Below are 72089 nucleotides of genomic sequence, written 5' to 3'. Positions count from 1 at the left end.
AAGGTCGGAGGAACTTCCGGTATCTATGAGGATTCGTCCAACTCTTTGGTTGGCCACTTTGCATTCAATAACAATGGGGTCATCATGCGGCTTCTTAACCCCTCCTAAGTCTTCTTCTGTGATGACAATTTCTGGGAATGAATTCTTGGAGGGCCATTCTTGGTGAACGGAATCGACATCTAGTCGCCTGATATTGTCTTTATTGCCCTTGATAGTGGGGCCGCCTCCTGAGAAACCGCCTGAAATTGTGTAGACGACTGCATCATTTGTATCAGAGCTATCAGCCTGTTGATTATTTTTGGTCGACTGCTTATTTTTTGAGGTAGTATTCCCCTTAGACTTCTTGACATAAGAGTCAAGGTCGCCTTGTTCAGCCAGGCGGTCTAGTTATCGCATGAGACTTATGCATTCGTTGGTTTCATGACCAACGTCTTCATGATAATGGCAGAATTTATCTTGGTTCCGATTGCTCGCAGAACCCTTCATGGGGGTCGGCTTCTCGATTGAGATCCGACTCTTGATTTCTTTGAGGATAGCTTGACTATCCTTGCTGAACACATACTTTGGAGAACATGGTTTGAACTCTTTCTTCTTCTTCTGGGCCGGTTGTTTAGAGGAATCGGCCGCCCAGACCTCTTTTCTCTTTTTATCATCTTTATTGGCCGACTGCTTTGGTCGGCCTTCTTTTTTGTCGGACCTCCTTCCGTCCGACTGCTTTCCAGTACTACAGAGATCAGTCGTCTGTACATAGGCGTCTGCTTCGATCAAGGCTTCTTGAAGAGTCGCAACCCTCTTTCGAACCAATTCAAACTTGAAGGTCGACCCGTCCTTGAGACCTCTGAAAAAGTTAGTATAGGCTACCTCATTCGGTAGCCCTTGAATATGTATCCTCATGAGGTTGAACCGCCTAATGTAAGAACGGAGCCCCTCCTTCTCGCCCTGCTGAATCGTCCCTAAATCAAGAGTCGTCTTCTTTGCAGGAATGTTCATGGAGAAGTTGGAGGTGAATAAGTAAGCAAGCGTCCTGAAGTTGTTCACACAACCAGTCGGCAGGTTGCCGAACCATTGTTGTGCAATTCCTTTGAGAGTCGCTGGGAAACACTTGCACCAAGTGGGATCATCCAAGGAGGTACATTAGGTTGGTGAACGCCATCAGATGGTCTTCAGGGTTAGTGGTGCCTTCATAGGCACCTACTAACACATTTTTAACTTTGGCCGGCTGAGCAGCTTCAGTAATTTCCTTGGAGAAAGCCGACGGCTATTCTACAAGTCTTAGCAACCGTAGTTTCCAGTCCAAAGGCTGGACATTTTTTTTTCGCCTGTCCTCCAAACAGAGGTGGCTGCAGAAAATATAGTTGTTGCGGTACAAATGGTAAGTTTGGTACCGCTTGGTCGTTATGAAATCCAGAACGACGGGACGTGCCGTCTGTCTGACTCTCATGATTTAACTGAGTATACCTCATAGAGGTATTGTGCTAACTATCTTGAAAATCTGAAGTAGAGGCCGACTCTGACAGTCGATCGTTCTTCTTCTGCTCTAGCAGTAGCCGAGCGTCTGAGTATGTTTTCTTTGACCAATCCGCCTGTATATGACGAACGGGCTTCCTCTTCCCTGGTGTGGGAAAACGGTACTTCGTGATGTCAAGCACAGGCGGCTCCCACTTCCTAGAGTTAGGATGCGGGGTCGCCTCTCGTCCTTGAACAGGTTTCCTTCTTCCTGAATAGGAAGGTTTCTTAGCCGACTGCTCCCTAACCAGAGCAGGCGTCTTCTTGTTGATCAGTTCCTAGATCTCCCCCTTGAAGCCCCTCATGAAGGTCATGAGTTCGTTTCTTGTAATAGGAACAGATCCTTCAGCCGCCTGTTGCTGATCAGGCGGTGTGCCGACTGGATCACTGAGTCCAGTTTGATGATCTACCTGTTCTCTCCGTTCGGTGTAACGGGTACGTCGGGCCCTTAGGGTCCTGTCTGAGGCTGTGCGTGCTTCAACTTAAACCTCATTTTCGGTATCATGATCTGAATGAACTTGAGGGTCGTCCAGGGGACGCCTCTTTTCTGGATTCGGTACAGACGTAGATGCCATCTCAAAAGTACTCTCCCCACAGACGGCGTCCAAATGTTTCGGGGTTTTCTGATGTCCTGCGGGAGAGTTACAATTCTGAGACTGGAACCGGACGCCTGCACCTGCGAAACAAACGAAGACTCCGAGTGATTGGAGTTCCGCCTCCAACGGTCAAGTTAGTACTTGTTTAAGGAGTAAGTAATGCGGAAAAGTGTATAATGAGTCCTTCTAGGTGAGAGTCTTTAATGTGCGTAATCCCCTTTAATGAGGATTAATGAAGATATTTATAACCTTGGGATGTGTGCTAATTCCTAGGTTTAGGTTAAACCTAAGGCTGACTGGGCTTTCCCCATCGATTGGGCCTTGTTGGCCGGTTATCCCATGTGTCATGGGGTGGACACGTGTCGTGTCGCAATTGGTCCATGGTGGACGGATCAATGACTGACACGTGGCAGGCTCCTATTGGCCATGTGAAGGACACATGGCGGAACCTGATTGGACCACTTGTCAAATAGTGATTGGTGGGAAAAATCCCCTAATCGATTATGATCAACTCCTAGACAAGATGTGTGCCAAGATTAAAATTTGGAGCTCAAGAAATTTGTCTTTTGCTGCTAGATTAACTCTGGTAAACTCTGTCTTAATGAGCTTTTAGGTATATTGGGCACAAATAATGATTTTGCCTAAGGGCTTGCTTGAGAGGATAAATGCATTATGCAAGAGCTTTCTATGCCATGGTGATCTCAGGATCAAACAAGGAAGTATAACCTTGGAGAATCTCTGTTGCAGGAAAAAAGAAGGTGGCCTAGGAATCATTAATGCAGTAAATTGGAACATGGAAGCCATGGGAAAGCATGTTTGGGCTATTGCCCAAAAACAGGAAAACTTATGGGTAAAATGGGTCAATGCTTTGTATATTAAAGGCGAGAATTGGTGGGAGTATACACCCAATGGCAATTGTAGCTGGTACTAGCAGCAAATTTGTGGGGTAAAAGATAAAATGAAGAGTGTGATTTCTCCTGCCTCCTTTGGGCAGGGTCAGTACAAGATTAAGAAAGCTTATGAAGCATTTCAGGGTGATAAGCAGCATTGCAGATGGGACAAGATACTTTGGGAAATATTAGCTCTGCCAAAACATCAATTCATTGCTTGGCTTGCTATTCAGCATAGGTTGAAGACGAGATATAAACTTCACATAAAGCTGCAACAAACTAAGAAAGAATGTCTGCTTTGTGGAAACTTTGAAGAGTCACATAGCCACCTTTTCTTTGTTTGTGCATATATCAAAAGGGTGTGGCAGGATGTTAGGAATTGGATTGGAATGGGGCCTAAGCACATACAGTTGACTCTATGGTCAGAACCTGCAACAGTCTAAAATCCAAGTTTCAGAAGTCTCTTGTTACAGCTTGTATTCTGGCAGTCATGTATCAGATTTGGAAAGTTAGAAACACTTCTTTCTGGGAGAAGAAGATTTTAAATGTTCCTATTGTTTTAAAGTTCATTAAATATAGTGTAAGACATAGGTTCATAACTATAGGAGGAAAGAAAGTAAATGTAATGAATGAGGAGTGGCTTGAAAGCCTTGCTGTGTAGAAGTATAGGTTGTATAGCTGTTTGGGCTAATTAGCTTGCATAGTTTGCCTTCAGGGTTATGTGTATTTTCGATTTTGGAAAGTAATAAAATCTGCATACTTACCAAAAAAAAAAAAGACTTAGTATGCTCTAGTCTAATGGCATTAAAACCGAGTAGCTAGCTAACTCATGTTTGACCAAGAGGAATCACGGCCAAGCAAGCTCAAGCATAGCAATGTGATGATAAAACTACTATGAGTATCTAGAAACATCAATGGCAAGGCTTTAAGGTCCTAGCCAAATCATGCAATCAGCCGTATACCGGCATGCAATATCTGAAGTTGGGCCTCTTGAAAGTCTTCCAACAACAAATTGACACTGAGCACCAAGATCAGGCCTTTCCGAAAACAATCAAATGACCATGAGGCCAACCAAGCAAAAAGTCCTAATGAATAGGGGCTAGTACTCATAAGATAGCAAATCTTAGTGCATAACAAAGCAACTGATCGAGCTGGCCGACGCATGAGCCAAAAGGCCTAGCTTGAGCAAACAATCTTCCTTTGGGAAGATAAGTTGGAAGAGTCAAAGTGCCAACCAGCTAATAAACAAACAACCTTCCTTTAGGAAGATAAGCGACACTTGTGAGAAGCCAAGTGGACGAGGACCATTAGGCCTCGACTTATTACTAAACACCGCAAGCGACAACAAATTTTGAAAGCTTAATGCAAGTATTAGTAGGCCGGGTAGGCCCTCCATGAATTCAAGATGCCTACTAAATGTCTGAGCATCTACGCAAGCATTCATTGCTCGCAAGATAGCTTCAAGGTCTGGTATCGTTGTAATATAATCAAGTTGATAATCGAAGGTAGAAGAAAGTCTATCAAAGATAAGATAGGGCAGTTTCTTCTAGTTTTTGAACGACCAGATTACTAAACCAAATGCTATCTGTCAAATTTTATTCGAGTCTTTGAAACACAAGCCACCCCATTGGGGAAATAAGGAAAGACTAAGGTCCATACGTTCCTTATTGAGTAGTGATGGCCGGATAATAGGTCGTGGTCTACTATCCTGGATCAAACCAACAATCTATATTCCTAATCTTACTCTACCAAGTTTACACAAGATAGTGGCAAGCTAGGGTTGAACCACAAGGAAATGAGGAAATGCATAATGAAACTGAAATTAAGAATCTATTGTAAGATAACAAGGGGTATTTTGATTTTTTTTGGTTGTTTTCAATGATCAAATAAAACTACCACAATTGAGTAAAGTAAGTAAATGAAATGAAATCAAACCAAAAGAACTAGAATGAAGATGAAATACTAGATTTGGGAAACAAGATCAAAACACTAGGGAGAGGAAGATCCAACCATGATCAACTAAGGCAACAATGAAGATTAACATAGATACATGTCAAGGAATATAAATTCTACCCAAATAATTCATTCCCATGTAATTATTTAAGCAAATTGATGAAATAGATTAACACTAAACTAGAACATTCCCATGCATCTAATTTAGAACTCAAGAATTGGAATTAAAGGTGCACATCAATAATCACTAGGCGAAAAAACGAATTCCCCACCGGTTCAAACCCCCCCCCCTTTCCCACCGGTTTTGAACCGCGTTGTATTTGGGGGGTGCTAAAACCCCATAGATTTTGCACCGGTTCAAAACCGGTGGGAAAAAGGACTTTTCGCACCGGTTTTTACTTAGAACCGGTGCCAAAAGTCTTGCGCGCCTTGAATATTAAATACTTTTAGCACCGGTTCTAAGCAAAAACCGGTGCGAAAACCCCTTTTTTTTAAATAAAACATTTTTGGCTATAAATAATTATATTAATAATAATAAAAACCTGCACATCCTGCATTAATTCTACCATCAATATATATTATAATAACAATAATAATAATAATAATAATAATAATTATTATTATTATTATTATTATTATAATATTATTAATAGTACTAAAAAAATAATAATATAATAATTTCTAAATTGAAATAATAACAACAATACATAGATAGTAATTAATACAATGAAGTTTCATATTTACAAACAATACTAATTATTAAAAAAAAAAACATACAACTCCTTGTAAAAAAAAAGTGCCTACTAATTATTAATGTAGTTAACAAGTTCAAATTAAATTATATGTGATGAAAGATGCCAACATGTCTCGAACATCATTCAGTTCCTTAATCGTCAATGGACCTCTATTCTGTACCTTGCAAAACTTGGATAAACAAAAATTATGTTGGAATTAATTACTTAGGTTATGTATGTAAAAATACCTTTACAATTTAAGTTAGGCAAAAATTTAATACATAGGCCTATATGACTACTACTTCACCTATTTTCTACATTTCTTGTCAAATCAACTCATTCTTTGTCTAACATGTCAATATTACTTAGTTATAGGCGGCTAAGGCTTGAAATCACATTAGAAGAGCAATTCAAGTGTTTTAGGACGCAATTTCATCCAAAATGGTCAAAATAAGGCCTATATGGATACTAGGTTGCCTATTTTCTACATTTCATATCAAATCAACTCATTCTTACTCTTAACATGTCATTATTACCTACTTATAGGCGCCTAAGGCTTGAAATCACATTAGAAGAGCAATTCAAGTGTTTTAGGACGCAATTTCATCCAAAATGGCCAAAATAAGGCCTATATGGATACTAGGTTGCCTATTTTCTACATTTTATCAAATCAACTCATTCTTGCTCTTAACATGTCATTATTACCTACTTATAGGCGGCTAAGGCTTGAAATCACATTAGAATAGCAATTCAAGTGTTTTAGGACGCAATTTCATCCAAAATGGCCAAAATAAGGCATATATGGATACTAGGTTGCCTATTTTCTACATTTCTTATCAAATCAACTCATTCTTGCTCTTATCATTGCTTCTATCATGCACATCATTCCCATCAACATTCCCACTGTACTCTCCTTCTTCACCGTGCCAAATCCACACATGGTATTTAAGCCCAAACCCACGACAAACTACATGATCTCTAATGATATCAACACTATTGACCACCTTCACATTATTACAATCAACACAAGGACAATAGAGGCAATCGACACCCATTTTGTGCTGATAAAATAAAGCCCTCTTGCAAAACTCTTGAACCCCATTAAAGAATTCCAATGTATCACGTCTACCATACATCCAACCACGATCCTTCTCCATTGAGTTAACTGTCTCTAAACATAGCCACATATTACGAATAATGTATAATTGCTACATATATTATATATGTATATAAAATTCAAACACACACCATGCATATAATATTCTTATAGTAAGAAAAATGCATATATGCTTCCAAAGGGTCCTTATCACTCCAACCTAACCCATCTTTTGAACGTCTAATCTCACTAGTGAATATATGTCGACTTTCCAATTTAAAGAAAAATCCGGCAGCATTTCCCCCCAGTTCTCCAAGCACATGATGTAGATAATTACTTACCCACATATGTACCCAAGAGAACAGTGTAAGGAAATTCTAAGCCAAGATATTCCTTAAAATCGAAAAAAGAAGACATACATTCACCACCTAAGTGAGAGTAAACGTTCAAGAACAGTCCCAACCGGGGACTATTCAAGACTTTCTCCTAATGAGAAATCCTTGAACGGGAATCTAGGCATATGATGATGCAAGAAAATATATATTGTTGTATTTATTTGTCATTAAACAATACACAAGTTGTATTAGCATGAAAAAACTATCATTAAACGAATCAAGAAAAAGAAATATAGACTTAGTTTATAATTCATACCACTATAGCAAGTACAATGGATGTATTCCTTCTAACTTCCCACTTGAGCTAAATATGTAGTATTCAAGCTAAACTTGTGCTTCAATTCACATATGAATCTATAAAAAAATTAAAAAGAAAAAACAAAAGTTAGTAAGTAATTAATACCTACATACATTGCTAAAGAATAACGCATCATTAATCAACCTAACAATTGCTAATCACTATTTTTAAAAAAAATTTAGAGTAAATAATGTAATTCCACTAATTTATTCACTAATTTATAACACAATTGCTAATCACTAATTCAACCACATAATATTTTCTTAAGATATAATAGACAGTACTTGTATTAATTTTTTTTAAAATTTAGAGTAAATAATGTAATTCCACACTTCACTCATTTTCTTATTTATTTTAGTTTAACATTTTTTTAACTTTTTTTTATTATTTTATTATATTTCCCGATAACCCCCTTGTGTTAATTTGGTTGTTTAGGTGGTCGGTCAAGGTTCGAGGCTCGAAATTGAGCACGAGCAACAAAAGACTACTAACCTATTCTGCTCCCCTGCCTCCCCCTTAATGCTATGTCACCTTCAAACCAACACAACTCCTCCAATTCGCACAAACAACTACACCTCACCTCACAAACCCCACTATCTCCTGTTCTTCCAACACACAGCAACACCAAGTATCAACCACCACTGTCACCTCTCATCCCCAACAAAAGCTCAAATCCAGGTACGAGAATGAAACACTCTATATACATTAGCTTAACCAAACCTAATAGTTAATGAATTTTATAAATCTATGGATTTATCCTAATATTCAACTTAGGTATCCAAATCAAGACCAAATATCAATATGCATATGCATTATCGGGTTATCAGTCTATCGATTTCTCTGAATTCTCTACAAAACAAGCTAAACTAAATGAAATTTACTATTATATCAGATATTCTTTATTCAGTATTTGTTATAAATCTGATGTCTCTTCACACTAACAAATACTCCAAAAGAATCAAGGCCAAACTTCTCTAACTGGGATTCACAAGGAAAGGGCAAAAGACAGTGTTTTATCTATAGATGAATGTACAACAAACTGCTCAGAGGCACAAATCTTACAAGTGTTAGAGGAAAACAACAAATTGTTGAATGCACAACTCAAAAGTCACAACAGCAGGCGAGCAGACAAACCCTATAATTATGAAATTGAAAAGCAAATCAACGACTAACCCTAGATTGCGAAGGAATTCAATAGATTAAGAAGACCACAAAATAAATCTTACCTCGAAGCTGCTTCAATGGAGGTGAGAAAGCTCAGAATGCGCTTCAATGGAGGTGAGAAAGCTCATAATGCACTTCAATGGAGGAGAGCTATGGAGAGAAAAGGAGGTGCAGCTGCGCGACAATGGAGGTGAGAAAGCTCATAATACGCTTTAATGGAGGAGAGCTATGGTGAAGCTAGGCGAGAACGAGAGAAGAGAGAAGGTGGAAAAGCAGGGGGAAAAATTTGAAGGAAGAAGAAGATTTTCACGAATTAAGGCAGGTTTTTGGTTAAATTTGCGCACCGGTTCGAACCGGTTCTAAATAACTTTTTCTCACCGGTTTAGTCAGAACCGGTGCGAAATCCCTTTCTCCCTCTTTTTTTTATTTATTTATTTAAAAACATTTCCCATCGGTTCAAACCGGTGCGAAAAACAAGATTTGCCACCGGTTTATAAGGAACCGATGCGAAAAGTAAGAATCCAAATCCCGCCCATATCTTTTCCCACCGGTTTTCAAGAACCGGTGCGGAAAGGGGGGTTCGTATTTCATTTTTTCTACTAGTGAATTCCAAGCAACTTAAGTACAAAATCATCAACTCAAAGCAATGTCGAATCAATTATCACTATATTCCAAGCTAATCATGATCTTCACCCCTTTCCCTAGTTAGAAATCTAAGCTAGAGAAGAGAAAATAGCCATCACAACTATACTAAGCATGAATTCAATCTTAACCAAACAAAACATGATTCAAAATCAAAGTAAAACAATCAACCAAGTAATATCAAGGAAATAGATGAAGATCAACACAATCAAAAGCAATTAAACAAAACAAAAAGGAAAGAGTTAAGAGATTACTACTATGAAGCTTGATTGATGAAGAAAACATGAAATAACTTGCATTAGTTTGAAGAAAACTTGAAAAAATCTTGATTACAATGATGAAACTTGAAGATTAAGCAACTTTGTCTCTCTAAAATCCAATAGTTTCTTTCACTATAAAGCTATAATAATATTTGGAAAATTAGATCCTTCATAAATTCAAGAAAAGTCTATTTATAGTGCTTAACAAATCCGGAAATAACGAACTAGACCGCGCCTTCTCTAGCTACACCACGCCCTCTCTCTGCAGGGTACGGACATGCAGACCTCAAGGATCGTGCCCGCAAAGGCTAAAGGAGAGGCCTCTCTCGATTGAGGAGTGGTCGTGGCGCAGGAACAGGGGACAATTGGATGGCAAAGGATCGCGCCCGCGGTAGGCTTGGGAGAGCACTCTCCTGGGGCGCGGGCAGCCATCTACAGGTTCTTATGAGAGCCTCCAAAATTAACACTTCACGTCCGCGGTCTTTTAGGTGGAAGCGCGTCCTCTCCAACTAGCATCTCTCCACTCCTTGACCAAGCATAGCTCGTCTTCCTTCATCCAAAAGCACCCAAATAACTACAAAACAAGGATAAAAAGATAGAAAACACAAGAAAAGCTAAAAGAAGAAGAAAGTCACAAGAGAAAGAAAATATAACCAAAATAAGGGTAAAACGACTAGAGAAGGCACAAACAAGTGACAAATGAGGGTAAATCCTCCCTAAAGAGGGCTGAAATAGTGGCATAAATGCCACTCATCAAAATCCCTCACACTTGCCTCTTGCATGTCCTCAAGCAAGACTAAAGAGAAAAGAGATAAAGCAGACACTACAATGAATAACACAACATGTCAAGGCTTAGGAAAACCAATCAAGTTTTAGGGTAGAAAATGCTCCATTCGGACTAAAAAGGGAAAAGACAAGCACCAAAGAATACTCACCTTTCTCAATTAGACAATGGAAAACACGTTCTAAGATTCTTATGGTTGAGAAGGACAAACCTAAGCTAAGCATAGAGAGCTAGTGATTTCAATCTATGCCCTATTCCCAACCAAAACGGTCCGCGTTTCCCCACTAGCTTCAAATCACCCTTAGTTAGCTCCTCATTATTTCGCGAAGGAACAGGAAAAAGATATATTTATGTGGAACCATAAGGTCATCCCGACATCTCAATCATGCATAATCTCTCCATAGGGTTGAGGTCCATCTCCCTCGATCGGTCTTTGACCTCATCCCTCTAAAGTCTAAGGGTCTTTACAAGGGTTGTAATGTCATGGATAAAGGTATATGTAGGGAAATAATTTGAAAAATTGGTGGCAATTCCTAAGTAAAGCAAAAGAGGGGCCCTCTCTAAAAAACAAGCTTAATGAGATCACCAAATTTCAAACGAACAACCATCAAATTCAGTTCTTATAACATTACCACATTTTATTCAAGGAAAAAGGATTTCAAAGTGTTATATATATATATATATATATATATATATATATATATATATATATATATATATATATATATATATATATATATATATATATATATTACTCTGTACATCATTTGATTTTCTTGAATTGCACTTTTCTTCTCAAACTCTTCATCCATATTCATTTCATGCACAACTTCCAATTTCTCACTTAAACCAATTTCAAAATGCTTTTTTTCTCATAATCAAACAACTCAAAACACAAACCTTACATGCCAAATGCTTCACTAAACTAAGAGGGTAGGAAAACATAGGTCATTAGGTTTGTAATGTGGTTGGAACAAGAAAGGGAAAGTTAGGCTCAAATTGGTTAGCAAGAAGTTTGATGCAAAATAGAAAATCAAATTTGTGACTAAACAAAAAGAAAGATAAAGCAACCTTACAATTTCTCCATTGATCCTTATGTTTCTTCCAAAGCTCTTCAAAGCTACAAGTGAGAGAGATAAAACCAAAAACAAAAACTATACAAAGAAAAAGGTTAGAAAAAAAGAGAAAGAAAACCTACAAAATAAAACTTTGGGAAAAATCAACTACCCAAACTCAACTCATTATCAAACCATCATCATCAAAGACATCATCGACTAGAAATAACCAACAAGCTACCAAATTGTTTCAACAATACCAAAAAAAACAAGAACAACAATGTAAATCCCTTTTATTTTCCCATGAATCCTTAGTGCTTTCCCCCACACTTACTCAAAAACACTCCTTTTTGACTCGAACACCCCCCCACACTAAAGATGAGCATTTCCCTCGATGCTCCACATGCAAATAAAAGGAAAGGGAAGGACCAAAAAGGTGAGGGGAAAACAAATACACCAAGTGTGGAACTATTGCCCACTAGGCCCGACACCACCATCATCACCACTCCAATTATCATAAGGAAAGCCCGAAGGGGGACATAGGGATCCCAACCTCCGGTGTAACCAGGAGGCCACCCATAATGACCTTTAAAGAGGTCTTGTTCGGATTGAGTCAATTAGGCATAGGGATCAGGTTGGACAAGGGGTCTAGGGTGAGTGTGATCGATGTAGGTATAATTAGGGTCACCCTTATAATCACTCCCACCCGAGACCCGGTAGTCATAATGGCCGAACTCATCGGGAAACTCTTTCCTAGGTACATTAGGGTCCGTAGGACCCGACCAATAAGGGTACGTAGGTTTGTTGTCACCACTCTAAGATGGCACGGGCCCTTGTTGGGCCGACACATAAGGATAGTTGACCGGGGGTGTGACATTTCCCCTACGTACTCTAGCATCATAAAGAGATTGCCTCCTCCTCTTCATCTTCATCCTCATTATCATCCTCCGCATCTTCATCCTCCCCCATTCTTGCACCTGGGAGGACACTGTACCGTTGTCCTTTCACACCCACCATAGGTTAGTAGCTTCATCCCTAGTCGAAGAAGTGAATGCGGGCTTTGGGAGAAGAAAATGATGCTTAAGATAAACAAGCAAGGTAAACACCTTACCTTTTTTCTCGGTGTCGTCAATGAACTTCATGGTCTTTAGCTGCAAGATGTTAAACCAAATATCATCATCATCAATATTCCCAACGGGAGTGCAAGAACGAAGCTTATCCTTATGACCCATCTTCTCCGCCAATCCAGTAACCATGGCACCACAATGGATCTTACTCGTCTTCTTTCCCAAAAGAATAGACTTGATACACTTGGTAAATAGGTGACTAAGATTCACCCTATGACCCAAATCCGACTGTGTAGCAAGCCATAATAGTCGGATTTCCTTAGCGGTAATCTTTCCTAAATCTTGTTGGTTGAATACCATATACCTTAGAAATCAATGCAAAAGGCGAAGGGCGGGGTGCATGATCTCATTAGCCAAAGAATATTTTGCATTGAAGTTATCTTTTCTCGAGATACTCCTCAACCAAGCAAGAGGGTTGTAATCATGGAAGGTTTCATGCTCGGGAAAGAGAAAATCGGCGTCGGGGTTAAGGTCAAGGAATTGGTTGAATTGACGGAGGTTCATTGTTTCTTTTTTATCGAAGTGTTGAAAGGAGATGGCGAAGTCTTTGTCTCCTATGGCTCGACATTCAAAAGAGGCAAAGAACTTGAGGGTAATCTCACGGTAGGTTCGGAAAGCGCCGGTTACAAATGAGCCAATCCTAAAGTTATTGAATAAAAACCAACAATCCTCATCAATGCTGAGTTTTGTGGTGGTTTCTTGGTGATAATGTTTGGTGGGGCGAAGACAACGAGATTGCAAGTTCTCAAAATGGGCTTATGATTTTTGTTGTGGAATTTTAGTGGTGGCAATTGACAAGGGTTAAATCGGTCGCTACAATCTAACTCTCAATCAAACAATACTTATACGAACACCCTATAACAAAGTACAATGGCAAATAAAGGTTTAGTCCACGAGGAACGAGAGTAATTGCAAATCAATCTTAAACCTAAGCTAGTTCGAAATCAATGGAAAATGGTGTTCTAAAATACTACTAATAAGATGGAATAAATCAATAAAATAAGACACTAGGGAGAACGGGAATTCACCAAACCATCGGTAACTACGCAACAAAAAATTATAGAGACAAATGGGATATGCAAAGACTATATGTCTGATCAATATCATGCGATAGGAAGACAACGGGCAATACTAAGCTTGGATTTCTCATGCACTTAACATTACTCGATACATAATCAAACCACATTCAACAATGAAATACTCAATTCACAATCTCTTGTTCAAATCAAGAATATCATGCAATCAAATTCAAGATTCTAGGTTAGCTACTCCTATTATAATGAATTAACATGCAATCGCATATAATAATCAATTTAATCACAATCCGTTTATCAAAATCAACCCTCAATTACATAGATTACCTAGGCCGGGTTTCATCCCGAAACCCTAGCTAGGAGACTACTCACACATATTCATAATCAAAGCAATAATGAATTCCAAAAGCATAATCGATATAAACATGAATTCTGATTAAGGAATAATAAAGCTTGATTAATAAACAAGAATGAATAATACCAATTGTATTGATGCGAATCAATGACAAAGTTTGGAACTTTGATATCCGATGTCAATGAATATTACAAAGAATCCCAACGAATCTTGCTTCGAATCAATCCGGAAAACTACGATTAACTAGATCAAATCTATGGAATCTCAACTACGGAAGTGCTCTCTACCTCTATACAAAAGCTCTCAAAAACTATCTCTAAAACTGTCTAAAAACGCCCCTTAAAGTCGGGCCTTATATACGTCTTCTAATTCAGAGAAGTCAAGCGCGCAGTCAACCCTGGATCAGCACGGCCGTGCTATATTTGGCACGGCCGTGCTAGCTTGTCAGTAGCTAAACCATATTTCTTCTTCAATTTGGCACGGTCGTGCTATAATTTGGCACGGCCGTGCAGCTGCCTGGCACGGCCGTGCTAAAAATGACACGGCCGTGCTGAATATGCTCTAGCACGGGGCTCATACTGAAGCTGACACGGGCACGGGCAACATCTGGCACGACCGTGCTAATGGGCTGCACGGCCGTGCTGGTGCGTGGATACTGACACGACCGTGCTATTGGCTTGCACGGCCGTGCTGCCTTGCCTGGGGCTGCTTGTTCATAGGCCAGCACGGGTGTGCCTATGGCAACACAGCCGTGCTGCCTATGCTATGCAATCAATGAACGACACTTGAACTTCCTTAACTCCTCGGACTTCGGTCAAGGCTAGCTCGGTTACGCATCAAGGGCTCGGGATCCGACTAAACTCGGTTGATATTACCTGAAAACACATCAAAAACACACCGAAAACCCGTGAAGCACGTAATATAGGGGACATAAGTATAAAAAGGTAATAATCGACCAAAACGGCCCCAAATACATCCAAAATCATCCTAATATTATGCTCTAAAGCGCGCCCTAAAGTGTGCTTGTCAGCAATGGAGGTGGTGGTTGTTCATCATTTTGAGGGGAGGAGCTTTGTGGAGTAGGATTTTTTGTATCCTTTCCACTCTTTTTTTCTTGGAACCAAACACCACTGTCAAAGCACCAACAAACTCAATCAAAAAAATTCCAAATCAAGCAAAACTCCCACTTACTTCACAATACTTCACAAAATACACACTTCTTCACAATCCACCAAGTTACCAATCAACACAAATCAACCAAGAGTAATCACCAACAACCACAAATATCCACAAAAATCAACCAACAATCAACAATCAACCACGAATTATCAACTTATTCCAACACAAACATCCATTCAAGAATTCAAAATCACCAAATAGTACTACAAGAATATGATGTTCAATCACCAAAAAACAATGCTAAAAAATCAAATAAAACTAGAGAAGTAGTGATTATACCAAGAAACTGTGACCAAGAGCAACTCCAATCTAGCTTCAAGAACAAATACCACAAGTGAGCTCCAAGAATCGTCAATGGTTAACCGCAAGAATTTTCGGACCAATCTCAAAGTAAAAATGGTGAAAGTGATGATTTTTATGGAGCTTGATGGAATTTTATAGAAGTTTGAGTGAGAATTGGTAGGATTTTGTGAGTTTTTGTAGTGTTAGGGTTTGAGGAATTAGGGTTTTTTTAAAGAGAGAAGGGGGTAAAAGTCGAAAAGGAGGAGAGTGAAAATAGAAATGCAAAAAGCTCGACCTTTTCAGGGGCTAAGTAACCCAGCGCACCGCGTCCGTGGTCTTTAGGGCCGCGCTCTCCCTATGCCTGCAGTGCGGCATCTACAGGAAGTTTGAAGAATTTTTAGAAGCAGGGTACCGCGCCCTCTCCTCTCTTTGTCACGCTCGCGGTGTCCTAGAGAGGGCTCTCCAAAGGCACGACCTCGATTTTAGCTTCAATGATCACTTTTCACTCCTTCCTTATCGAAACCAATAATAGCTTCCAACTTCACTCTTATCGAGATTAGAACTCCTTCAAATCTTCATTCCACAAACTCAACAATCAAATTTCAAATTCCTACGAAAAACACACAAGACAAACAAAAGAAAATAAGAAAAGAACCATGGGAAAAATCAACTAGAAATGACCAAATAAAGAAGAAATAAAAGAAAGAAAGGGGTTGAGATCTAGGTTACCTCCCTAAAGCACTTCTTTATGAGTTCACTAACTTGACCATGAGATATTGTCATCAAGGGGGTGGCTTAGGATCCATAGGATAAAGTCGAATGCATCCAATCAACCCAACTTCATCTTTGCAAAGGTAATACTTCAAACGGCCATTCACCATGAACTTATGATCTCCCGCCTCTAACTCAAAAGAACCATAAGGAGTAGTCTTTGAGATCACAAAAGGCCCCAAACATTTGGATTTAAGCTTTCCGGGAAACAAACAAAGCCTAGAATTGAATAACAAAACCTTGTCTCCAACCATGAAGCTCTTGTTCCTTATTTGTTGGTCATTCCACTTCTTAGTCTTCTCCTTATATAGCTTTGAGTTCTCATAGGCATCATATCTAAGCTCTTCTAGTTCATTGAGCTTAAGAAATCTCTTCTCACCGGCCAATGACAAATCCATTTTAAGCTCCTTGATAGCCTAGCAAGCCTTGTGCTTCAATTCACCCAGCAAATGACAAGCCTTACCATAAACCAATTGGTAAGGAGTTGTACCAATAGTAGTTTTGTATGTCGTCCTTAAGGCCCATAGTGTGTCATCAAGCTTAAGGGACCAGTCTTTCCTTGATTTGTTCACCATTTTCTCAAGAAGATTCTTAATCTTTCTATTTGACACTTCCACTTGCCCTTGAGTTTGAGGATGGTAAGGTAGACCAACCTTGTGACGGACTCCATACTTCTTTAGAAGAGCTTCAAGTTGCTTCTTAGCAAATGGAGAAATACCATCACTAATTAGCACCCTTGGAACCCAAAACCTTGGAAAAATGATCTTCTTGAGAAGGTTAAGCACAACCTTATGATCATTGGTAGGGGAAGGAATAGCTTCAATTTATTTAATGACATATATAGTCCACCGTCACCAAGATGTACAAATTCCCACATGAGGATACGAAAGGCCCCATGATGAGTGGCATTTATGCCACCGTTTCACCCTTTTTCATTAGAGAATTCCCCCGATTTGCCACTTGTTTATGCCTCTTCTTAGCACTTTTTATTCTATTTTAGTTACTTTAGCTCCTTCTCGTGTTTTTCCCTTCACTTTTATCTTTTCTTCCACTTTTTACCTTTTATTTGTGTGTTTTGATAGCTCCTAGCACTCGTGGGCGAATTATGGATTGCTAGATGTAGTGAAGATGCTAAGGAAGCTTGCCAAGGAAGTGGAGATGCCAAACGGGAGAGGGCGCGCTAATATGCAAGGTCGCGGGCGCGGACAGGGATGTCCTGAGTAAACGCAAGTTTCTGGGGATAGTGAGCTGCGGGCGCGGCGCAGAGTCCTGCGAGCGCGGAGTTAATGGCCGTGGGCGCGACATTCACCCCTGCGGGGGCGGCTATATGGGTCGGGCAAACTTATTACCCAGCTAGGAGAGAGCGCGGCAGCCTGTTCGGAGAGCCCTCTCCCTTGCCCTTTTTCCTCATTATAGTAGAAGACTATAAATAGTCTTTAGCTTGAGTTTTTCATTCATTCACTATTCCATTGGCATCAAAAACATTTGTAGAGAGAGAAAATCCATGTCTTTTAGAGAGAGAAAACATTAGTCTTCAAGATTCAATCTTGTAATCAAACATTCAAGCTTTCCTCTAGATTGTTGAAACAACTTTGATGATTAGGTAATCCTTCAACTTTTATAATAGTAATCTTTTCTCTTATTTCCCTAATACTTAGTTTTATTGTTTTTACTCATGCTTTCCTCATAAATATCCATTTTGTATTAGTTTCTTTGATTTCTCTTTGGCTTATAATCATGCTAGGTTGCATTCGGATTGAATACTTGTTTAGCTTGGTTGTCATGGCTATTTTCCTTTCTCTAGCTCAGATTTTTAGCTAGGGAAGGGGGTGAAAATCATGTTTATTTGAGTTCCTATTGATTATTCATTGGATTCCACCTTGAGTGGATGATTTGTGCTTAAATATGCTTGGGGTTATTGTGTGCACCTATAACCCCAATGTTTTAATCCTAGATTAGATGCATGAGAATGATCTAGTTAAGGGTTGATTGATGTCATCTACTTGCTTTGAGTAGTTGCATGAGAATGAATTGCTTTGAGTAGAGTTTGAACTCCTTGGTGTATTTCCTTAGTTTCAGTATTTTCACTAGTGTCTTGTTGGTCATGATTGGAACCCCTTCTCCCTAGTGCTTTTTGCCATGATATCTCTATAATCTTGTCCTTTGTTTTCATTTGGAGTGCCTAGTTCAATCCCTTCTTCTTTAGTTTAACTTGGTCTCGTTTTTGGTAATTAGATTGATCATAGAAATCTTCAACATCAACCCATAATACCCCTTTTTCTCGTCACTAGCAACTTATCCTAGATATCGTATTGATTGTGCTCAACCCCCGTTTCCTTCGGAATCGACCCTAGCTTGCCACTATCTTAAGTAAAATTGATAGAGTTGAGTTAGGAGATAAAAATTGTAAATTTGATCTAGGATAGTAGACCAACGACTGATCGGCCCCCTAGGTGTCGTTAGTTCCTAAAGGTCGAGTCAAGAATAAAAAGAAAACCCACGTCCTAAACTAACCAAAGGTAGCATAGTGGAAGAGGGGTCGAATCCTCAGGGAAGGTCAAACGTCTCTTGCTTAGATCACTTATAAGTCAATTGAAAAGGGAGGAATACATTTTTGATGGATTTATCTATAGCTACTAGGGAAACAAATAAACTAAGAACTAAATTAACAAGCAACAAGCAGAGGTATAAAACTTCGAAAATCAAGGAATAGCAAACACTAGGGGATAGGGGAGAATTCCTAACTAACAATGATTTCAACAATTAGAGGCAACAGGAATGGTTCAATCGGTCAACCAAACAATTGGGGCCTATGGTCCAACATCTAGGATTCCCTCTCGGGCTCACCTAAACACCGCCTACCCAACCCCGCCTCGGTGGTCGAGGTCATCCCTAACCTAGTCATCATCACATACAAGCTCACTCTCGCGCAACTAGCATGCAACACAAAATAGGGTCTTAGAGGTGATCAATCTCTAATTCCTAACAACTAAAACCTAGGTTGGAATCAATTGCAAAACTTCTCAATCTACCCAATCTTGCACCACATATCATTCATTTCATCATTAGTTCACCATTTCCCCCTCCCCTAGCTAGAAACCTAGCCTAGAGAAGGAAGGATCATACCAAAGCACACAAGAACATTAACAAAAGCAAAAACTAAGTTTAATGAGAGAAACATGGCTAAAACCAGAAAATAGGATGATTAAACTTTACTAAAGAAGTTAACTTTGAAGAGAATATGTTAAGTCTACTTGTAATCTATTCTAAATAGCATGAAATCTAAGCAAATAAGGATAATATTATACTAATAGCAAGAAAATAAAGGATCAAAACCAGAAATTGCAAGTTTAAACAAGGAGGCAACTAAGATATTAAACTATTCTATTGACTTGAAATAACAACTACAGATAAGCTAAAACTAATTAAAATAGATAAATAAAGCAATAAATAAAGAGTAGGGATAGAAATAATACCAAAAGATTTAATCTTGGATTGAAAATGAAAGAGAGTAACAAAGAGTAGTGTTTTAGATCTAATGAGGAACTAAACCCTAACTAATCTAAAGTGCAAAAGAAAGAAAAAAAACAATAAGCTGAAATCTGATTTTCTAATATTTCTCTCTCTACATACCTCTCTCCTCCCAATTACAAGGAAGAGAGGTATTTATACCCTCCTCTAAAACCTAACCCAAATCAAGGCCCAAAATTTTAGGCATCACGTGCAGAGTAAAATAATTAGAGCCGTCGGCCTACGCGTGTAGCAGAGTTCAAATCGGTCAGGGGAACACGAAGCGCCCGCTCTAAGGCCAGAGCGCCCGCTCTGAAGTCTCGCAGAAAATGCTCTGATTATTCTGGGAGCTAGAGCGCCCGCTTCAACATTAGAGCGCCCGCTCTGAGGGTTGGGTACTTGGTTTTTCTGCAGCAAGGAATACAGAGCGCCCGCTCCATATCTAGAGCGCCCGCTCTGAACTCTTCTTTCCTTCATATTTTGGGCTCTAATGCTCCAATCCCTTTGACTCCAAAGCATGTCTAATCCTTGCATCCAATCCTTGCTTTCTTAGCCACGGGAGGACCTGTAAGATGGAAAACACAAATCATAGGAAAGGTTCTAATAGGAGCAAATTGAAATGGGTTAAAGGAGAGGGAATAAAACCTTAGGAAATGAGCCAAAAATGACTCAAAACCACTCCAAGTAACAAATATGCTCAATAATAACAAAACTAAGCTAAAATAGAGGAAAAAGGGCAAACAAAGGGCTCAATCGGGGAAGAAACGAAGTAGAAAAGTGGGCCAAATGGCCACTGATCAAATTCCCCCCAACTAAGTCCTTTGCTCGTCCTCGAGCGAAGTAAAATAAGCAAACAAAAATAACCAAAAGCATAAGTCTATACACTAACTCACTTTCGTAGGAATCACGGTCGTTTTTAGCGTAAACGACAAGCCATTTAAACCCCCAAGTCACTTAGGAGGACGAGTATGCTCTCGTGAGGGTTTTCGAGAGAGATTAACCCACAACTTCGCACTAAATCAAGGCAAGGTTTTTAGAGACAAATAGAAAAATAGAAAAATAGAAAAATAAAAAGGGAAAGAAACACAAACATGAATGGTTGAACTTTCACTACAATGCAATCACAAGGATGCGCAAGCTTCTTGACAAGATAGGTGGACAAGCTAGCTAATGCTCCTGGTTGAAGGCCACATAGCTCATGCTCAAAAGCTTGGACTATAAAGATCCTATCCTCCAATTGTCCCTCACCAAGGCAACCTTCCTCGTCTCGATCATGTACACTAGGCGGCTAGTCGTCTCGAATTCCACAAGAGAATTAGGAGAACAACAAGGAGGTGGGCAAGGTAGGATTGCCCTAACTTGGTAAATGCAAATCCAATCTAAAAGCTCGACCCATGACTCTCTCCACCGACATTGACTCAATCACTCAAGGTCAAAAGGGCTTTTAAGGTGCAATGAAATGGCTTGGGGTAAGGGTTAAAAAAAAAAAAAAATAAAAAATTCTGGCTGGTGGTGTAAGCTCCTAAGAGTGAAACATTAATGAATCGAGCAAAACCAAGGCCAACTAACCTTAGTTGGTGGGTATTATACCCCCCAACTAACTCTAAACTATATACAAGATCGATGCCTTACTTATGCATTCTTATTCCAACTTTTTTTTTATTTTTTTTTTTTTATACCAAAAGATTTAATTGGGGAAACAAACACGTCCCTTGCAATTTACATTATAGACATCCACTATGCCAAACTTTTAACTTAGATACAAAGCCAAGCTCGAGTTTCACTCATTTCTATAAAGGTGAAAATAAAATTAGGTTCATAAGGCTTGTAATGCGGGTAGACAAAAAGTGGAAGGCTCAAGGGGGTACGCAAAAGGTGAATGTAAACCCAAAAACCTGAAATTTGAAAGTAAAGGTGTCCTAGGAAATAAAAAAAAGATCTAAAAAGAACGAAAAATTATGCCCTTATCCCGAAATGAATGCCTTTATCATCCTATGAGTCGATTCGGTCGCGGTCTCAAGAGTCAAATGGAGCGAGTTTTAGATCAAGTAGCAAAACACTAAGTCTCCAAATTTCTAGCCACCTAGCTTTCATTCACAAGATGAGCTACGCCCAACAACCACAAACCGAGGACAAAAGGGATCAAGGCCTAAATAGCCCAAGATATGTCCAATAGGAGTCATTTGAGCAATGAAGCTATGTGATTTTCAACCAAAACATTAAAGACCTTGTAAACCTATCAAACCAAGGAAGAAACTCATATATGTTCATACATTGTAGCTACTAATTCATCCAAACACAAAACAAAGTTTTAACACTTGCCTTGGATAACACTAAGAGAAAGAAAAAGAAAAAGAAAACATTGAAGAGCAACAAGAGAAGTAGGACTTCGTTTGGAATAAATTCCATAAGTGGGGGCGGTAGAAGGTACGTGAATTGAATGCACGTCCTCCTAGGCATAAAGCCGGGCGCCTCTCACGAGGTGTGAACCTCGCCCCGTTGCTACTCTTCAACAAAAATAGAAAGGAAGGGATAGAAGGATAGAAGAGGAACTCAAGAATGAAAGCATCAATTCACACAATTCTCAGTACACAATTCCAAGTATGCAAACATCCATGAATCAATCAACTTAATCCTAACTCCGCTCCTAGGAACTAAGCAAGATAAAATAAATAGAAGAGAGTTTGGAAAGATCTCACCGGAGCCATGCCAATCCAAAACATAAAAAGAATGATGGGTTCCAAGTCAACCAACCTTGGCTCCTTCCAAAAGTAGTATACAACCTGCCAAAAAGTGAGAAATACCAGAACTCCAAAGCAAAAAGATTAGAAAACAAAATAAAGAAGAAAAAGGAAAAGTGATCATGTATAATACAAACCAACAGATACAAGCCAACAGATTATTAAGCACAAGCAAGCATAGGAAAGGCTGCTCATCCCCAAAATGATCTTTTCATTTGCCCCTAGATATGAAAATGCTAAGGCACCCCCCCAACTAAAACCAGGCACCGTCTCGGTGCGATAAAACATGTAATAGTCAAGGGTGGGGGGGGGTCAAAAGAAATGATCATCTATTCCTCAGAGTCTTCCTCTTCCTCTCCCTCTACAACTACAGGGGGCGCCCAATCATAATCAACATCGCATGGCGGCCCATATGGCTCCCACCCACCGTAATAACCGGGGGGAAAGCCGTCGCCCTGATAAGGATAGGCGGGATAACCGAGGTAATCACACCCACCTGGGCGCTGGTAGTTGTAGGGGGGGAAGGAGTGGGGAGGGTCATGCAGGGTACCGGGGCCTTGCCAATAGGGGTATTGGCCGCCGGTACGAGGAAGGGGGCTCCCAATTCGGGACAGGCCCGTGCTGCGGAGGGTAGTAGGGGTAGTTGACACATGGGCTAAAATGTCCCTGGTCCACATGGTAATCATAAATATGGTTTTGATAAATATCAAAAGTGGGACCAGGAGACTGAGCAGGGGCCTCCTCTCTTTCCCTAGGCCGGGCTTGAGCAAGGTTCCTAACCTCCAGAGTGAGGCTAGCGAAAGCTTGCTCAATATTAAATGCAGAAGAGGAAGAGGGCTCACCTCCCTCCGAGAACTGGGGGGGCTGCTGAAGATGCTGCTGTGCCTGAGAAATAAATTGTTGAAATTGCTCTTGTTGCTGCTGCTGAAACTGTTGCTGCTGTTGCTCTTGATGTTGCTGGAATTGTTGTTGTTGCCGCCTCGCTTGCCTGATTTCATTTCTATGATCAATCTCGGGCTGGGAGAGGTCATTCTCGTGAATTTGCTCCATAGGGACTTGCCATGGTAACTCAGTTCCCGGGGGCGGATTCATCATGAACGGACATGGCATGTAGCACCAAGGGACGTCTCGGATCCGCCAAATGAAGGCCTTACCCGTGACTCCCGTGGAATCCGAAATGAATTGCATTCTTTTCATCTTCTCTATGTTCAATTCGGCTGCCATGTTCAAGCTCTCCATCTGCTGCAGCTGGGTCTTGTATCTGTACTTGAAGGCCATATACGTGACCATCCCTCCCATAAAGATAGGACCAGTCAAGAGGGGGGAGTCCCTTATTGCCTTACATCTCTTGGCAAACAGATACCCTAGATTGATCTTGTGCTCCGGGGTGGCAGGTGGGTAAAGAAGCGCACCCTCGGTAGCTCTCCAAAGAAGATATAACTCTTGATCGCTCATTTTACCTAGATCTTTTCTGGAGAAGAAAATATATGCAAGCATCCGGTGAAAGTACCGTAAGGCGGCATGGTGGATCTCTGAGGCCTTGGAGGAGTTTGATTGGAATTCTCTAGCCCCACTCGTGATTCGGGCCCAAAATTCTTGCGGACTGTACCCCTCTATATAACCTTGACCGTCAAGTCCGGAGGTATCCAAGATTCGAGCATTTGGGTCCCAACCAAATAGTTCATTAAAAGCACGGAGGGTAATGTGGCGGCCTTTGTTGAACAACCGGAATTTTACTTTGAATGCATCAATGCCTTCCATACCCTCTTCTTGATTTAACTCGAAGCTAGCAAGTAACTCCAATGTTAGGGGGCGGTAAGTTAGAGGCGGTTGGGTGGGGTAGTAGTAGGAAGTATCTGCGGTGATGTAATCATTTGGCAATCTACAATCCAAGAACGCATCAAACCCCAGATTCACTGCAAGCTCCCTAACCTTCTCGTCTATTCCAATCATATAACAGTCGTGTTGGGAATAGAAGAGAGTTGGATTAATTGCCCTCCTATCCAATGCGGCCAATTTGGTCCTTTGGGCCGCATGTGGCAGGGTAATGTTGAATTGAGTGGGTTGAGCATGCCCACCACTACTACCGGCACCACTACTTTCTCCTACATTACCACTCCTTGGTTCGGCTCTTTGCCTCTTTGAACCACCAGCCATTTCTTACAACAACAATATAGAAATTTTCCAAAGCAACACACCACAACAACCCAACAATTTCCAACAATTCTACACAATGACCACAAAAACAAAACTCTCCAAAACTTTGCACAACCACCAATTCTAAAACCAAAACTTTCTACAAACCAAAACCTAGCAAAAATCCACAATAATTTTCCCTTGCCAAAGCACCACAACAAACAACACACTACAATTCACAACAAATTTTCACCACATAAAACACAAAACCCATTCATTCACCATCAATTCTCCAATTAAGCCAACCTTAATAAGCAAATATCCAAAGAAATAGGGAAAATTAACTTAGTAAGAGTAGGATTATACCAACAATTGGAGACAAATTAGCCTAGAGTTGAAATTGAAGAAGAACCCGACTTGGCCCGACGCGAACCCGGTAGAACCCGCTTCAATTCTTGATGAAATCCGGACTAGGTGCTGAATTCTTGATGGAGATGTATGATTTTTGGAGATAGGGGATGAATAATTTGTGAATTTTAGAGGAATTCGTAGTTGGAAGGTGGAGATTTGGAGGAGATGAAGGTTTGGTTATGGAGGAAGAAGTTGAGGGAGTTTGAGGTGAGAGAAGGGATAGGGATAGGGAGTTTGAGGTGAGAATTTGGGTGCTCAAAATTAAAAGGGGATAAAACGCAAAGTCTGAAATGAGGGTCGGAGCGGGCGCTCTAAGGGTAGAGCGGCCGCTCTAACATTTCGCTGAAAAATCAGGTTTCTGGGTTGAAAATCAAAGCGCCCGCTCTAAGACCAGGGCGCCCGCTCTAAAGCTGCGCAATTTTCCCACACTTAGTCAATTTTTCACCCAAAACTCAGAGCTCCCGCTCTCTGACCAGAGCGCCCGCTCTAGCTTCTCGGATTTTAGCACCAAAAATGTAGAATTTCTGAGGGACCTTCAAAGCGCCCGCTCTACACCCAGAGCGCCCGCTCTAAATTCTCGAAATTTTCCTTCCTTAGCCCCCTTAAAATCAGAGCGCCCGCTCTACACCCAGAGCGCCCGCTCTACACCCAGAGCGCCCGCTCTAAATTCTCGGATTTTGGCCTCAAGTATTCTGAATAATTCCCAATGATGCAGAGCGCCCGCTCTAGACTGTCGGATTTTTGGCTTTAAAAGCATTATTTCCCAAACCTGCAAACACTCAAATATCACTCAAACCAAAATCGTTAGTACTTCTATAGGATGCGACCTAAGTACCCGACTCAACCATTGATTGGTTGAGCCAAGAGGTCGTGCCCTTCGGTTTATAGCATTTTGGCTAACGATAACCAACATAAACCATCCCCTCTTTGGGGAAAAATCCTCCGGATTTTTGCAAAGTACTTAAAACAAAAAGTAACTAAAGAGATAGTTCAAAGACAAATATTCACAATATACTACAAAGCATGCTAGTTTAACGTCCCTAGCTTGACGTTACGTCACGAGCAATAAAGCTAAGGGGGAGGAACGGTGTGGACCGTCCCAAGCATTAGGCAACCGATCTTTCCAATATCTCCTTCATCATAGTATCTTTTGATCCGTTGCCCATTCACCATGAACCGGCTCCCATCTTCATGATTTTCCAATTCGAACGAGCCATAGGGGGTTACTTTGGTGATTGTAAACGGCCCCACCCATTTGGACTTGAGCTTCCCGGGAAAGAGTCGGAGACGTGAGTTGAAGAGAAGAACCTTGTTACCCACCTCGAAGTCACGATCTCGAATCCTTTTGTCGTGCCACCTCTTGGTTTGTTCTTTGTAGAGTCTAGAGCTCTCATAAGCATCATACCTCAACTCTTCCAACTCGTTGAGCTTGAGTAACCTCTTTTCTCCGGCCAAGTGAAGGTCCATGTTGAGTTCCTTTACAGCCCACCATGCCTTGTACTCCAATTCCACCGGAAGGTGGCATCCCTTACCATAGACAAGTCGATATGGCGTGGTGCCAATCGTGTCTTGTAAGCGGTCCGTAAGGCCCATAGTACATCATCCAGTCTTAGGGACCAATCTTTTCTAGACTTGTTGACCATCCTCTCGAGCAAACTCTTAATTTCTCTGTTGGACACCTCCACTTGCCCTTGGGTTTGTGGATGATAAGGGAGTCCAACCTTATGATGTACCCCATATTTCTTCAAAAGTGCTTCGAGTTGTTTCTTGGCGAAATGAGATCCGCCATCACTAATTAGGCACCGTGGCACCCCAAATCTAGGAAAGATGATCTTCTTGAGCAACTTCAACACTACCTTGTGGTTGTGGTCATTTGTGGGTGATGGTATCGCTTCCACCCATTTAGTCACATAATCCACAGCCACAAGGATATACAAATTCCCACATGAGGAGACAAACGGACCCATGAAGTCCACTCCCCATACATCAAATGGCTCAACTTCTAAGATTGATTGTTGCGGCATTTCATTTCTCTTTGTGATTCCTCCCATCCTTTGGCATCGGTCACATCGAAGGATGAACTTGTGAACATCTTTGCGCATAGTTGGCCACCAAAGCTTGCAACCTAGGATCCTTGCCACGGTCTTGTTGACACCTCCATGACCTCCACAAGGTAGTGAATGACAATGTTCCATAATACCTTCCATCTCATGATTTGCTACACATTTCCGGAACAAACCGTCACTACACTTCTTGTACAAGCTTGGATCATCCCAAAAATACCTCTTAACTTCCTTGAAGAACCTCTTCCTTTGTCGAGCATCATAGTCATGAGGTACCACCCCGCTTGCTAAATAATTTGCAATATCAGCGAACCAAGGGATGGTGTTGGTAACGATCGCCATAAGAGAGTCATCTCGAAGCTCATCATCGATGGGATCCTCTTTGTCAAGGTAAGAAGGGTGGTCTAACGGCAACCTTGAGAGGTGGTCAGCCACTAGGTTCTCACTTCCTTTCTTATCCCGTATTTCAATGTCAAATTCTTGTAAGAGAAGGACCCATCGGATTAGACGCGGCTTAGCATCCTTTTTGCTCATTAAATACTTCACCGCGGAGTGATCGGTGTAGACAATGGCCTTGTTGCACACCAAATAGGGTCTAAACTTGTCAAAAGCGAAGACCACCGCCAACATTTCCTTCTCCGTGGTGGTGTAATTCTTTTGTGCCGTATCTAAAGTCCGGCTTGCATAAGAGATCACATTCAATTTCTTTTCTTTCCTTTGCCCAAGGACTGCTCCAACTGCATTATCACTCGCGTCACACATTAGTTCAAACGGGAGTTCCCAATTCGGTGCTTGCACTATAAGCGCATTCACTAAAGCATTTTTCAAGGTTTCAAATGCCTTAGTGCAAGCATCATCGAATTTGAACTCCACCTCTTTTTGAAGTAAACTCGTCAAAGGTCTCGCTATTTGTGCAAAATCTTTGATAAATCGGCGATAGAAGCCGGCGTGCCCCAAGAAGGCACGTACCCCGGTCACCGATGATGGTGGGGGTAGCTTTTCTATCGCCGAGACCTTTGCCGGGTCTACCTCAATACCATTAATGGACACTTTATGCCCGAGGACAATGCCCTCCTCGACCATAAAATGGCACTTTTCCCAATTCAACACAAGGTTCGTCTCTTGACACCTCTTTAAAACCTTTTCGAGATTGTGCAAGCATAGGTCAAAAGACGAACCACAAACACTAAAATCATCCATGAAAACTTCTATTGCATTTTCGATCATATCAGAAAAGATTGCTGTCATACATCGTTGGAAAGTCGATGGGGCATTGCACAATCCGAAGGGCATCCTTCGGTAGGCAAATGTCCCAAATGGACAAGTGAAGGTTGTTTTATGTTGGTCATCCGGGTGAATTGGGATTTGAAAGAAACCCGAATAACCATCAAGAAAACAATAGTGTGAATGCTTCACCAACCTTTCCAACATTTGATCGATAAATGGCAAGGGGAAATGATCTTTTCTAGTGGCTTTATTAAGCCTCCTATAGTCAATGCACATTCTCCACCCCGTGACAGTGCGGGTGGAGATATCATTCCCCTTGTCATCTTGTATGATGGTCATGCCTCCCTTTTTGGGAACCACATGAACCGGGCTCACCCATTTGCTATCGGAGATAGCATAAATGATCCCCGCTTCACGTAGTTTGAGGATTTCCTTCTTAACCACTTCCTTCAAAGTCGGATTCAACCGCCTTTGAGGTTCAATGGAAGAGGCATGATCATCCTCAAGATGAATGCGATGCATACACAAGCTAGGGCTAATCCCCTTAATATCATCAATGCTATACCCGATAACACTCCTATATTTTTTTAAAATCTCAATTAATTTTTGCAATGAGGTGTCATCGAGGTTAGCATTGACAATAATAGGATGTAAGCAATCATCATCCAAATAAGCATATTTGAGAGAAGGAGGGAGGGGTTTTAGTTCTACCTTGGGAGGAGGCGTGGAACTCTCCTCCTTAGACTCACTTTGGATCGATGGGAGCTCATCCACGGCTCCTTGAGTCTCGGGATGAGTTTCACCTTCAAGGCTTTCAACCTCCAAGGCACACAAAGATTCTCCTTCACCCACCTCCTCACATGGGAGGTCTTCATCACCCTTGTCTTTAATTACCTCATGAGACTTCACCAATTCATCAAGTTCGGAGTCCACCAAGTCCACCCGCCAAATCTTCTCTACCATAGGTTGCTTCAAAGTCTTTGAGAATTCAAACTTGTACTTCTCATTGGCCACCTCACATGTAATAGTATTATCTTTGCAATTGACGACCGCTCCCATGGTCTTGAGTGCCTCTCTTCCAAGGATAAGAGGAGTATGAGGGTCCTCCTCCATATCCATCACCACAAAATAGCAAGGCACAAACAAATTCCCAATCATGATAGGAACGTCTTCTAACTCACCGCATGGGAATTTTGTGGACCGGTCGGCTAATTGAATCACCTTTCTTGAAGGTATCATCTCGAACTTGAGCTTCTTTGCAATGGATAGTGGCATGAGGCTCACACTTGCCCCAAGATCGGCTAGTGCACCCGTGGTCTCCATATCACCAATCTTGACCGGAAGAGTGAAGCTTCCCGGATCACATTGCTTGGTAGGCAAGGTTCTTTGCACTAGGGCACTAACTTGATGAGGAAGAGTGATACACTCATCACTTAGCTTCTTTTTGTTGGAGAGGAGTTCCTTGAGGAATTTTGCATAGGGTGGCATTTGAGTCATGGCTTCAAGGAATGGAATGTTGATGTGAAGTGACTTGAGCATAGCCATAAACTTGTTGTACTTGTCATTCAATCTCCTCTCAACAATCCTCTCGGGATAAGGCGGTGGTGGTTCAAACCTTGATGGTTGATAAGATGTTGATGGTTGCTTGTCTTTCCCAACTTCCTTGCTCTTTTCACTACCTTCACCCTTCTTCTTCTCAATGCTTCCTTCAACACTATTGTCAATTATTTGACCTTGGCTATCTCCATTGACCTCTTCAACCACTTGCTCTTCACCCTCCTTGTTGTGCTCCGATTGATCACTCCTAGGCCCCTCATAAGACTTTCCGGACCTAAGAGAGATAGCTTTGATATGATGGGTGGTAGCCGGGTTGGTAGTAGGTTGGCCCGGGAGCTTCTCATTGGCTAGATTGGTCACCCTCTCGGCGAGTTGAGCCACTTGATTATCCATCATCTTTTGATGTGCGGTGACCTCTTGATGCCTTTGATCCGCTTTTCGCTCACTATTGGTTATTCTTTGATCCATGGCGGATAGGCTTGATTGGATTCTATTGAGAGTTTCCATGAGCATTTGTTGATTAGGATCATTTTGCATGGAAGGGTTGGGTTGGAAATTCTGAAATTGGTTGGGTGGTCCTTGCTTGAATGGTGCTCTAGGGTGATTACTAGCATTTGGATTTGGAAAGGGAGCCATTTGACCCGTGTTGTGGCTTGGGCCACTTGCATCTTGAAATCTATTACCATAATTGGCATTGGGGGCTCTCCAATTATCACGTTGATTGTTCATGTACCCCATTGCCGCTACATGTTCGGGGTCTCGACCACCACAATATGATATATCATGGTTGGTACCCCCACAATTCTCACAAGAGAAAGAGTGTACTTGATTGGTGGAGGAAGATGAAGACCCTTGGCTATTTCCCAGCTTCTTGTCAATGACTTGTTCCATAAGAGCCTTGAGTGAACCTTGATCAAGCTCGAATTTGCCCGAAGCTCTCTCTTCACCTCTTCTTCTTCCACCACTCGTAGAATAGTACCTCACAACTTCCTCTATGGTGTCCTCCAATTGAGCTTGAGGCACCTTGCTAATATGTCCACCACATCCGGAATTCAAATTTTGCTTGGGTATGTCGTCAAGACCATCATAGAAGAACTTGATGAGAAGTTGCTTGTCAAACTCATGGTGTGGGCAAGCTCTCACATACTCTTTAAACCGGTCCCAAGCTTCCCCCAAAGATTCATACCTTTCTTGCCTAAATGATGAAATTTTCTGCCTCAATTCGGTTGATTTGTCTTCGGGAATGAACTTGTTCAAGAAAGCTTTGGCCGTGTCTCTCCATGTGGCCAACGAGCCGGGCTTTAGGTTTTTGAGCCACCTATAAGCCTTGCCTGTGAGCGAATACCGAAAAAGGTGCATCCGGATGTATTCTTGAGTGACTTGGTTGGTTTGGATTAAAGCAGATGTCTCGAGAAATTTGTCCAAATGCTCTATCGGATCTTCATGAGCTGCTCCAGAAAATTGATCTCCACGCACCATTTGAGTGTAGTGCGGGTGGATAGTGAAATTTGTTTCCGTTGTAGGAAGTAGAATCCCACATTGCAATTCATGACTACCCGGATTACCAAAGTCACCAAAAAGAGCGCCATTGGCATCCCCCATGTCTGAAGAAATATCACTAGAAGAATCAAAGAACTCCTCCTCCTCACCCGTTTGTTCAACAAATAGTCTCCTCACTCGCCTTAGAGTGCGGTCAATGTCGAGATCGAGGTCGTGAGTAGGTGGTCCCTGTGATCTTCTAAGCATTCAACACAGCTAAGCAGACAATTAGCGAATGACAACAACGGAGAAATAAATGAAAAATAGAAGGATAGAAGTAGAAAACAATTGAAAAACAAGATAACTAAGCAATAAACAATGTTGCCATTCCCCGGCAACGGCGCCAAAACTTGATCGGCCCCCTAGGTGTCGTTAGTTCCTAAAGGTCGAGTCAAGAATAAAAAGAAAACCCACGTCCTAAACTAACCAAAGGTAGCATAGTGGAAGAGGGGTCGAATCCTCAGGGAAGGTCAAACGTCTCTTGCTTAGATCACTTATAAGTCAATTGAAAAGGGAGGAATAAATTTTTGATGGATTTATCTATAGCTACTAGGGAAACAAATAAACTAAGAACTAAATTAACAAGCAACAAGCAGAGGTATAAAACTTCGAAAATCAAGGAATAGCAAACACTAGGGGATAGGGGAGAATTCCTAACTAACAATGATTTCAACAATTAGAGGCAACAAGAATGGTTCAATCGGTCAACCAAACAATTGGGGCCTATGGTCCAACATCTAGGATTCCCTCTCGGGCTCACCTAAACACCGCCTACCCAACCCCGCCTCGGTGGTCGAGGTCATCCCTAACCTAGTCATCATCACATACAAGCTCACTCTCGCGCAACTAGCATGCAACACAAAATAGGGTCTTAGAGGTGATCAATCTCTAATTCCTAACAACTAAAACCTAGGTTGGAATCAATTGCAAAACTTCTCAATCTACCCAATCTTGCACCACATATCATTCATTTCATCATTAGTTCATCATTTCCCCCTCCCCTAGCTAGAAACCTAGCCTAGAGAAGGAAGGGTCATACCAAAGCACACAAGAACATTAACAAAAGCAAAAACTAAGTTTAATGAGAGAAACATGGCTAAAACCAGAAAATAGGATGATTAAACTTTACTAAAGAAGTTAACTTTGAAGAGAATATGTTAAGTCTACTTGTAATCTATTCTAAATAGCATGAAATCTAAGCAAATAAGGATAATATTATACTAATAGCAAGAAAATAAAGGATCAAAACCAGAAATTGCAAGTTTAAACAAGGAGGCAACTAAGATATTAAACTATTCTATTGACTTGAAATAACAACTACAGATAAGCTAAAACTAATTAAAATAGATAAATAAAGCAATAAATAAAGAGTAGGGATAGAAATAATACCAAAAGATTTAATCTTGGATTGAAAATGAAAGAGAGTAACAAAGAGTAGTGTTTTAGATCTAATGAGGAACTAAACCCTAACTAATCTAAAGTGCAAAAGAAAGAAAAAAAACAATAAGCTGAAATCTGATTTTCTAATATTTCTCTCTCTACATACCTCTCTCCTCCCAATTACAAGGAAGAGAGGTATTTATACCCTCCTCTAAAACCTAACCCAAATCAAGGCCCAAAATTTTAGGCATCACGTGCAGAGTAAAATAATTAGAGCCGTCGGCCTACGCGTGTAGCAGAGTTCAAATCGGTCATGGGAACACGAAGCGCCCGCTCTAAGGCCAGAGCGCCCGCTCTGAAGTCTCGCAGAAAATGCTCTGATTATTCTGGGAGCTAGAGCGCCCGCTTCAACATTAGAGCGCCCGCTCTGAGGGTTGGGTACTTGGTTTTTCTGCAGCAAGGAATACAGAGCGCCCGCTCCATATCTAGAGCGCCCGCTCTGAACTCTTCTTTCCTTCATATTTTGGGCTCTAATGCTCCAATCCCTTTGACTCCAAAGCATGTCTAATCCTTGCATCCAATCCTTGCTTTCTTAGCCACGGGAGGACCTGTAAGATGGAAAACACAAATCATAGGAAAGGTTCTAATAGGAGCAAATTGAAATGGGTTAAAGGAGAGGGAATAAAACCTTAGGAAATGAGCCAAAAATGACTCAAAACCACTCCAAGTAACAAATATGCTCAATAATAACAAAACTAAGCTAAAATAGAGGAAAAAGGGCAAACAAAGGGCTCAATCGGGGAAGAAACGAAGTAGAAAAGTGGGCCAAATGGCCACTGATCAACGACCTATTGTCAATTGATCACCCCATAAAGTCTACTCCCAAAACACCAAAAGGCTCAACCTCCAAGATGTTTTGTTGAGGCATTTCATCTCTTTTGGTGATGCCACCACTTTTTTGGCACCTATCACATCTAGAAACAAACTTGTGAGCATCCTTGTGCATTGTTGGCCACCATAAGTGAGATAGAGAGATTTTTTCCACCATCTTGTAAACTCAACCATGTCCACCACATGGTAACAAGTGGCAATGCTCAAGAACTCCTTCAATTTCATGATCCAGAACACATTTTCAGAAAAGGCCATCTCCACATTGTATGAATAAGTAGGGATCATTTTAAAAGTATATTCTCACTTCCTTGAAGAATCTTTTCTTTGGTTGAGAGGAGAACTCCGGGGAATAACTCCACAAGCAAGATAGTTGGCGATGTCCACATAACAAGGGCTAGATGTTAAAGCTATAACCATAAGAGTCTCAAATCCCATCTCCTCATTGATGAGTACATATCATCCTAGCTTTCAAAGGGGAGCCTAGACAAGTGATCCGCCACATAATTCTTCGCTCCTTTGTTATCTCTCATCTCTATGTCAAAATCTTGAAGCAAAGAACCCAACGGATGAGGCGTGGCTTTGCTTCCTTCTTGCTCATTAGATAACGAACCGCTATATGATCCGTGTATACAACGACTATGGAGCAAACATGATAGGACCTAAACTTGTCTATAGAAAAAACAACCGCAAGCATCTCCTGCTCCGTTGTTGTGTAATTCTTTTACTTGCATAGTAGATGACATAAGATTTTCCATCTTTCCTTTGACAAAGAACCACACCCACTTCAAAATCACTCGCATCGCACATTTGGTCAAATGGCAAGCTCCAATCCGGAGCTTGCACAATGGAGAGGAAATGAGAGCTTCCTTAAGCTTATGGAATGCCTCAAGGCAAGCCTCATTAAAGCTAAACTCAACATCTTTCTTAAGAAATTCGGTCAAAGGTTTGGGGATTATTGAAAAATCTTTGATAAACCTCTGGTAGAAACCAGCATGCCTATGAAAAAAGCTCTTACTCCCGTGATGGAAGAAGGAGGGGGCAACTAGGAAATCACCAAAACTTTAGCCGGATCAACTTCAATGCCCTTCTTGTACACTTTAGGGCCTAAGACAATGCCTTCCTCAACCATTAAGTGACACTTGTCACTAGTAGAAAAAACTAATTTAGAAGTGGTTCAAACCCCCTAATTGGAAGCGGTTTTGAACCGCTTTGGTTTGTGGGGCTTTCCATTGTCAGTTAGAACTAGAAGCGGTTCAAACCGCTTCCAATTATGGGAGAATTGGAAGCGGTTTGGCGCCAAACCGCTTCCAATACCCATTTTTAAAAAACAAAAAATTCTACGATTAGAAGCGATTTTGGCGCCAAACCACTTGCAATTGTAGAATTTTTTTTTATATAATTTATTACTAATAATATTAATATAATAATATTATAAGTGACCTTTCACAATAATTTCAGTATTATTAATTAATAATAAAATAATATTATTAATCAATATAAATTTATTATTATTAATTAATAATAAAGTTAATATTATTAATTAATAATAATATTAATATTAGTTACAAAATAATACAATAATATATATAACACGAAATAATTATATATATATAAAAAGTAACATCATTAATATATTTAATGAACAACAATATTTAATTACACAAAAATATATTAAGATTACAATTAGAAATCCTACGTTCATACTAATACGTACTTAATTAAAATAATGTTGACAATAATAAGTAATTAATAAAGCCAAGCTAACAACCCAATATAACCATTACGACAATTGTACATGCCATCAAATGTGTCGAAAAAAGCCCACATGTCGCGAACTTCATTGATTTCATTCCTTGTTAACGGGCCTTCCCTTTAAACCTTACAAAACATTAGAGAAAAAAAAACCAAACATTGTCATGAGTATCACAACCCCGAAATGCACCAATATCACATAAATTTACCGAAATTCACCGAAAATCACCAAAAATGGCCGAAATGCACAAAAATGACATACATCACGTGCATGTACAGGCTGCTGGGCAGCTGCCTGGCTAGGCTGCTGCCTAGCTGGGCTACTGGAGTGGCCTGGCCTGCCTGCCTTGGTTGCTGCAACTGCCTAGCCTGCCTACCTTGGCTGCTTTAGTGGCCTAGGCAGCCTGCCTTGGCTGCTGCACAGCGCGGGCAGCCTGCCTTTCCATATTGCGTGTGATGCTTGTGTTTTTTTTGGTGCAAGTTATGCTTGTGTTTTGTTCAGTGCAATAATGAAAACAATTAATAGGTTGAAGATAGTAAAAGCATACCTCATCTAGTTGTTGTGCGTCCTTGTAACTATTGTCTATGTTAAGCATAAACCTCATAACGTGTAGGGCACAATCAAGTCCGTTGTCTTGTTGCGCACACTGACATGCCACAAACAATATCAAATCATGCATAGCCATTAACCGAAGCCAAGTATATTAAGGAAATCACTAACTCAAGGCATTACCTTTCCATATTCCCACGTAGGACTCGCAGCAGAACGACAATGTAGCTTCTTCATTACACTTTAGGAAAGTAAGTTCAAAGTTAGAAACATAAATACTTAATGGTTTTAGTGAGGTCAATCAACAATAGGAAGCAATACGTACCTATTCAATATATTATTCACTAGCAACCTACATGGTGGATTCTGACGAAGTGAATCAAAGTGGTAGATTGTGTATTTGGAAACACAAATCACCAAAAGGGTCCAATGAGCACTGCATATATTGAAAAACGTCAACAAATATACGCCACAGTTAACTACATTTTCAAAAAAAATTTAAAAAATAACAACTGAATTTATGACATTTGTAGACGTACTCCTCAAAACATGGGGCTAATATGAACTTATCTCCCGCATGAGTTGATTCCTTGATACTCCATTCTAGGTAATCTTCCACATCACGAGGGTTGCACGAGCATCTGGTAAGCGAGGTCTGCTCGGGGCAAAACCACCCAACTGCAGCCTTGGAATCGCCTAAGTATCTAAGGTGCTCCTGTAGTGCCCTTCATGACAGTATTGTGGGGAATAATTATTAAAAGCATTGTTTACAGTCGAAAATGCAACAAAATGATTAGGAATAGTTACCTCATGAAAGCTTGAATGATGGAAATGTTAAGCATGGCACCAGATAGAAATTCCTTCACATCCTCTTTTGCAATTGGTGAGATCCCATCCTCATCATACTGGAACAATGCCTTAGGTAAAATCACTTCAATAGATCTACCCCTAGGCAACTCACTCACACGGTTATGAAGAAAAGTACAAGCTCTAGAGAGCGAATTCAGGATGCCGGCTTCTACTAGTGGAGTACAACTCGTGGCTGAACCGCTCGAACTCTTCTTCAACCCTTGTCCTTGTTCCATGTTCTTTGTAGGTTGGACATTCTTAGATTTTGGCTTCTCCACTTTCTTCCTTTTAGATGACTGATTTTCATTTGTAACATAAAAAGCACATGGTTATATTACAAGCTATTTGGGACATGTTTTAAAAACAAGGTAAGTAGCTTAGTGTACACTTACCCCTTCTATCAACCTCACCCGATCACGTGGCCATTGCACAAAGCTACCTTTCGCATCAAGCAGTGTGATGAAGTCATATCCCTCTCTAGGCACCGGTAGTGGCAAGTCCTTAAACCCTGGTACTATGGAATTGATCCCGACCGAGATATAGTGGGTACTAATATTAGACTTAAAATGGACCTTGTCAAACTGTTGTGCGCTACCATACCCCACCAACTCTCCATCCACGTTTTTGCCGAGGCGAAGAAGCTCACAAGGCGTCTCTTCCTACATAGTTGATTAGGACAAGTTATGAACTAATTAACCAGCGTAAGCCTAATACGTTTACATTTCATTAAGACTTGGAATTTACCTGAACATCTGGAAAAGGATCAGGTGTCTGGTTTGTAATCCCCCTTGAGTCTGCATGCGTAGGAGTAGGAATCTGCAATAGTAAAATAATTATGCTACATAAGGCCTCGTTTGATGATATGAAGTTCATGTTCTCAACTGTAATTCAATTACCTCGCTCTCAACAAGTGGATCGTCCCCGGCATCTTCTGGGTGACTACATGAGTCCACTAGGGTTATCGGGGGTAAAGACAAGGTTGGCAAGTTCATGTGCTTCAAAATTGCATTGAATTGACTTTGCAATTGTTCTTTCACCTCTTTCCGTATCTCCGCCTTAATTGAATCCTTTTCCTTGGCATTCATATGGTGGGGAAAATTAACACTTGATCTAGTTCTTCCTGATCTAGTGTATTCTGAATCCATAACCTTTTCCCACCCTAGTTGTTTCCCTCCCGCACCAATGACTCGCCCAGGGTGGTATGGTTTTCCCAAAGCCAAGGTAAAAGGATCGTTCTCTATCCTTGGAGTGAGCTTGCCTTCAACCACCTCCGACGTATTCTCGAGCTGCAACAACACAAAAAGTTTCCAGTTCTAAGTTAGATGTAGTTTCTATGGAAATACTAATAGAAACTATGGAATATTACCATAAATGTCAAAGGGTGCTTACAAGTGCATCTGCTACTAGCCTTTTATCCGGGTGCATGATGTACTTCCCGGTGTTCTTTTTGATCCCATGCATAGCACACCATCAATCATTTGCACGACTTACCAAACTTGTGACCGGGGATGGAAGCGGTTTATCAGATAATGGTATTTTGGATGCGGGGTATATACCCTCTTTGATCCACTTTGGTCTACTTTCCGCAAATGTCTTACAACGCATATGATGATTATACATTTTGTTCTCAGCATTACTTATAGCTTCTTGACTTTTTCCCTACACATTACCAAATGTTCACATCATAATATGTAGTGAGCAAAATTGAGGAAACAACTCTAATTTATATTAAAATACATACAAGTGCAGTAGTAGTAGTTGATTTCGCCACAAACTTCTCCAAGTCCTTCACCGTTATTTGTGGATATACATCCCACGGTTTCTTCTCAGGTTCCTCCTCTCCTGCATTACCCATCATAGTTTTCTGCAGTTTATGCCTTTGCTTCTTATGGATCCATCTTGTTCTCAACGAACTTTTGAAGTTTTTGAATCTCTCTTGTACAAAACCTTCAAACGATCTTCTCTTGTCTGGCTCATCTGGAATATTAAACACAATATGAAAGAATGGCAAATGTACATGTTAGTTTAGAGCAAAATAAAGTAAAAAAAAAACAAAAGATCATGCACAGACACCCTAGACAGCTGTACACAAGCCCTGGCAGGTTGAACAGCCAGCCTAGGCAGCTGCACACAGCCCTGGCAGGCTGTACAGCAGCCTTAGGCAGGCTGCACAGCCACCCTAGGCAGGCTGCACAGCCACCCTAGGCAGGCTGCACTACCAGCTTAGGCAGCTGCACACAGCCATGGCCTGCTGCACAGTCAAGTAGGCAGGCTGCACAACCAATGTTACGAAGTTTGGTTTGATTTCGGTGAATGCACATTGATTTTGGTACGAAGTTTTTTGAGAAAAACTGAAATGCAAAACACTTACCATTGTATCATCCCAAAACATTTGAAGCAACCCTTTAGGTATCTCTGCCCAGTCAAGTGTGATCGGTATTTTACGAGTCAATATCCCAATGTGTGTGGAATATTTGCTGCGCCATTGCCCAGTAGGTTGATCCAACTCGTCAAACTCAAGAATCATGTGTTCCCCGGGTTTCTTAAAAGCTTTTGTCGCACCCCTTACCTTTCTCTTCCCCGGTGTCTTTCCACCACCACAGGTTTTCACTTGACATTGCATTTATCCTTGTGAATCTCGTACAAACTCGGAGACAATATCATCCCTAATAGGGGGGCACATTCAGCTTGTATCTGATAAGCATCAAGCCTACGCTGCAAGTCATCATGAGCTTGGTCTTCTGGTTCACCCAAATCTTGCTCCTTGTTGATATCATACAACTTGTCACCAGATTGAGAAATACCAATGTCTTCATCATCCATATCCTCTTCGTGGTGAAGATATTCATCACCACCCATTTTATGTAGACACCTACCACCACAAGACACGCAAAGTAACATGTTTACAAGTTGAAAATGCTTAAAAGTCATTGATTTCATGCTAATTCAAGGTTATAGGAGCGAAATAAGATCAAAATGGCAAAAATGAGCAACTAACTTTCCCAACTAGTTTATTTTCATTCCTAGTTCGCATCTAATCCTTCTAACAACTCATATTTGGTATACAAAACATGTTTACAAGTTGAAAATGCTTAAAAGTCATTGATTTCATGCTAATTCAAGGTTATAGGAGCGAAATAAGTTCAAAATGGCAAAAATGAGCAACTAACTTTCCCAACTTGTTTATTTTCATTCCTAGTTTGCATCTAATCCTTCTAACAACTCATATTTGGTATATAAAACATGTTTACAAAAAAATTACGATGCTTAAAAAATTGTACCTCATTCGAGTATTCTCTCATTGTGGTCTGCTCGAATATAATTTGCATCCTTGTCTACATCATTTGCTACATCAAGTGTTGGGGCGGTGAAAGAGGGCGAATCATTAAATGCATCATATTCGTCCTCGTCTTCAACATCTCCAACCCCTAAAATTCTTCTATTGCTAGCAAGGACGATGGACCATTTTGGATCGGCTTGGTCGGTTACATAGAACATTTGCTTGGCTTGAGATGCAAGGATGAATAGTTCCAAACTATTCCGCAAGTGGACAAGGTCTACAAGCGTTAAGTCATTATGTCTGACGTTGCGCCTAATATTATCGACCCATTTACACTTAAATAGACCTACCTTGAACTCACGGTAATCTAGTTCCCATATTTCCTGAATTCGTTTGTAGTAGGATAATTGTGCGTCAACCGGTGCTGTATCCTTCGCACTTGCAATTTCTCTTGATGAAGCCACAAGAGTGACACCACTGTTTTGATTCGATGAGGATTTCTGATCACGATGCTCAGTCCAGAATGTATACCCATTTTTGTCATATCCCTCAAAAGAATAAACATCTTCCTTTGGACCATAAGCTAGCCACTTTATAGTATCAGAGACACTCTCATCCAATTGACGCATAACTCGATCATGGAACCACGTCACAAACATCTTATTATGCAACTGCATTAGTGCCCTTTCCCCTTTTGATGGAAATTCCGCATGCAAACTATCCATGTGCTCTTCTAAATATGGGTGAACCTCCGCAACATGATGAAGCACAAATAGGTGAGCTTGCAAGAACTGATCATGAGTAGGTGAGATCCGTTTCGACCTGAGGGTGCCATGACCATCGAGTCTCCCTTCTTGTCGGGAAGTGGGAAGCCCAATTGGTTCAGCAACGGCAACATACTCCGCCACGAAATTACCAATCTCCTCCGCCAGAATCTCTTGAATCATACTACCTTCTGGATGGGCTGGATTCCTGACTTTATGTTGCAATGTGCCCATGTGTCTTTCAAAAGGATAGAACCACCTCATAAAGACTCCACACATCTTAATCTCACGAACCAAATGAAGAACCAAATGCACCATTATGTCAAAAAATGACGGTGGGAAATACATCTCAAATTTGCACAAAGTTACGACTACATTTGCTCTTAGAGCATCAAGTGTAAAAGGATCAAGCACTTTGTTGCATATGGTATTGAAAAACGAACAAAGGCTTGTAATAGCTTCTCTCACGTGCTTCGAATACCACGAATGACAATCTGTAGAAATACTTGCATCATCATGTGACAATCATGTGATTTCATACTAGTCAACTTCATTTCCCCATTTAAGGAAACGAATCTTTTCATGTTTGACGAGAAACCAGATGGAACCTTAATGTCATACAAACAAGCACAAAACTTTCGTTTTTCTTCCTTTGACAATATGTAGCAAGCGTGAGGTAAATAAACCTTTTCATTCTTGCCTTTTCCATCATCTTTCTTCTTTGATACACTGGTGCCCTTTCCTTTACGCTCCCCCTTATGTCTTTTGCCACTATCTTCGCTTACATTTTCCATTACCTTGGCCTTCCCTATCTTTGGCTGGACCCACAATTCTGGACGAACCCCCCACGCTTCCAAATCTAATCGCGTGCTCTTTCCATCCTTTGTTTTACCATGAATACCCATAATTGTCCCAACAACTGCATCACAAACATTCTTCTCTATATGCATCACATCGAGACAATGTCTAACATCATGTTCTTTCCAGTACTCAAGCTTCCAAAAGATCGTTTCCTTTTTAAAGAGAGCATGTGGGTCTAAAGGTTTCGATGTTTTACCAAAATCAGTTGTTATACCCTTCACTCGACTATACACCTCATGTCCACTCAATGGCCTAGGCGCAGCCCCCTCTTCCACTTTCCCATTGAAGGCCTTTTTCTGCCTACGATATGGGTGATCGCGCCTAAGCAATCTTCGGGTCCTCACATACACATCTTTGCTGTAGTGTTCAAGGTACACGTTTGGTGTGCCATCGATACAAATAGAACATGCTTTATTCCCTTTGTTCTTGTACCCGGACAGGTTGCCATATGCGGGAAAATCATTAATGGTCCACATTAGGGCTGTACGCAAGAGGAACATCTCGTTCTTATGGGCATCAAAAGCAGAAAATCCTTCGTCCCACATCTTTCTTAAATCATCAACAAGGGGCTCAAGGTAAACATCTATGTCGTTTCTAGGTTGCCTTGGACTCGTTATCAATAGTGAAAATATTACATATTTTCGTTTCATGCATAACCACGGAGGCAAGTTGTAGATCACTAAAAGTACAGGCCATGTGCTATGTTGGGTACTAAGAGTGCCAAATGGATTCATACCGTCGGTGCACAACCCAAGCCTTAAATTTCTTACTTCATCACCAAATGCCTTGAACTTCATATCGATGTTCTTCCAATCCGGAGAGTCAGCCGGATGCTTCAGCAAACCGTTTTTCTTTCTTCCCTCTGCATGCCATCTCAAGTTCTTAGCATCTTTTGGTATTGAAAATAGACGCTTGAACCTTGGAATGATGGGAAGATACCATAACACCTTGGCAGGAGGTCCCTTCATACCAGCATTGCTGCTCTTTCGCTTGTAACGCGACTTACCACAACGTGGACACTCCTTCAACTCTTTATATTCATTTCGATAAAGAACACAATCATTAGGAAATGCATGCATCTTCTTATACTCCAGACACATGAGTTTCTTTGCATAATAGTAGGACTTAGGAAGTTCATTCCCATCAAGCAACATGTCACATAACACAGTCAACAAAGAAGTAAAACTAGTGTCACTCCATTTATACTTTGACTTAATGTTAAAAAGTGTAAGCACGGCTGAGAGTTTGGTGTATTTTTTGGACCTAGGATACAAAGGCTTTTTGGCAGCCTCTAATAATGACTCAAATACATCACATCGGTCACCAAATTCACCTTCAACATTATGCATCATCTCATCTAAGTGATTACCACCACCGTCCTCGATCTCATCCCCCTCTCCAGCATTATCATCCCTATCTACACCATCATCAATACCATATTCATCTTCCGCACGAATCTCGGCGCTTTTATCGTGCGTATCATTCCCAACAACATTCTCCCTATACAATCCCTTTTCACCATGCCAAACCCACACATGATATTGAGGCCTAAACCCTGACATACCACATGATCCCTTATTGTATCAACACTGTCAACCATTGTCACATTATTACAATTGACACAAGGACAATAAAGGTCATTCACACCCATTCTGATTTGATATTGTGAAGCACTCTCGCAAAACTCTTGGACCCCATTAAAGAATTCCAACGTATCACGTCTACTATACATCCAATTGCGATCCATCAACGTTTTAAATTGCCTTTATACATACCAACACATTATAAATAATGTACAAATGCAACATATAATCAAAGTACATAGTATGTATTTATATCGTTCATGCATATAGTGTACAAAATGAATGCTCCCAAAAGGTCCTTATCACTCCAACCTAACCCATCCTTGAACGTCTAATCTCACAAGTGAATGTATGCCAACTTTCCAATTTTAAGGAAAATTCGGCAGCATTTCGCCCCAGTTTATCCAAGTACACAACGTAGATAATTACTTACCTACATATGCACCCAGAGAACATGGTGACAAAATGCTAAGCCGAGATATTCCATAAAATCGAAAAGGAGACATACATTCACTACCTGAGTGAGATTACACGTCCAAGAACAGTCCCAACCGAGGACTTTTCAAGACTTCTTCCTAATGAGAAAGACTCGAACGGGTATCTAGGCAAATGATGATGCAAGCATTCAATAATTTGCATTTTTTTGACATTTAACAAAACACAAGTTCATTCATTCATATAATGCTAATTGGACTACCTACAAGCAAACTAAGCTTACTTACAATCCATTCATTAATTCATCACTTTTTAGCTACTCAAATTCAAACAACTTATAACATTATACAATTAAGGTAACAATTAACATTTTGTATACAAATAGTTAATAAAATAATTAACATAAAATTTGATTAACTAAAATTGAAACCCTAAAATTTGGGAAATTGTTATTAATATATAGATAATGAAGTAAAATTAAGCATGAACTGTAATCCCCCGTAATTTTGTAAAATTTAAAATTATATTTTATCATATTTTTGTTAATATTTGATTATAGTTATTTATTTACATAAGTTATTTTACTATGATTTAAGCAAATAAATTTAATGTTTATAAAACTAATAAAACTATTTCATTAAATTATTTCCCTACCCATATTGTAATAATGCATTAATATGCAAGCCCAACCCATAAATTACTAAACCCATTCTTTTACCTAAAACCCACTTACTTTAAGCCCAAACCTTAATCTTAGTTTTATTGAAATTAGAAAAACTAAAACCCTTATTTCCCCGTCTAATCTCACGCTAAAAAAAAACCCCCAAGCTTTCCCCCTCCTACTGCATTCACGATCAAACAAAAAAAAAAGGGTCGAAGCTTGTTGCCACCGTAACCACCACCGCAGCACCGCCCAGGACCCTTGCTGCCGCCTGACAACCGTCGCCCAACCACCAGGCCGCCGATTTTCTTTCTTCCTCCTTCCTTCCTTCCTTGTTTCTCCTTCTTCCTTATTATTATTAAAGATTGTTATTTTAATTTATATTGTTAGTTTTAATTACTTTAATCATGTTTAAATTCTTTAAAAACATGAGAAATTATCAAGTTTATAAATTTTGATATGTAGTTTAAATTTTCAGATTTACATAATTTGTGAAATTAGGGTTTAAAACTTGATTTTCATGGTTTTAGGGCTTAAAAGCGTATTGCTAAAGTTATTCAATTTGAGCATCATTTTGTTGTGATTTCGCTATGACTATGATGATGTTTAATTAAACAGCAAGTTCTAAATTTTTTTTCATAATTAATTTTTGAATTTCGTTCGTAATTCTCCTTAATCACGTTTTGACTGTAATTCGTCTGATTTTCGCAAAAAAAAAATGTTTTTCGTGTGTAAACAACGTTTTAATCAAAACTTACAACATTAGTAGTAAGCACCACCCTCTCGTGGCCAAATTCAGCCTCTAAATATGGTTCTCGGGCAATTTTTAATTTTTAACGAAGTTTTAATGTTTAAAATAAATTTTCAGATTTTTATAAAGCTTTAAACTTGCTGTAATTTTATGAATAAGTATGTATTTTAATGTTTTTAGATAGGAAATTTTAAGAATAATATATAAGCTTTTAATTCTAGCAAAAAGGAAGGTTTTAAAGTGTTGTTTTAATTGAATTTTGAAGGTTTAATTGAGATTTTATGAAACTAGTTGAATTCTAAATATATATTTTAAGTTTAGATTGTTGTATTCATACACTATACTATTAAATTAAATTTTCAGATTTTAATCTTGGTTTTAAAAGTTTTAAATCATGGTTTTATGATGGACTTTTTTTAGGTTTTTAACATACTAACCTACCATATAATGATTATTTCAAGTAGAGATGTTTATAAGGTTGTTTTATATTCTTAAACTAAATTTCCATATTTTAATCCTTACTTTAAAGTTACTTGAATTTTATGTTATAAGCTATATTTTTATGATTTTAGCATATAAACTCATAGTTAAAGTACTAAATTATTAACTGTGGCTATTGGGAATAAATTAAGAGCATTATTTCAATGATTTAAAGGATTTTAAAAGTAGTTTGGTATTGCTGTAAAATATATTGCTTAGGTATTAATTGAGCTATGGTTGTCTTGTTTAGGAGAGGACTTCGTAGAAGGTGACTTCTAGCATTAAGGTGGCCAACCAATTTGTGTACTCAAGGTATGTACAAGAATACGAGGAACCTTGATTTAGGAGCATGCTTAGGGACTTGGAAAAACCTAGAATCATGCTAGGGAACTTGTGGATTGGTTGACATTGTTTGGTAATGAGTTGGTTGCTGATAAATGTGATGATTGCTTAATTCATGTATGAGAAATTTGCATTGATTTTTCCTTATGAGCATTATTTATGCAATACTTTGAAAGGAGAGTTTAGAAGTAAAGCTATAAGTATACATATGGAATGAATCATTTTAATTACTTATTCATCTGTATTGAAATGGAATGAGTAAAGGAAGAGTTAAAGTCTTATAAGACAAGGTTGTGGATATGAGGTGCCTTATGCACTTAAGGTGTTTATACACCGAGGTAGTTAAAGGATTCAATAATAAATGTTGTTTGTCACTAATAAAATAAGAATTGAATTGGAAACTTGAATGATTTGAATGATTGATGTATGATTGGTTGTGTTGTTTGCATATGAGTCATCACCAAATTTAAACTGGTAAATCACATAAAGTGCAAGAAGGATGAGCAATAAAACTCTTGATTTGTGCACATCTAGAGTAATGACAAACAGGGGTTAGGGTTCACGGGGTATTAGCCGTGCACTTTTCAGAGGCCGTCTGATCTACGAGTCTCTTGTTTTAAATTCTTTTAAAATTATAATGAGTTAGATGAGATCTCATACTAGCTATGGCCACGGAGTCGCGCCCGTCTGCCATTGGATGTTTATTAATGTCTTCCGAAAGGAGGCATGGGGTTTTCTTATTTAATGTTCCGGAATGGAGCACAGGGGGACAACTCGGTTTATTGCTTAATCCAATCAATTAATGAAGTGGTCAATGCTACTTAGATAAAAACTTTGTAATAAGTAACAATTGAATCATGTGTTCGATGCAATGATTATATTGAGTGTATGGAATGCTTGTTAGTATCATGCTAAGGCTCTTTATTGTGTTTCTTAGCTTGTATGTACTCAGCGTTGCTGATGACGTGCTTTTGTGTGTATCTCTTGGTCATGGCCTTCGCCTTCAATGACCCTGTAATGATCCAATTCTTACACTTGTAATATTGGGGAGCAGACTAATCACATGTTTCTGCATAAACTGAACTTGCATTAGGGTGATGGGATTTGAGTGGAGCGTTGGTTAATCATTTAGCTTATTTCATTTCATAAATTGATGTTATTTTGACTCTAACTCTCCTCGCTTCCTATTTTACTGAGTTTTGAATAAGGGTCGTTATGGTTCCAACTTGTATGTCTAAATTTGGTTTTGATTATTAGTTTTGAAACTTACATTTTCTTTTAAAACTAAATTAGTTTCCGCTGCTAATATTTGAAACTAGCCTTAACGTTTGAACACGTGGCGGTAGCGCGCTAGTAATTCTCTCACAGGTTATTAAAAGTATTTACAGGTTATTACAGGTTTTAAAGAGAGAATTATTGGGGTGTTACATGAACTCACACTAAAAGAAGGAATGTGGGGTGAGAGGGAGAAGTGTGGTGGCCTGGTGGTGCGTCTGAAGGTGAGAGGGGTAGCACGCTGAGGGTCGCAGCAATGGAGGGAGCAGGGGCAGCACGCAGAGGGACGCAGCAACACGACGGAGGGCGACTGTGGTGGAGGCGGCGACGATGCTGCAGCAGCACCCTATGGTGGTTGTGGTGGCCGGAGCAGGAGCAGCAATCCCTATTCCTAAAACAAAACTTTGAAGCACGACAATGGTGCAAGCACTCAATGAACGAATTGAAGGTTGTTGTTGTGGTGGGTATTAGAAGCACGACAATGGTGGTTGTGGGCTGTTGTGTGACGGTGTGTGAAAGTGAATTGAAGGAGGGAATGAACGAAATGACGAGGGAAGGAAGAATGTTTAAATACCGGTTTTTTTTTTTTTTTAAAAAAAAGGAAGCGGTGTGAACCGCATTTAATTACTTTTTAGAAGCGGTTCAACCCAAACCGCTTCCAATTCTCCTCTTGTTTTTTTTCCTGGGTTTTTGTATGGAATCGGAAGCGGATTCTAATAACCGCTTCCAATTAGTGGCTTCCCATTACCTTTTTTCTACTAGTGTTTCCCAATTCAAAACCAAACTCGTCTCTTGACACCTTTTCAAGACTCTTTCAAGATTGTAAAGACAAGTGTCAAAAGATGAGCCACCAACACTAAAATCATCCATGAAAACTTCAATTTCATTTTCAAGCATCTATGAAAAGATGGAAGTCATGGATCTTTGAAATGTTGATAAAGCATTACATAACCCGAAGGGCATCCTTCGGTATGCGAATGTTTCATATGGACATGTGAAAGTCGCTATCTCTTGGTCTTTGGGGTGGATAGGGATTTGAAAATATCCGGAACTCCCATCTTAAGAACATGAAATAACTTGCATTTGATTGAAGAAAACTTGAAGAAATTTTGATTACAATGATGAAACTTGAAGATTAAGCAACTTTCTCTCTCTAAAATCCAATAGTTTCTCTCACTACAAAGCTCTAATAATATTTGGAAAATTAGATCCTTCATAAATTCAAGAAAAGTCAATTTATATTGCTTAACAAATCCGAAAATAACGAACTAGACCGCGCCTTCTCTAGCTTCACTACGCCCTCTCTCTGCTGGGTACGGAAAAGCAGACCTCAAGGACCGCGCTTGCGGCCTGGATCATCACGCTCGCGGTGGCTTAAAGAGAGGCCTCTCTCGATTGATGAGAGGCCACGGCGCAAGAACAGGGGGAAATTGGCTTGCAAAAGCCGCGTGTGCGGTAGGCTGGGGAGAGCCCTCTGCTTGAGCACGGGCAGCCATCTACAAGTTCTTATGAGAACCACCAAAATCAACACTCTGCGCCCACGACTATGAAGCTCGTGCTCGTTGTCCTTTGGGTGGCAGCATGTCGTTTCCAACTAGCATCTCTCCACTCCTTGACTAAGCAAATCTCGTCTTCCTTCATCAAAAAGCACCCAAAAACCTACAAAATCAGGATAAAAAAGATAGAAAACACAAGAAAAGCCAAAAAAAAGAAGAAAGTCACAAGAGAAAGCAAATATAATCAAAATAAGGGTAAAAACGACTAGAGAAGGCTCAAACAACTGACAAATGTGGGCAAAACCTCCCTAAAAAGGGGTGAAATAGTGGCATAAATGTCACTCATCAAGTAGTCACTTCTTGAAATGAAGGACAAAGGTCTCTTAGTATAAGGCTACAACCTAATATTTATAAAACGTATTAATAGCTTCGGATAAGCCTCCCTCAATAAGGCAATATATAAACCTTGATATGGTCCAAGCAAATATTGGATGGCTCCTTCATTCGGACTAGTTCAGAATACTCTAGAAGAGGTTGAGCTGTTCATACAACACCCTTCCGAGTCCGAGTAAGACTTGTCTTAAAAAGGCAAAACGACACATATGCCAAGCTTCTACGAAAGGAGTGAGCCAAGATTTAAGATACTTACGGCTACATTGACGAGTATAATACCCAATACAATGATAAAACACTAAGTATAATCTTGAGAAGATTTACTCAGCAAATCACATTGTATAGCTCAAACTCCCAAAGTACAAAGATTCTAGGCGGAAGAAATGTCAAATAGAAATCTTAAAGGTACTCCAAAGTGCAGGAATTCTAAGTCTTTTGGGCCAAATATAATTCCGAAAGCAAGGGCAAGACGTGACAAATGGTCATCCTTCGCCCCAACAAAGTCCAAGCCCAAGTGAGTCATAAGTGACAAGTGAAAGGAATGATGTCCTTCCAACAAGTGTATTATTCCGATAGAGGGTTCAGAATTATTGGATAGCTAATTCTTCAGTAAGGCCAAGTGATCGGAATGCCTAGGTGGAGGCTGCTTCCAATCAGTAATATTAATGTACAATTAATATTACAATTTAATCTTGACTGAACCCTTCGGGTCGAACCCAATCGAACAACCAATCCGAGACGACGAATCAATTCGAAGGATTTGATGAGTCGTCGGAGTTTTACGAACAAAGATGTCGGATATGGAGCTTAGAGCATCGAGATCGAGCGTCGCAAGTCGAGTCGAGTTTAGAATTCCACGAGACATGAAATCAATAAAGTTACAAGTACGAGCCTAGCCGTAGCCTCGCATTGGCCTAGCCATGTGAGTGGTACGCTAGGTAAAACCCATCGCAAGCCTAGCATGCTAGGCGTGCTAGGCCCATGCATGCTAGCTAACCACCGCAAGCATCGCAGACTTGCGTGCGTGCTAGCACGCCATGCGCCCAAGCAACGCAAGGCTAGGCCTTGCTTGCATGCTAGGCGCTGGCATAAGGTATGGGCTGGAACTGCTCGCCTAGCCATCGCAACCACACATCATCGCATAGCAGCATGCCAGGCGTGCTATGCTATGAGTGGTGCTAGGCGTTGGAAGCCTTGCTAGCATTTCATCGCACAGCACCATGCGCCAACCAGCATCGAGCTGGGCTGTGCGTGTGTGTGTATGTGTGCCTCGCTAGCACATCACCAAGCAATAGCGATGCGTGTGAGTGTGCCTCGCTAGCATAGCACCAAGCAGCAGCGATGCGTGTGCGTATGCCTAGCATTGCAGCGCCCAGCACAACGCACTAAGCAGCAGCGATGCATGTATGCTGGCTGGCCTAGTGCTGGTTGGCTACGATGTGTGCGTGTGTGCTGGCTGGCAACCCAACCTTAGTACTAGGCGCCAAATGGCAGCCTTGGCAGCCAAGGCAGGCAGCCAGCCAGCCACATGGAGGGATGCCGGTTTGACTAAGTGGGGACCAAGGGTTATGGGAATTGCCTTGGGCACCAAGGCTATGGTCCCCCCTGGAAATGGTCCTTACCTAATATCTCTTCCTCCTTGTGCCACTTGTAACTTATTGATTGCATTGTAATTTCATTTTTGTTTTAATTAAAATAAAATGGGAAAATTGCAAATCTCCCACATTTATTGAGAATGGGAATTCAAGGTTCATTTCCCTATAAATACCAAGGTTTTGGGATTTGGGAAGAACACTTGAGTGGAACTAAAAAGACATTTCCTTAGAAAAGTGAGAAAACCTTAAGTTCGTAAAACTCTAGTTTTTATTGGTCGGGTTCCGACTAACCTTCGAGACTTGGATCGTTCGGGTCGGGTTCGTGGGTACGAGCCGTCAAAGACCTTCGCATGTGCGGGGTTCAAGTAAGAGCTCGGGTTTCGAGCGAAGCACACGCCAAGGGTAAGAATGTCTTTTCTTCTCTCTCTTAATTGTTGTTTAATTAGTGATTGCATGCTTAGTCACTTTAATTAGTGTGCGGGTCTTGGGTGGGTTTCCCTTCCGCGTAGAGTCGGATTCTACGAAACCCAACAACAAGGGCATAGCATAAAACTTCTCGTTAACAAGAACTTGAAGTTATTGAGATGGCCAAAAGATAGAATCAATTGACCTCTCAAAGGTTTGTCTAAATGACTAAAAAATCATTAAACGCCTAGAAAATATTGACAAAGGAAAATTCATCTCACACCGCATAGAAACGAGACTAAGAATCTCGAAAAATGCTACATCTAAATCGGCATAGACACGAGGCAAAGTCCCTCGGCAAGTGTTAATTGTCTCTCGGCATTTGCCTAGTCTAAGTTAATCAAAACCTTCTCTATTTTTTACTAGACCAAATGTCGAACAAATGCAAACGAAGCATCTACGTAAGCCTAATTGGCCATTAAAGAATGAATTGTCAACATGGCAATATCTTTAAACAAGCCTGGGTCTAAAGATAGTCCTTAAAGGGATAGACTAAGAAGGAAAAACCTCATTCAAATGAATAAGAGGAATTGAAAAAGCTTAATAGCCAATCAAACCTTGTAAAAAGGTATTTTAAGTAACCCATTAGTCACACGACAATCAAAGTGGGGCTTAAAAGTATAATGATCTACATCTGTCTAATTCATGGGCAATCATTATTATGATTGATTAACTTAGAAAATATACCAGCCATGGTATATAAATTTTCAAAGTTAATCAAACTTTTTTTAATTGAACTAGACGTGATGCCGAATCCAAATATGTCATAAATTCATTTTTGAGAGGTATAATCCCTCTTAAGAAGAGAAATTACCCCTCTGGAGGGGCTAATGTTTAGGGGTATTTTTATCCCCTTTTATAGACTAATGAAAGGCCGACAAGTGGCCCAATTATAATCCAACACGTGGCATCCTTCTCAACTGAATAGGCCAATATGAGCATAACATGTTCTAACACCCCAACCCCCAAACAAATTAGGGAGGGGCCTATTGATTAGGGGATTTTTACCTCGCCACAAGGACCAACTAGAGTCCACCACGTGTCACCTAGGGAGGAGTCCAAAGTGGACCAATCAGGGCAATACACATGGTAGAAATATATCAAACTAGGAAAGGCGGCTTTCAAGGGCCCAAACTCCTAGGCAGCCCAATCAGTCCTAGGTTTCCGTAACCTAGGACTGGGCACGCACTTTGAGACCCTATAAAAGGGAGATGTTCCCACCTAAGGAACAGGAGGGAATACACTCAATCCACACAAATTACGTACGCGGGTAAATACTCAGATATTGAGGTTGTCTATGAGAGCCGGATGATCATCTCTCACCATAGAGAAACCTGATCCCACTTTACATTCTTCAATTTTTATCTTCCGAACACGTTCTAACTTGATCCTCGGAGGCGAAACTCCACCCAACCGGAGTCTCCGTTGTTGTGCAGGTATAGGGGTCCAGAGTCCAGTCTTGGTGTTGTAACTCTCTCGAGGGACACAAAAAACCCCAAAACATTCGGCGCCGTCTGTGGGGAGAGTACCTCTAAGTTGGCTTCACAAGAACCTGTACCGCTCCCTACCGAGAAATGGCCTACGGCCGGAGTTGAGATCTATTTGGACCATGGCACTGATGACGGCTTTGAAGTTGAAACATATGTGGCTGCCGACAGTTCCCTCAGAACAAGACGCACTCGTCCCATAGAAAGAAGGGAACGGGGTGATGAACAAGCAGGTCCTAACATCCAGACAGCTGTCTGGACAGCAAAAGGCGGCAGAAGGCACGACCCCAATTACACGAGATGAACTTATGAAATTCATGACAAGTTTCAAGGGGGAGATAAAGGACCTGATCGACAAGAAGACGGTTGGCTCTAACAGAGGTTAGTCGGCAAAAAAAACTCTCTCTTTGAGAGGAACAAGCCGGTCAGAAATCGAGAGCCGACTCCGCATCCTAAATCAAAGGAGTGGAAGCGGCCCTTGATCAATCTTACAAGGATACGATTCCCCGAAATAGGGACGAGGAAGGTCATTCAGCACATCCATCCGGATGACACAAAGAAGGCTTACTCTAATGCCCGGATGTTAATCCTATTGGGTTTCGTAGTGTTGGACACTACGCGGAATGAAACCCGCCCAAGACCTGCACACTAATTAATGTAACTAAACATACAATCACATAATTAAACAACAAAAGAGAGAGAAAGAGAAAAGACGATCTTACCCTTGACGTGTGCTTTGCTCGCTTATGAGTTCTTACTTGAAAGCTCTAGCCTTGCAAGTGCGTAGGCCTCCCATGGCTCGCACCCTCGACCCGACCCGAGCGGTCTCTACCCTGAAGGTTACTCGGGGCTAGACCATAGAAAAATTTGAGTATTACGAACTTAAAGGTTCTCACTTTCAAGGAGATGCCTTATTGAGTTCAACTCAAGTGATTTTTCCCAAACCCAAAACTTGGGTATTTATAAGGAAGGGAGCCTTGATCTCCCTTTTCCCATCAATGTGGGAGATTTGCATTTTTTTTCAATTTATTTTAATCTAAAACAAATTAAACTGTAAAATGAATCAACAAGCGCCAAGTAGCAAATGGTGAGCAAGAGTAGGTGAGGACCATTTAGTGGGGGACCAAAACCCCTTGCTTTCCTAGCAAAGCATCATGACCGGTCTTCCCCTATGACCGTGAGCTGGCCCCTTTGCGTAGTTGGTTGCCATCTAGGCTTGGCTGCCAAGGCTTCCTAGTTGGCACCAAACACCTTGGCTATGCTAGCAGCCCAGCCCGCACACGCAATGGCGTAGCACGGAAGCCACGCAATGCAGGTTGCTGCTACTGTTGTGTGTGCTAGCGAGCACGCATAGCACACGCACACACAACACGCTACTTGCGATGCTTGTGATGTGCGAGTGCAATGCTGCTTGGATACTGCGAGGGGCTGGATGCTTGGCATAGCATGCTAGCAAGCATGCATAGCCATAGCACGCATACGCATAACACTATGCTTGCGATGCTTGCATGCTAAGCACAGCCTAGATGCGGCTGTGCATGTGGCTTGGTGGGATGCCCACCACGCTAGCATGCAAGCGGTTGTTGCCCTCGCCTAGCCTAGTTTTCGCATGGCTAGGCAAATGCGAGGCTACGGCTTGGCTCGTACTTGTCACTTGCTTGATTCTACGTCTCGTCGAATTCTAAATTCGACTCGACATGAGACGCTCGATTTCGACGCTCTAAGATTGATATTCGACGTCTTTGTTCGTAATACTCTAATGACTCGTCTAATCCTTCGAATTGATTCGTCGTCTCGGATCGGTTATTCGATTGGGGTGCGACCCAAAGGGTTCAGTTAAGATTAAGCTGTAATATTAATTATACATTAATATTACTGATCGAAAGCGGCCTCCACCTAGGCATTCCGATCACTTGACCTCACTGAAGAATTACCTTTCTAATAATTCTGAACCCTCTATCGGAATAATACGCTTGTTGGAAGGACACCATTCCTTTCACCTTCTGCGTTCTCCAAGGAAATAACCGAGGCAGCACAGTTGGCCAAGGTTAAAAATGTTATGGTAGTACTTATGATGGTACCACCAACTTAGAAGATCACCTCATGGCTTACACTGACCTCATGTATTTTTAGGGGTTGGATGATGTCGCATAGTGTCGATGCTTCTCGGCTACATTAAAGGGTGTCGTCCAACAATGGTTCGACAACTTGTCTGCCGGATGCTTCAACAACTTCAAGAAACTTACTACTTGTTTGCTTCCAACTTCTCTATGTACATCCCTGCTAAGAAAAAAAGTCTAAACTAGGGTGCAATTGAGTAGAGAGATAAAGAAGGGCTACGGTCATTTATCAGGCAACTCAATTTGAGGAGAATTCAGATTCAAGGGCTTTCTGCCGAAGTGGCCTATACAGAATTCTTCAAAGGTTTGAAAGACGGGTCGGCCTTTAAATTTGACCTCTTTAGAAAGGTGGTTGCTACCCTTGAAGAAGATCTGATGGAGGCGGACGCCTATATATAGGCGATCGAACTCTGTAACATCAGTAAGCAGTCGGACTCCAAGAAGTGTGACGAAAAAGAGAGTCTGTCATCACAGCCGGCTAAACATGAAGAAAGTAAAAAGAGAAAAAAGATCTGGGCGGCAGACGGCTATGAGCAGCCGTCCTAGAAGAAAAAGAAAGATTCTAAACCCTACATCCTAAAGTACAAGTTTAACAAGGATTGTTACTCCATCCTCATGGAGATCAAAGACTGGGTGACCATTGATAAGCCGGCTGCTATGAAAGGTTTCGCTAAAAATCGGAACAAAAACAAGTATTGTCACTTCCATGAGGACATTGGCCATGACACCAACGAAAATTATAGTCTCAGGCGACTTTTGGACCGTCTGGCTGATAAAGGATTGCTAAGGTCCTATATTTTGAGATCCAAGGTGACCCTGTAGACAAACCATGGATAACAGTCCAAAAAGAAGGCGTAACCTGCTAATAGTTCGGACACTGATGAAGAACCGATCTATACCATAGTAGGAAGCTTTGCTGGAGGCGGACTAACCATCTAGGGTACCAAGGACTACGTCAGGTTGCTGGATGTCAGCTTAGTTGATGAGGGGCAGGCGTCCTAAGACACTTTCCCTGAAGTTATCATCACTGAGAAAGATAGGGGCAAGGTCACGAGGCCGTATGATGACCTCATTGTCATCGAATGCATAGTGGCCAACCAAAAGGTAGGCTGAATTCTCATTGACACTAGTAGTTCCTCTGATCTCATCAGCCACAAATGCTTGGCAAGGCTCAAGTACAAGCCTAAAAGTATGGACAAGGTATCTCATCCATTAGTTGGTTTTTGGGGTGGAGTTGTGCATTCGGTAGGCCGGATAGACCTACCTATTCGGCTAGAGGAGAAGGGAGAAGGACGCCACATGGTGGTTCGTTTATTGGTTGTTGAAGAACTGACCGCCTATAACTTGATATTGGGTCGTCCTACTCTAAATGAGTCCAAGGCTGTCATCATTCCTTCTCTTATGCTTCTGAAGTTTGAGAGGGATGATGGATCTGTTAGCTCCCTAAGAGGAGACCAGAAGGCGGCTAGAGAGTGTTATCTCTCAGACATCAAGCCACTTTGGTCGCATTCGGCCATAGTGAGGAAACAATAGATGTTGAGGAAACAATAGATGTTGATGAAATCAAGAAAGCCGCGCCTGCTCCATTAGCAGCCGCAAAAGAGAGAAAGGTCGACCAGTTGGTGGCCATGAATAAAGAAAAGCAATAGCAATCACTGACTGGAGAACGGTCGGATGAACTTTGTCCCCAGCCGGCTGGTGAACACATTGATATCGCTTTGGATGACACACGTCCGGAACATACTGTTAAGGTGGGGACTGTTGCTTTTACAAAATTGGGTGCAGACTTGCACAATTTATTAAAAGAGTTCAATGACATATTTGCCTTTAAAGTGGATGAGATGCCAGGCATCAACCTTGATCTAGCTGTCCACAAACTTGCTGTGGATCCCAAAAAGAAGCCGGTTAGGCCAAAGAAAAGAAACCACGGCGAAGAATGAAGTCAGGCGGCAGCCGCCGAAGTATAAAACCTGTTAGACATTGTGTTGATTCGGCACTGTTCATTCGCTGTGGATACCAGATTTGGTTGCTAATGTTGTACTTGTCAAAAAGCCGAATGGAACCTGGTGCATGTGTGTTGATTACACATATTTGAACAAGGCATGTACAAAAGATAGCTATCCTCTTCCAAAGATCGACAGTTTGATTGACTCTACAGCCGGCCATGCCTTGATGAGCTTTATGGACGCCTACTCAGGCTTTCATCAGATACCCTTGTGGAAGAAAGTTCAAGAGAAAACGACATTCATCACTGATCAGGGGTTATTCTACTACACCGTGATGCCGTTTGGTTTGAAAAATGCGCCTGCTACTTTCCAGCGAATGATTTATACAGTCTGCATTAATCAAATTGGGAGGAATGTAGAGGCGTATATTGATGATATTATAGTCAAATACAAGCTACAGACGGATCATCTTGCTGATCTCCGAGAAACATTCGCCACACTCAGGCGGCACCTGGTCATGCTCAATCCCAAGAAGTATGTCTTTGGTGTTGAGTTCGGGAAGTTTCTCGGATTTCTAATTGATCAAAGGGGGATAGAGGCCAACCTAGAAAAAATACAGGCGGTCATAGACATGCAGCCGCCCCGCACTGTCAAAGAAGTTCAAAAGTTAATAGGTTGTCTGGCAGCATTGGGGCGACAAGTGCCTCTATTTTTTCCAAGCAATTAAAAAGAAGACTATGTTTGAATGGGGGGCGGATGCTGAGGCGGCCTTTCAAAAATTAAAAGAACACTTGCACTATTTTCCAAGGCTTATTAGCCCTTTGCCAAAGGAAGTGTTATATAGGTATTTAGCCATCTCAGATCATGCTCTTAGTGCTGTTCTCCTTGCTGAAAGAGACGGCAGCCAGCTCCTGATCTATTTCATCAGCCATGTTCTTCAAAATGCTAAACTACGGTCCCCTATGGTTGAAAAGTTTGGCCTTGCTCTTTTCATGGCAGTCACGAAGTTAAAACCTTTCTTCTAAGCACATCCGGTAGTGGTTTAAACAGACCAACCTATCAAGCGGCCAATGACAACCATGGAATCATCCAGCCGATGATCAAATGGGTAATTGAACATCAAAGCCTTGAAATCACTTTCGAGCCAAGAAAATCAGTAAAGGGGCAGGCATTTGCCGACTTCATTGTCGAAATGACAAGGGCGACCGATCCTGAGCACTTTAAACAAATCTGGAAAGTATATGTGGACGGGAGCTCTATAATGAATGGTTGTGGTGCAAGTGTCATATGTCAAATCCTTGAAGGGGACAAATACGAATATGTACTACGATTTATGTTCCAGGCCTCAAATAATGAGGCAGAATATGAAGCCCTACTAGCCGGCATCCACATGTGTAAGGCAGCTGGGGCAAAGAAAATTAACGCTTGCTCTAATTCGCAATTGATTGTTAGCCAATACCATGGTGACTACGAGGCCACCCATCCAGCCATGATCAAATACCAGCAGGCGGTCAAGAAAGAGGATGGGACACTTGATGAATTTCATCTAAGTCAAGTGCCAAGATCAGAGAACAATCAGGCGGCTGCTCTCTGTAAGCTGGCATCCTCCACCTCTTATGGTACACCAAGTTAAGTCTTCGAGAAAGTTATGGAAAAAAGAAGTATTGAACAAGATCCCATTGGAATTGTAGACCGAGGCTCAACCTGGATAGACAACATCCGGGCGTACTTGAAAGATGACACTTTGCCGGATGCATATCCAGAAGTGGTTACGGTGAGAAAGCATGCGACCAATTTTGAAATCCATAATGGAGAACTTTTCAAGAAGGGTTATTTACAACCTTTATTGAAATGTATCACCCCAGAAAGGGGGTGAGATGTTCTAGAGGACCTGCATTCAGGCTTTTGCGCCTCACACATAGGCGGTAGGTCCCTAGCAAAGAAGGCCAGACGGCAGGGTTACTTTTGGCCCACCCTAGAAGAGGACGTCATGGAGATGGTGAAGAGATGTGATAAGTGTCAAAGATATGGCAAGCTCATTCATAGTATGGCCACTAATCTAAAGGCCATTCACAGCCCAGTATTATTCGTTAAATGGGGTATAGACATTCTGGGACCATATACGCCTGCTACAGGCGGAAGGAGGTATATCTTAGTTGCAATCGACTACTTCACCAAATGGGTAAAAGTAGAGGCAGTCAAAGGCATTAAGACAAAAGATGTTATCTCTTTCATCTAGAGAAATGTTATCACCTGGTTAGGGGTACCTATGTCTATGGTCATTGACAATGGCCCTCAATTTGTGACGCCTACTCTCAAGAAATGGTTGGAATACCAAGGAATCTCTTATTGCTTTGTATCAGTCGGTCGTCCCTAAGCAAACAGCCAGGTTGAGGCCTTCAACAAGTTAATCTCAGATGGCATTAAAAATAAAGTTGAAAGAGTTGGCGGTCTATAGGTGGATAAGTTGCCGCATGTCCTATGGGCCATCAAAACAACTGAAAAAGTGGCGACTAGTGGAACTCCATTTCTCATGGTTTATGGTGCTGAAGCTGACTTACCAATTGAGCACTATGAGCCGACTCTTCGAGTCATTCTTTACGATGAAGAGGCTAACTAGGAGGCCATGCGGTCAGCATTGGACTCACTCTCGGAACGCAGGGGCAATGCTGCTTTGCGTCATGAAATTTACTTTCTGAGAATGATGAGAGCCTATAACAAAATAGTATACAAGCGGCCCTTGAAAGTAGGGTACTTTGTGTTACTAAAAATGAGGCAACCGGTAGGGCCAATGAGCAGGGAAAACTTACTCCCAATTGGGAAGGCCCCTACCAGATCTATGAAGAAGTAAGAGGCGACACCTACCGCTTGGAAACACCAGGCGGCAAGCAGCATGCCAAAACTTGGAACGTAGACAACTTGAAAAAGTACTACTTCTGAGCCTTGTAAAGTTTTTGTAAATAAAGGCACATCAAGTTGCTATTTGTTTTCAATACTTTTTATTTTATGCATCTTCCCAACGGGAATGCCGTCTACGCAATGTGCAGACGGCCTAATTTAACCCTATCATCTACTCCACACGAGTAGGTATAAGCTAGGTCTGGATGATCTTTATGAGGTCAATGGCCGGATGATCTTTAAAAAATATGTCTGCTCCAATATGAGAAGGTTTTCAGCGACGCCCATCTAGATTAATTCGTCACAGAGAACATCTCCCATTTGGGTGGCACATTGCTCTATAAACTTAAAAAAACGGCCCTACTGACTGTCTAGAATAAGATAAGTTCGCAGCCGTTTGAATTGATCAAATGAGACTAAGTTAATGAAACTTCCGACTGTTTTAATACAAGCAGTACCTAGTTACTATCTTGGTCAGATACCGCCTACTATTGTTTAGGGACAATACAGATGGCTAAATTTGAGGATATAAGCTAAGTCCAATAATTAGCAGCTAATTGAAAAATAATATAAGTCCAAAACTTAGCAGCTAAACTTTTAAAGCAACTAGATGCGGCCATAAGCTGTCTACATCTTGAATAAAACCCAAATCCATCCGCTCAAACATAAGTAGGCATCCGGCGACAAAGACTGATAAACCTAACAAGGGCTAACTCACAACCGTTTAACCTAAACAACTTAAAATGGAACCTAAACGATACAAATAAAACCACATGTCTCATTGACACCAGCTGGTACTTGGCCACTATTCCCACTTAGGTTGGATATTCCGTTTAACGCCTGCTATTCCTCATGTACATAACAAATGACCAATTTGCAAATAACAAAATAAGCTAAGTACAAAAAACTTAGTAGCTAAGCATAGTTCGTCTTAGAACTATAATGTGGCCAATAGCCGGATAATATTGAACGCTTACCCGCCTGTGCAATGGTCGACTGTCCGCCTGGTTTGGGGCAATCACCACAGTGATTGATTGATTTAGAAATCAGTCATACTCTCTAAAGTATTAAAAATTTCCAAGTCAATCAATTTACCTTAAAAACCAGGCGCACAGCCGCCTAGGGGCAAAAACAAACAGTATGTAGTAAAAAAATTCATATGAAAAAAACAAGTTAAATACTTAGCCAAAATCTATAAAATACGAAAATTCAAAGAAGTCTTGCAAAATGGCTGGCAAAATGGTCGGATGATTCATAAATAAACTTAGTCGACCTTATGGCCGACTAAAAACAATTAACTGGTACAACCGACAAAAATTGTCAAATAACCCGACTCCTTAGTCGGTAAAGGTACACGAAAACACACGACACGCAGGCCAGAGAAAGTAATACCTAGCCATCAGAACGCAAGAAAAACACAAGGCTTAAACTTCAGGAGGGGGCTTCTCAGTATCGGCAGCCACATTCTTATCCTCCCCAGCCGGCTCCCGGTCTTTTTCGCCATCCTGATCCTCCTCTTGATCGGACCCCCCGGATGATCCCTCGTTTGAATCAGACTACTCATCCTCCTCTTCTTCCTCTTTAGCTTGATTCAAGAGTTTGTCATTGTATTCTTTTGAGGAGGCGGCAAACTGATTCATCCAGCATTAGGGAAAAGAGCCCCCCAAGTCATCTCCATGATGACATGACAATCCTCCACCATCTGTTTAACCAGGGCCTCCTTCTCCTCCTCAGCCTTTGAAGTAAACTTCTTGGCGAGTTGGACTTCCTGGTTTTGCAGTCTGACCTTGAGTTTGTCCACCTAAGTGCGGAGGTCGGCTTCTTCTGTGTCTGCCACTTTGAGGGGATCAAGCTTAGCCTTGTGGTCCTTGACCTCCTTATCCAGCTCGGAGACCCGCCTTTTCACTGCATCTAAATTGGCCTTAACCTACAGATTGGCGGTCGCCTGGAAATATAGTATATTAGTGGTAAATAATTATTTTTGAGCAATCAGAAACATGGTCGTGTATAGGGAAGAGGCGGAGCGAGCATTTGCATCTTTTACCTCTTTAGTCTTGTCGCTGATGGTTTTCAAAGTCCTTGCACTCGCAGCATAGACTGCATTCGGCAAAGAGGAGAAAACATTAGTATAGGTGGCTCAAAGAGTTGCGTGAAAAAAGTAAAAAAATTACAAGTTAAAATACCTCTGCGAGAAGACCTAGAATGACATCAAGGTTGAGTGTGCCGACTCCTCTAACAAACTCCTTGTCCTCAAGGGAGATTATTCTCACCATAGTCTTGGCCAGCTGTTGAAGATCCAGCCTTTTAAGGGCATCTTCACATTCAACACTTTGTAAATACTTGGTGTAAATTCAACCTATAGATCAGATGCTTTCAGAGGTACTGGTCGACTACGGATTGAATTTGACCCTACAAGGGTAAGGCATCGGATTAAAGCTTGTAATACCTTCGGTCGCCTTCTTCTCTTTTTGGGGCTTGCTACTCTCAGGGCCGGCTAGGGACTTAGGAGGATAGGTCCTTCCTGGCCTATGGGCCACATATTTCCTAGGTCTACATGGAATCGACACATCGCTGGCCATTTGCTTCTGAAGCTTCGGGTCCGACTGTGAAGATATAGAAGGTTTGGATGAACCGCCCTACATATAAACCAAAATGAGTAAGAAGCAGGTGGGAAAAGATAACTCAAAACTTAGCCAAATTGAAGAAAGGCTTACCTTGGGCGCCTGAGCTGCTACTGGCTCCTCGCCCTTCTACTTGGCAAAAGGGAGCGGTAGTAGGTGGCTAGTTTCTTGGTGGACGAGAGCTTCTCCATTGCTTTATCTGCATAAGAAGATTGTAATGGTTAAGTAAGTGGGAGAAAACAGTTAAGTCTTACTAAAAAATTTAAACACAGTCGGTCGACTACCTCTCGGTCACTCTACACTCAAACCGTAGGCGGCCAGATAATCCCCATTAGACAACCAGTCATATCGGGGACTGTAACTTTGGGGAATGAACTCCTTCACCCCAGTCTCCTAATTGGGTCGGATGGTCACTTTAAAGAGGCCTTTGTCTAAGATCTCCTCCCTGGCTTTTCTGGGTACAAGCAGCAATTCAGATCCGCCTGATAGCAGAGGAGGGTTCCGGGTCCACCGCTTGTGTTTTTGGTTCTTCACTTTGCAAGAGAAGAGACAATGTAGAACTTGCTTCTCCAGTCCTTCCACTTGTTCTCCTTTCCTATTGTCATTATATAGCCTTTGTGGCTAGACTAAGTGTACCATCCGGACCCGCTTGCTTTAGGGGTCCGACTGAGATAATGCATATGGGAGAATGCCTTGAAGCTGGGATCGACCACCAGCATTTCACAGGCGGCAACAAAGCCCAAGATATTTACCCAAGAGTTTCGGGCCAGTTGTCAGATACCCAGCTGGTATCCATCCAAAATTCTCTCCATGGCCGAATAGAGGGGGAATCTAAGGCCAGCTTGAATGGCCGCCTCATAACAGCCAAAGTATTCATCCCCGTAGTTGGACCCTTCTATCCAGACTACGGTGTCCTAGGCATCCAGTACACATAAAATAAAGCCATGTCACATGACATGGTCAGCTCTGAAACTACCCACCTTGTCAGTCATGGCTTTCTGCCTGCCCACGGGAACGTGATGATAGTAAGCAGCAAACTGCTCTCGGCAAGAAGCAGACGGCTCAGCCCAGCCCTCGCCTTTTTCTACAGAAAGGGACTCTCTCGCTGTCTCAAGTTGAGAGCGCATTTCCAGAGAGTCATTGGAGGATCTGCCAGAAGTACTTAGCTCGGACTCATTGTCTGAGCCGTCGGGTCAAGCGTACGCCTGGGGGGCGTGTCAAATAGAGCCAGAGACATCACTCTAAAACTCCTCCCCTGATTTTTGCAAAATAGAATCATTGAGGGTATTGGGGTGTAAGGCGGCACATCAAAGATTCACTAACAAGCGCCCTAAAGGAGCCGTCCGGGTTCTGCTGCTTGGCTATTTGTTTAATTCTTGCCATGGTGTCCTGCAAAGACATAGAGAAAGTCGGACTCGGAGAAGTTTGCAAAGGGTGGTCCAGTAAGGGGCAGTTGGTACTCCTAGTTTTAGATTCACCCGTCCCCAGTAACTGGCTGATCACTAACCTAGCTAGGTCGTGTCGTGTGCTTTTGGGAAACCATTTTCAAAAACGAAAAGAAACAAAGTAAAATACGAGAGAAAAGCAGGCAGTTACCTTTAGTTTGAAGGTACTGTTGGCGCTTGGAAAAAATCTTGGGCGGATGTAGAAACAAGCAATTAGGTATTAGGCGACGGGTGCTTTTCTCATAAAAAGACAAGTTTTTTTCTAAATGTCAAAGATTCTATGTCTGAAAATCTTGAAAATATACGAAAAATGATTGGGGCATGACCCTTATATAGGAGGGTAAGAATTTTTAGGGGCACCCTTGAAAAATGTTTCAAAAAAGAAAAATAACAGTAAAAGTCGTTCAGCTATCGGCGTGTGACGCATGTCACAGGCGCCACGTGGCAAGCCACGTCACCCCTGTTAGGGTCAAATGATTAAGGGATTTTTACCCCGCCACGTGGACTAACCAGAGACGCGCCATGTGTCATCGAGGGAGGATTCCAAAGTGGACCAATAAGGGCATGACACGTGGCGGCGTATATCCAACTAGGAAAGGCGGATTTTAAGGGCCCAAGCTCCTAGGCAGCCCAATCAGTCCTAGGTTTCCATAACCTAGGACTGCGCACGCACTTCGAGAACCTATAAAAGGGAGATGTTCCCACCTAGGGAACAGGAGGGAATACATTCAATCGACACAAATTATGAGAGTAAATACTTAGATATTGATGCTGTCTATGAGAGCCGGATGATCATCTCTAACCATAGAGAAACCTGATCCCAATTTACATACCACACTTTTTATCTTTCAAACATGTTCTAACTTGATCGTTGGAGGCGGAACTCCACCAAACCAGAGTCTCCGTTGTTTTGCGGGTACAGGCGTCTGAAGTCCAGTGTTGGTGTTGTAACTCTCCCGAGTGACATAGAAAACACCGACACACCTATTGTCATGAAATGCGCATCAAGGGCCAACAACTGTCCTCACAGACTAACACAAGTCATTTCGACACCTTTTGTCCTCACTCATGCGCATCTTGGGAAAACTTCCCAGGTGGTCACTTATCCCAAGACTACACGTAGCCAAGCACGCTTAACTAAGAAGTAACTTAGCATATGACTCCATAAAAGGAGATGCATCTTATGATATGAGTAGTATATTAAATCTCTTTAAAGCAATCATGAGGGGTATTACAAATGTGGCCCAAAGAGAGATATCAAATAATGAAGTGTTCAAAGCCCATTAAGGGAAACATGCCTAACATGAAGTAAACTATAATACACGTGTCAACCACGTTTAGGGCAACCAATCTTCCTAGGTTATGAAACCCTAGGAGCATGATCTCCCACTTCCCTATAAATACCCCATAAATCCATGATGGGAATAAGACTACATAATTCCTAAAGGCACTCTGCCTAAAAATATGCTCTCACTTCTCTCTACTTTCTCTCTTTAAAATTCTGTTTCCGGTCACTAACTTGATCGTCGGAGGCGGATCTCCATTAAACCAGAGATTCGTTGTTTTGCGGGTGTTCAGGTCAGAGATTCGTTGTTTCGGATCTGTCTCCTAAGGGATTCCATACCTTCCTTCAAGTGATTCCAAAAATCCCTGAAACAAATATTGGAAGCATTTTAACCATATTAATAACGATTAATACATGACAAACTTAATTAAAATCATTAGAAATATAAAAGGAACAAAAAAAACATGATTCCTTACTTTGACTGTGTTTTCTTGCAACTATAAAATAATAAACACATTAGTAACTTCTAGGAAAATAAATAATAAAATGGAAATTAATTCAAATGAATGTAAAGTTGATTTAGGGCCAAACCCTCAAACAGTTCTACCTTTCACGCCTTGGTTTAAGTATAGAACTTCGGGTAAAGTACGGCTCCGGGGAGTGCTTAGGTGATGAATTGTGAGAATAGGAAAGGCAAGTATTTAGGTAAGAGCATACGAGAGAAAAAGAGAATTATTTGGTGCCCTAAACTGTGAAATCAGCCTCGTATGTATAGAAGAAATGTGAGGGATACAGTCGATATGGAACCATAAAACTGAGGCGATGTAAGAGAATAAAGCGCAGCGCCACATTTCTGTCGTGGCACGGTATAGACTACCTTGGCGTGACAATAGTACCGTGGCACGGTAATTGTATCATAGCTCGACAATCAACTTTATCATTTCTAAAGGCCAAAACGTGTAAAAAGATATAGCTGGGTCAAAGAAATTTTCGTGGCACGACAATGCCTGCAGTGGCACAATATTTGGTTTTTCTGGAAATCTGTTTTAATTTTTTTTTTATTTTTTATTTTACATAAAGTATGGGATAATTAGGCGTTGTTTCAGTTATTCCGAATTCAATCCAGGTTTAGGGTTTTAATATTAATCAATCGGGCTCAATTAATAAATAAAATGAAATGGATTACAAGGTTTGGCCTAAAATGAGGGATTGAACAATACTTGGACTAAATGTATGGATTGATTTGTTAACTGTATTGGATTAATTACGGGTTTTAAGCACTTCCGAGATTAAATACTCGACCCGACCAATAATGGCGGTGTAAGGTTGTTCATCATCAGATTTGTTTTTGGGGTGACATTTTTATATGTCTACAAACATGATTTTGTTTTTATACTTTTTTTCAATTAAAACTCCGGCTCAAGCTACGCAAAAACCTTTTATTTTGATCAGATCTCTTTGATCTTATTTCTACTTCTCTGCTTCCTTGGTGTATTATAGGTGATTTCAATGACCTATATTTACTTAATGATAAACAAGGTGGAAAAGCCGTTAGTCCTGCTACATGCTTTAGATTACAAGGATTTGCTCAATTACTCAAGCTATTAATATCCCTGCTACTGCTAACTCTTTCTCCTGAAAACGCTCGTTTAGTTCTCAGATTATATATGAAATGTCATATCGTTCTATTTTTAGCTCTCAGTAGTATGCTTTATACCCTTCTACTTCTTTAATATATGAACATTTCTCTATTTCAGATCATGCTTCTATCACATTGATAACTAATAATATTATCACTCCCACATTATCTACTTTTGGTTTCCAAAATGTATGGACAACAAATATGGAGGCTAAGAATATAATCTCTAAGAATTGGAAAGGCCGATTAATGGCTCTCTTTTCTTCTGTATTTTACGAAAGCTTAAGCACACCAAAACTGATTTAAAACATTGGCATTATCAAGATATGGTAATATCCAAGCTAAGTTAAGTTAAAACCAATCTAAACTTATTTAAGTTGAGTCTCAATTGGTTTTATTTCCTAATAATATGCATATTAGACAACACTTTATCCGCCTTATACGTCAGCGTGAAAAACTTCTTTTATTTAGAAAAAAATTCTAGGGTATATATGCCAAGCAACATTTGTTAACTAAAGGTGATCATAATTCTCGATTTTTCCATGAATTTGTTAAATATCGTTGTAGTGAAAAACAAATATTTCGTCTCTAAAATGATGATAATCTATGGATGGACACTCCTTTAGAAATTACTGATCTTTTTATAATGAGTTTTCTAAAAGATTTAAGTCCGAATATTCTCATGTTCGTGATATTTCCTTACCCTAGATTGATTCAGTTATTCCCCATGAGGATAACTTAATTCTTTCTAAGGATTTTATAAATGATGATGAAATTCATTATGCTTTCTTTTATATGTCTCCCTATAAGGCACCTGGTTCAAATGATTATTGTTTCGGGATTTTTTTTATGTCCTTCAGAAGAGTTACATCACCAAGACTAGATCCTCGCTGGTTGTACCTACACACAAACGGAAGCTCCAGGGTTTTGGAGTTCCGCGTCCGTGATGAGTGTCATTTATGGCACTCATACGGTAGCATTTTAGGATGTTTTCCTCCTATTTTATAACTTCTCTATTTGAATAATGCCTTGGTTTCGTTCATCTATGCTTTAGTGCCATCGTTTCCCTTATTTTGTGCTTTCTTGTGATTTAAGGGTATTTTTGTCTTTTCTAATCTATTCTCTTTTTTTCCTTGTAGTGTAGGTCTTGTTCGGGGCTCGGGATTTATCTTAGAAGATTCTCCAAGTCTTTTGGATGTTTAAGACGAGGTCTCATTCCATTCGGATGCCTAAGGATCAAGTTAAGGAGCATGTTCCAACTTAAGGCCTTGCGCTCTCATCGCGTACTCTTTCATGCACAAGTAAAATCTATGTTTTGTTGACTGCCCCCCTCGTCAACATCATGTGAGAGCGTCGACGAGGAGGATTCTCGTGAGCGCGAAGATCAAGGGAGCAAGATAGCGTGCTGCTGCATGACTGTCGCGCCACGGAAGCCCTTGCCATGCCACGATAGTGGCGCCGTGTCACGGCAAAACATCTTGCCTCGTGAAGGTGTGCTTGCACGGCCAAGGGGTAACTAGCATTACGAGCTTAGTCATTTTACTTACTATATATATATATATTATTCCCTTCTATTTTTGGCGATGACATAATTCTAGTACATTTTAGGACATTTTCCAAATTTAGTAGAGAGAGAAACACTTGGATATTCAATTTGTACTTCAAATTACGTCAATCAAGCTTGAATTTCCCCTTAATCAATGATAATTAGTGAGATTTCATTCCTTTAATTCTTCTCCTTTGGTTTATCTTTAAATTATGATGTTTTATAGTTGTTTGTTTGGGCTTAATTTCTTGATTTCTTGCTTATTCATTTGAAATCTTGATTTTCTGTTTGATTAGTTGAATATGATGATGATCATGATTAGTTTTTTTTTGTTTCATCAATTCATGATGATTAGTGAGTAGATTTCTTAGAAAGGATGAAGGGGAAGCATGTTTGATTGGTAGTTTAGTTGTTGATTTGGGGATTTTGATCAATTGATTGTTGTAATTAAATTTATTGATGAATTTTTACATGTTTTTAGTATAACAGGATTGATCAACCTAGATTTCTAAACTTGATTGCATTGATGATCTTGATGACATGACCACTTGATTTGAGATTATTAATTTTCATCTTGTTTAATTTGTGATTCTACTAATTTGTCATCCATATAGGAAACCTAGCTTGGCAAATAGTCTAAATAGCCTTTTGAACACTTTGAATGCAATTATCAATAGTCCTTGCAACACTTGTTGGTTCAATTTACCCTAATTTAGCACCTCTATCATGATTTCATGTGGAACCTAATCCCTAGCATCTTTGTGATTGATTTACCTCGATTAATTGCTTTGTTTGATTAGATTACTTTACTATATATTTATATACTCTTTCCAAGGTAGCTTAACACATAGACTATAGTATTTGATCCTCCATTCCTTGTGGATCGACTTGGACTTGCCCCTATACTAGGATTAGGCTTGGTTATAAGTTTTGTTAACTTGGGAAGACTAGCCTAACTACCCTAGTTTCACCCTTTGTCAAAATGGCGCCATTGCCGGAGAATGGCGTAGTTATTTGCTATAGTTGTTGAGTCTATTTAATCTTATCTGAAAAACACAAAAAGATTTTTCCCTTTTAGGCTACATTTGTAGCCGTGCTACTAATTTGTTTCTTTTGAGATTGTATGTATAGAGCACGTGGTTGTTCTCTTGTGCCATATGATTCGGAAATAGAGAGGACAATTACTAAGATAAGAGTTGCTAGACGTTCGTTGAGTTCTAGTCCTCCAAGAGAAGAAGAACAACAAGAAGAGGAACAAGTAAGAATGGGAGAAAACCCAAGGGTAGCCTTAAAGGAGTTGGGTATTCCTGGAGCCTATAGGTCTGAATGGGGCATTGCACCACTTATCACATCGGCCAATGATTTTGAAATTCAACCAGCCATGATAACATTGATTGAAAGAAGACAATTTAGTGGAGCTAAGAATGAGACCCTCCTAATCATCTTAAGGAATTTGAGAGGTATTACAACACAATAAAGGTCAATGGTGTGAATTAAGAGTTCATTCGCCTAAAACAATTCCCTTTCTAACTCATAGGAGGGCTTTAGAATGGTTAGATTAGGAGGTGAAGCTGAATTCTCTAAGGACATGGGATGAGGTCACTAATGAATTCCTATCTCGATTCTACTCCCAAAAAAAGACGGCGGAAGCTAGGGCTCTTATACAAAGCTTTAAGAAAAGGTCTAATGAAAGTCTTTATGAAAGGAATGGTGTCCTAACAACAAGTGTATTATTCCGATAGAGGGTTCGGAATTATTTGATAGCTTTCTTCAGTGAGGTCAAGTGATTGGAATGCCTAGGTAGAGGCCGCTTCCGATCAGTAATACTAATGCATAATTAATATTACGGCTTAATCTTGACTGAACCCTTTGTAGGGTTTCGTAGTGACCCGACACTACGCGGAAAAAAACCCACCAAGACCCGCCCCTTAATTAAAGCAATTAAACAAGCATAATAAACTTAATCAAAGAAGATTAAGAACAAGAATTATACCTTTGACGCGTGCTTCGCTCCCAAAGAGCTCTTACTTCAAAATCCCGAAAAGACGAGATCTCCGACGGATCGTACCCTCGACCCGACCCAAGCGTCCAAAGTCTTGAAGGTTAGTCAAGACCCGGACAAAATAACTATGAGTTTTACGAATCAAAGGTTTACTCTTTTCTTAGAGTTGCCTTTTTAATTCCACTCAAGGTTGTTCATTTCCCAATACCCAAGCTTGGTATTTATAGGGAAATGAACCCTTGAATTTCATTCCCCAACCAATGTGGGAGAATATTTAATTTGCTAATTAATTTATTTCTAAAATAAATTAATAAATAAACACAATCACAATGCAACAAGTGTCAAGTGGAGAGAGAAGGTTGGGTGAGGACCATGAATGGGTGGGGGGATCATTGCCTTGCTCCTCAAGGCTTTGCCCAAGCTTGGTCCCCACCCCTCACCAAAACCGGCATCTCATAGACAGCTGGTCCACACTCGCACACACACTCGCACAGGCCCTCTCGCACAACCAGCCAGCTAGGCCAGCATACGCAAAGCCCAACCAGCGCACTCACGCACGCAAGGCCTAGCGTGCGTGCTGCTAGCGAGCCACGCATGCTGGGCTTGGTGCTGCGTGCTAGCTTGTTGTGCTTGGTGCTGCCATGCAAAGGCATGCATGCAAGCACATAGCTCGGTGCCTCATTTCGAGGCTGCTGGGCGATGGTGCACACGCACACGCACACACGCATGTGCCTAGCACTGCGATGGTGCTGTGCGTGATGCTAGGGTTATGCAACAGTGCCCACGCACATGCATGCACATGTGGGTGTTGTGCTTGGCGCGATAGTGTTGCGATGGTGTGAGGCATGCACGCACAGGCCCATGCGCCAGTGCCCAGCACTGCGGTTGCTGTGCTTGGAGCGATAGGCTAGCCATGCGCGCCTAGGCATGATGCTAGGGCTGCGATGGCGCCTAACACTTTTGCCTCGCCTAGCACACCATGGTGCGCCTAGCAGACACATGGTGCACATATGCATGCGATGAGCTAGCCTAGCCTAGCTACGGCTACGCTCATACTTGTTGCTTGTGATTTTGCGACGCTCAGTCTCGACGCCCTACGCTCGATTTCCGACGTCTGTATTCGTAAAACTCTGTCGACTCATTAAATCCTTTCGGATTAATTCGTCGTCTAGGATCGGTGATTCGATTGGGTTCGACCCGAAGGGTTCAGTTAAGATAAAGCTGTAATACTTCTGAACCATCTATCTGAAGAATACACTTGTTGGAAGGACACCATTCCTTTCAATATCCCACTTGTCCTTTCGGACAAGTGTGCATATAGTGTATAGCTCATTTCCTATGTCACTTAATGTTTCTTCGTGAACTATAAGGTAAGATTCTTTGTCATCCTTATTACACTCAGAAGTGTCTCTCGATCTTCGAGTTCGACTGTCAATAAGTAGATGATTTCTAAAATCCATCTGAGCATTGCCATGCATTTTCACAGTCTCGCTCTTCGAGCGGCCTTGTAAACAACAAAACATTTTCCCTATTGTTAGTAGGGGGACAATCCCAGTCTTGTATTGTAAGTTCTTCTTACTAAGAGGACATAGTCTCCCGAGTGTTCCCGTTATGATCCGCAGTTACGGCAGACGTTTGGAAACATCAAAGAGCTTAGTACTCAAACAAGAAAACTTCACAGTACTCATGGTCGGAGGAAATAAGTTCCGATAGTCATAATGAGAAGTGTACTTATGACAAAATTTAATTTTTCTTAAAGTACTCTCATAGGTCTTATCTAGTACAGTTCCAAACTGTGCCTGTGCAAATGATTTATGACCGTCACGTCCTCGCAGCACAAGAAACGGTGCTGTAAATCATACTACACACTAATCTATGGCGGTCATCAATCGTCCATCTGTTAGCTGACCTCGATTAGGGACACTTTTTCGATTTAATATTCAATGTTCACTAAACAAGTGTTTCTTGATCCAAGACATGGTCTTGATACCC

General features: G+C 41.0%; 2 protein-coding genes and 1 long non-coding RNA gene across 3 annotated transcripts; all 3 read right to left on the bottom strand.

Moving 5' to 3' along the window:
• Positions 1–16132: 16132 nt before the first annotated feature.
• On the bottom strand, positions 16133–16519 carry LOC110716883. The gene has a single exon (XM_021895534.1). The coding sequence runs from the start codon at positions 16517–16519 to the stop codon at positions 16133–16135; it is 387 nt and encodes a 128-aa protein (XP_021751226.1).
• A 20846-nt stretch (positions 16520–37365) lies between these two features.
• On the bottom strand, positions 37366–37747 carry LOC110716853. Its single transcript, XR_002510612.1, has 3 exons — positions 37624–37747; positions 37472–37543; positions 37366–37386 (listed from the first exon to the last, which is right to left on the bottom strand). It is a non-coding gene; the product is annotated as an uncharacterized LOC110716853 (long non-coding RNA).
• A 3488-nt stretch (positions 37748–41235) lies between these two features.
• On the bottom strand, positions 41236–43194 carry LOC110716882. Its single transcript, XM_021895533.1, has 3 exons — positions 42403–43194; positions 41829–42177; positions 41236–41711 (listed from the first exon to the last, which is right to left on the bottom strand). Exons 1-3 carry the CDS (start codon positions 43192–43194, stop codon positions 41236–41238), a joined length of 1617 nt encoding a protein of 538 aa, XP_021751225.1.
• Between the last annotated feature and the right edge of the window lie 28895 nt (positions 43195–72089).

Source organism: Chenopodium quinoa, unplaced genomic scaffold, assembly GCF_001683475.1.
Source record: "Chenopodium quinoa cultivar QQ74 unplaced genomic scaffold, ASM168347v1, whole genome shotgun sequence".
Classification (NCBI taxonomy): domain Eukaryota; kingdom Viridiplantae; phylum Streptophyta; class Magnoliopsida; order Caryophyllales; family Amaranthaceae; genus Chenopodium; species Chenopodium quinoa.
This window is presented reverse-complemented; position numbering and strand designations above follow the sequence as displayed.

Bases quoted from the DNA above. Each gene is read 5' to 3' on its own strand.
- LOC110716883 (XM_021895534.1), bottom strand. From the start codon at position 16,519: ATGGATTTGTCATTGGCCGGTGAGAAGAGATTTCTTAAGCTCAATGAA.
- LOC110716882 (XM_021895533.1), bottom strand. From the start codon at position 43,194: ATGTCAGGGTTTAGGCCTCAATATCATGTGTGGGTTTGGCATGGTGAA. The intron at 42,178-42,402 runs GTAAGAAATTTA...GATTTAAGAAAG, and splicing joins TCAAGGCATTTGGTGATGAA to ATGTGGGACGAAGGATTTTC. The intron at 41,712-41,828 runs GTAAAACATCGA...TGATGCATATAG, and splicing joins GGGTATAACAACTGATTTTG to AGAAGAATGTTTGTGATGCA.